This window comes from Adiantum capillus-veneris, chromosome 2, assembly GCF_014529385.1.
Source record: "Adiantum capillus-veneris isolate H3 chromosome 2, ASM1452938v2, whole genome shotgun sequence".
Classification (NCBI taxonomy): Eukaryota; Viridiplantae; Streptophyta; class Polypodiopsida; order Polypodiales; family Pteridaceae; genus Adiantum; species Adiantum capillus-veneris.
In genome coordinates, this window is record NC_140932.1 from 32025089 (window position 1) to 32097177 (window position 72089).

Here is a 72089-nt window from a genome sequence, read left to right on the forward strand (position 1 = left end):
AACCCAAAAAACGCAAAGAAGGGCATAAAACCGACATATGACCCTAGACTTGCAAAAATAGCTCCAAATCAAGTGAAACTTTGTAGGAGTGGTGTAAATAACATGCACAAGCCATCTGGATATCAAAAGTGCAATCTGGCCAAAAAAGACATCATACCCATATGATGTCTTTTCATTCATTTTGGGCTAGAACTTAATGTTTTTCATCATATTCTCATTATACACATAGAATATAAGCCACACAACAAGTCTGATACCATTTGGACAAGTATATGGCCACATTAGTCCACTTAGCGGAAAAATCCCGACCTAAAGCCTATTTTTATCCAAATTCAACCATATTCAACTTCAAATGATGATTTGAGTATAAACAGTACTTTACCACCATGTAAGGAGCTCACAGAACCAAAATCATGCAAAAAATCCACAAAAGATATTATACCCATATGATGTCTCATGGAGCAATTTTGACCCAAATTCTTTTCAAATTCCATACGATCATTGCAGAAGCCATTATAAAGCCAAATCCAAGCCAAAAAACCAAAATGAGCCAAATTGGGCCATATGGACATCATTGAGAGCCATCTACAAAGTTTTATCCCATTTGGATCCCAAAATCCAATCCTCAGTCAATATCTTAACAAAAGCCTGATTAGGACTAAAGTGTCCATAACTTGACCAAATGAGATCCAATTGCAAAATGAGGCATATATCTATGATGTACATGCTATCAACTATATCCATATCAAATATCAAGTGATTTTGAGCACTTCGACATCATACCCATATGATGTCTCTAGCATGAAAATGCACCCAAAATTCATATTTTTTCATATGCATTGCATCCTTAGGCCCTGAATAGCTTATGTTTCAATTTTGAAGTCATTTGGATAGTTAAAATCTTAGTTTCGACAATCAGTACGAAAAAGACGCTAACTTTTGAAATTGGAGTTACAAAAGCTATGGATACAGGAAAGTCGCCTACAAAGCGAAAAAGAACCACACTCAAGGACAAAATAGCAGAAGCAGAACCCAACACTGAAGCCTACGAAGACATGGATGGAAGAGGCAATCCTTGAAGAGCAAGGAATCAAGGCTTATCAAGGGACATTCAGAGATCCTAACCATCAGCAACCAAAGAGCCATCGGGATTCCACTGAAGCAAAGCTCAAAGACGTCATGTCAGGGATGACGTGAACGCGGAGGGGGGGAGTGTTGAGCCGAAGGACAACACAGCCACACTTTTGCAACTATTCATTGTAATAAATGTCTTGCCGACATTATTTTTCATTGAGCCAGTCATTTGTAATTAGCGGGACTCGATTGAGTTTTCGGATTGTATTCCATTCAAGTAGGCAAGATAGTTGTGCCCGCATTTGTAAATAGAGATGATTTCACACCTCCAAGGCTGAGGTATAAAAGCCAACTTTTGTAAACCGAAGGGGGGGATCATTAATCAAAAGTGGAGTTTTTGAGCGCCGTGACTGTGTCTGAGAGAAAGTGAGAGAGAGAGAGAGTCTTGTCCTCTTGCTACACGAGCTACGGAGAAACCATTGAGAAGCGACACCGCCATTGTGATAGCGACGGCGAGGGCTACGCACCAATACCAAGCATGCGTGCATACGGCTTCTACGTGAGGCGAGCTCCCACGAGCTTCTTTGTGAGTTTTCTCTTGATCTATGTGTCGGAATTTAGCGTGCTATATATCGATAGAACTGTAGCGAGTAGAACTACACATTAGAACCATCGAAGTCGAAATTCAGTGGCCTGTAATTTTCGGCCTGTCTTCATACGCGATTACCGCACAGAGTATTTGCAGGTTGAGATTAGATTATAAATTATAGGGTACTGTCCTTACGTGGTGTATAGACTCCCCTTTGAGTTTGAGGCTGATTCAATGACTTTTGATCATGTTTCGGATAGCATTCGTTCGTAGTACGGATTTCAGTCACTTGCGTATTTGAGAACTTAGATTTGATTTCCTTGGTAGTGATTGTCTCTAGAAGGTAGAGTAGGTGATTGACACCCATCTATTTGTTTCCATGCGCCTTTGGGTCAAGCTCCGTCCTCGTCTGACAATCTTGTTTATTGGTTGAGTTCTCGCTATTATAGCATCCGCTAGCGACGTAACCGCCACAACAACCTACAATCTGATTAGATCCAAGAGTTTCAACCATTTAACACATAATACACCTTAAAACTTACATTTTGATTAGATCCAAGAGGTTCAACCATTTTGCGCAAAATTTGTGCATTCCGGTATGGGAGACACATTCCCTTCCTCGCCCTTGCATCTGGCTGTTGTCCAAACACAGTGACTTGCTCTTGTTGCATCCATGGTCTCATTTCCCACCTCTTCTAGCATTTACAGCCTTTGGTGGAACCACCATTTCCCGGCCCTATGTTGAACATGCAAGCTCCTCGCAAATCTTTATACTCCATTGCAAACAACTTTGGGTAGGATGAACATAATTGTACATAGCCTTCTTTTTTCTACTCAGTCAAATCCTCTCCCAAGATATCACAAACACCTACAACATATGTGCCATCAACCGAAGATTGTATACCTTTCCTTGTGTTGGATGTTTTTACAGAGAGTCCAAATAGGTTTGCATCAATTTTCAAGAGATCATCATCACTTTCTGTTTCTTATGTACCTATGTGACTTTCATCATAGGGTTGTTGTCTTGTACTCATAACCTGTTGTTGAATCCCAATCATCTTCACCTCCTATTAATTGAAAATGGCTCTCTTTGGTCTTCAAATCCAATTGTCTTCTCTCTTTATCAAGCAAGATGAACATGATGGTTCTCTAATCTTGCTTGGATCCTATGGAAAGTAGCCACGGCCTCCACAGAATGATTGGGTATGCATTGTCTCCTCCTTTCATCACCAAAAAATCAACAAGGCACTCAATTCCCATTACTTTTACCTTCACATCTTGAGCTATACCCCAATATCTATCCATGATTAGCCATCCTCATACGTAGATTTGATTTACCAATCACTTTGAAACCTCTTTCCCTCCCATAGCAGATTCCATCATAACACACACATAAGATGTATGCTTGTATGTGCATCTTCTTCCCTATAAGAGCATCGATAAGAGGAAGCACATCAATGGGATTACCCATTCTCTGTTAAGTATGGAGCCTGATTTACCCTTGTAATTTTATGTGGTAAAAGCGCACATTTGTAAGGCCCCCATTATGAGGAGAAGCCATCCTGCGTGAAGGAAAATCACTCACCGGAAACCAAAATTTTCACGGACAAGAATCAGGGGCAACTTTAAAGGCCTCGGGGGCGGAGGCCCCCGATACTTTTTTTCGCCGGAATATTATGGCCGGACGGCGACCGGAAAGTGGTCGGAAAACAACCGGTCGGTTGGCCGGTGGCCGGTAGTCAATGGCCGATGGCTGGTGGTCGAAAGTCAATGGCCGGTGGCCGGTGGCCGAATTCAAAAGCCGACTTGTCTTCTCAAGGGCGGCCACACATGGGCGGATTGGAGGGTCCGATTTGGACTTATTCGCACAAGGGCGGCTACACATGGCTGTCTCTCATAAGAGAGGGCAGCTCTTTTGGCCTATAAAAGGAGGCCATTTCTACACACATTTCATAGTGTGAAGTTGATGCAACAAGGTGAGTGTGAGGTGGTGAGAGTGAAGCAAGGCGGGAGCTCCATTAAGGGTATAATCCCTTTGTAAACTACTTCTTGTTTTGAAGTACTAAAGCCATTGAGTAGCTGCTTTCCCGTGGACGTAGCCCACATTGGGTGAACCACGTATATCGTGTGTACTCTCTCTCTCTCTCTCTCTCTATAATCTCGTGTATATAAATTTGTCTCTCTCCATTAAGTAATCTACTCAATTATCTATTTAGCTACGTCTTATTTCCTAACATTCTCATGCGATGGTTTGCACATCATCTATCGTGCCCTTGGCCGTGGAAGCTTAGTACTAACACTAGTTGACCATTTTCTTATAAACCTAGAATTCAATGCCAATAACTAACCAAAAGTAATGTTTGATATTTTACTTTGGACATCACTTACGACATCATACTCCGAATAATCTCGTACAAGTTGAAGATATGTTTGCTTCATTTTGTAGTGTCTTCTCCTCTTGTTGGTACCTGCATTCTTTTTCCTGTATCCACTTTCTCATTGCCCTTGTGATTGCGGGTTTTGCACTCAGTCTCCGATTCCCTATTGTTTGCCAAAACTTGAATCTTCTGCTTGTTGTTAACTCCAATTATGTTTACTTGACGCACATCTTCATTACTTGGAAAGGGTGGGGACGCTTGATTCTCAATTGGCTGCTCTCTTGGACCATTTGGTGGCGGTTGCCCTCTTCCTTTACCACACAAAGGATACATACCTTCTTACTCTCATGGTGAGTAGGAACAATAAAGAGCATAATGCCCCTTCTCTCCACAATTAGAACACCGCCCTAGTAAAGCTCTGGCTCTACCTCTTCTAGGCCTTGGTCGCCCTCCATCCATAATGCTCAATCTCAATTCCTACATCTATTCAAACAAATCGTATACAATGTATACACATTTTTGTAGAATTATCACCATATCTCTATTAGCTTGATGCTCTACTTGGGTTTCATCATGTAGATTTTGCATCTATGTGAAGGCCACTACATCGTAGCCTAATGCACCTTGCTCTATCTTCTTCTTTATTTTTTGACTCTTTGCCCAAGCAATCGCCACAGCACCATTGTAGTTCTTTGGACTCTTGAAATCCTATTATGAAATAGGGCATAGATACTTGTAGAGATTAGAGTATTTTACTTAATGGAGAGAGATAATTTTCACACACGAGAGATTATAGAGGGGGGGGGGGGGGGGGGGGGGGGAGAGAGAGAGAGAGAGAGAGAGAGAGAGAGAGAGAGAGAGAGCACGATATACGTGGTTCACCCAATGTGGGCTACATCCATGAGAAAGTAGCTACTCAATGGCTTTAGGAGCCAGGAGCATAGTGGAAGAGGAAGATGAATATGCACACACACACACACACACACACACACTCACCACTATAGCCACACACACATAGGTTGGAGGGGGAGAGCCAACACACACTGTGTGCCCCCTTTCTTTCTTCTCTATCTTATACACACTAAGGCACAATACACACTCTACTTTGTGTTAGTGGCTCACACAAATCTATAGATGTACACTTAGGGTTAGTAGCAATTAGTGATGGGCGGTCGGCCACATGGCCATTAAACCTAACATTCTCCCACTTGATGGCCAATGTGCAAGACCATAACAATGAAAAAGAACCAAGCTTCACCCAATGCCCATCAACTCACGACAGTGCTGAAACTGCTGGCTGGAGAGACTTTTAGTGAGTGCATCCGGTGTGTTCTCTGACGTAGGAATCTTCACTAAATCAAGGCTCTTGTTTGCCAGGGATTCACGATTGAAGTGATAACGCACATCAACGTGTTTTTTTTTGGAATGAAATATTGGATTGTTAGCCAAGGCAATAGCACTCTAATTGTCACAATGAAGAACTGGTGTACACTGCTCCAATCCAAGATCTTTCACTAGGCAAGCAAGCCAAATAGCTTCATTGCATGCCTCACTCAATGCAACATGACTCTGCCTCTGTGGTAGAAATGAATGTACAATTTTGAAGAACGGATCTCCAAGAAATAGCAGAACCAACAAATGTGTAAATCCAACCTATTGTTGATTTACAACTGTCAACACAGCCAGCATAATCACTATCTATAAATCCTTGAATGGATGACTCTCCCACAACCATAACATAATTGCCTATCAGCAGTCCCACTCAAGTATCTGAGAATCACTTGACAACATTCCAATGCTTTTTACCAGGGTTAGACATAGATCTGTTGACAACTCCCACTGCGTGTGCAATGCCAGGTCTTGTAGCTACCATGGCATACATAAGACTACCACAAGCTGAAGCATAAGGAACCTTGGCCCCATCACAGCTTTTTCCTTAGCAGATTTGGGACAAATCGTTCTTGCTAAGTTTCAAATATGCAGGCAATGGAGTACTCAAAAGCCTTTCCCTTCTGCATGTTGAAACGATCAAAAAGCTTGGGCACATACTCTTTTGAAAAAGGTACAACAACCTCTTCTTACGGTCACAAGTAATGGGCATACCCAAAATGTGATTGGCTTCACCCAAATCTTTCATGTCAAATTGACTTTTCACCTTGGTTTTCAAGTCAGCAATGTCCTTCTTGGAATGACCAGCAATAAGCATGTCATCTACATAAAGGATAAGCATAATAAGTTTTCCATTGGGTTGTCTTTTCACGTAAAGACATGGATCCTCATAACTCCGCTTATAGCCTAGAGAACGCATAAATGCATCAAACTTTTGATACCATTGTCTGGATGATTGCTTCAAGCCATAGAGACTTTTCACAAGCTTACAAGCCAAAATGTTCCTTACCCTTTAGCACAAACCCTTCAGGTTGCTACATATAAATCTCTTCCTCGAGATCACCATGTAAGAAAGTTGTAATGACATCCATTTGATCAAGCTCCATATCTTTAGTGGCAACCAAAGCAAGCAAAATTCTCACTGTGGTCATCTTGACCATTGGAGAAAAGATTTCCTGGAAATCAACACCATATTCTTGCTTGAAACCTTTGGCCACTAAACGAGCTTTGTAATTGTCAATCTTCTTCTTGTAAACCCATTTACAAGGCAATGCTTTCCTATCTTTTTTGACAATGGAACAAGTTCCCATGTTTTTTTCTTTGCAATACTGGACAACTCCCTCTTCATAGCATGTTTCCACTGAACCTTATCATTCGCTAGCATAGCCTCTTTGTAACAAGAAGGCTCACCACTATCTGTCAGCAAAACAAAATCCACGCCTGGAACAAAATGTTCTAGCAGATGTGAGACTCTTTGAGATCTCCGTGGCTGATCAGAACTCGTACTAGCCTGTGTAGTAAGTGGCTCGAGATCTGTCTCGACAGGAGATGATACAATGGAAAACGTCCCTTTTTGAAATTTAACCTCTTTCACTGGCTCTCTATGCATCTTAGTTTCATTAAAGACAACATCACTGCTACAGATCACCAATCGACTTTTCGCATCCAAAAAACGATAGCCAAATACACCATCTACACCATATCCAATGAAGATACATTTCATGGACTTAGGATCTAGCTTAGCACGCAACTGCTTCGGTACATGTGCATAAGCTTCACAACCAAATGTGCAGAGTTTTCCATAAGACAATTTATGTCCTGACCATAACTCCAAAGGTACACGAAATTGTAATGAAGCATGTGGTGATCTATTGATCAAGTACATGACTGTGTATAATGATTCAGCCCAAAACACTTGCGGTAACTTAGCCTATGATAGCATAGACATAATCCACTCTTGGATGGTTCTATTCATTTGTTTTGCAACATCATTTTGTGCAGGGGTATAAGGAGTTGTAAACTAGCGCTTGATTCCCCTACTTGAACAGAAGTCTGCAAAATCTTTGAATACATATTCTCCACCATTATCAGAGCGCAAACCTTTCAACTTATGTTTAGACTGACTTTCAACACTAGATAAGAACTTCTTGAAGCAAGAAAAGGTCTCATCTTTAGACTTCATGGCGTAGACCCAAACATGTCGTGTTGCATTGTCAATGAATGTAACATAATAGGACGCACCATCATGGGATTTAGAAGGCATAGGCTCACATAAATCAATGTGCACAAGATCTAAGGGTTTTCTTTCTTTGTCAAAAGAATGTGTACGATGTGTCCGTGTTTGCTTTCCATATTGACAGTGCTCACAAAAGGAAAAATCAAAAAATGGCAAAGAATGTAAGTAGCCCAAACGAGAGAGTGTCTCTATTCCCTTCTTTGACATATGTCCTAACCGGATATGTAACAAAGCAATGGTTGGCAGATCGGTTACAGAAAGAATATTGTTTTTATCAGATACATAAAGAGGATAAAGTAAACCAACTTTAGAACCATGGGCTATAATAAGATGACCCTTCGCAACATGCCAAGATTGCTGATGAAAAGTGACTTTGTAACCCAATTCATCAAGACGTTCAACCAAAATCAGATTGCATATCAAGGCTAGAACACACATTGTGGATGATAAACTTCACCCCATTTGCCATAACCATGGCAATATCACCTACGCCAACAATGTCACAAGAGTAATTGTCACCTAGTGTAACAGAGCCAAATGGTTTCCTCGTATGTAGTAAACCAATGTCTATGAGGTGTGACATGCAACGAAGCACCCTAATCAAGAATCCATGTATGGAATACTTCACCACTATCAAGGAGTTCAGCTAGCATAGAACTCTACAAAGATAGTGTTTCTTGTGCATCATAAAAGACATCATTATTTTCAGTCAACATTCTGATGCCTTGCGCATCACCATCATCCTGAGCTATGTTCAGTTCTTCAATCTTAACCAAACTCTTTGGTTTCTCCTCTTTATCATCATGAGCTTTGCCTTTACCTTTGCCCTTCTCTTTGTCAATCTTCCAAGCATAACAATCCTTCTTTATGTGACCAAACTTATCACAATAATTGCATTGAACATTGCGGTGACCACGAGACTTTAATCTAGCCTTTGATGCATCTCTATTACCCTCTTTCTTGGACTCATGTTGCAAAGAACGGTCCTTACGTTGCTTATCATCCCTTTGCACATAATGAGCTTCGCCATAATGCAAGCTAGTCATGGTCTCCCGACACATCTCCTATGACAAAAGTGCACTAGTAACATCATCGTATTTTAGTGTACCATTGGGAGCAGAGTTACTAACAGCTATGTAAAAGATATCCCAAGAGAGTGGCAACGAACAAAGTAAAACGATTTCTTTCATCTCATCATCAATTGCCATGCGCTGTGCACGAATCTGGGCAAAAAGAGAATCAAAATCATTGATATGGTTGGCAACGCTAGCTGACTCCTTCATACAAAGGTTGAAAAGTTTTCGCATCATGAAAACCTAACTACTAGCCATATCCTTTTCGTAAGTGTCACATAATTTCTACCATAAAGCATGAGCAATCTCGCATTCTAACACTGAAAAGTACGCCGACTCATTAAGGTGCAGTCTAATCGTAGACGTGCATAGCTCATCAAGCTCCCCCCACTAAAACTGAGTCATGTGCATATCTTCAATTCTAGCCACATACGCAATAGGCAACTTTTGCTTCTTTTGGACAAGCACATCATACATTTGGTTCTTCCAAAGCTGAAAATTTGTGTCATCAAACTTCTTATGTCATAAATGTCACGGTATTTGTTCATAGACATGGTGACAAAACTACCAAAAGATTCTAGGAAAATTTCGGCAGTCTCCTTTGTTTTGGGACTATGTCAACCAAAATACGAAACAAAATGACCAAGTTGTCACTCACAAAGCATAAATGAGGGCAATGCCTCTCAAAAGCACATTGTATAGAGACCAACTGAGACACATAAACTATCAACTGACCATAAACCACCAACTCGACGTCAAAAGCACCTATACCACTCTATACATGTCCTATGGCGAGGCCTCGTAAGGGATGCTCCAGCTATTGTATCACCGAAGGTATCTCTACATTTGAGAATACCCCAGGTCAGTGAGAACCTCACACTATTGACCCTCAACAACGTAGGTTATGGATCAAAATGTATAGCCAAGTCTCAGAAATAGCTATCATCCGGACCAAGTCTCAGAAATGGCCAAGACTTTCGTACTAGCCAAAAGATGGCTCCATAGAAGCGTGCAATGGAAGTATCCAAAAAGACGTACAAGTCTATCACGATGCTCAAACATGCAACCAGAAGAATATGCATGCAAAGTAATATCCCTGTGGGGAGTTAAACTACTCTCAAAAGAGCTCAAACACTATCAAAAGTGCCAACATATGCATGTACGCATAAAAAACTGCTCCCAATGGAACCAAAATATTGCAAGCACTAAAACCTGTAGCCTGTGAGTCGATGCCGATGCAGTAGTTGAAGCTAAAATTGAGTCTCAGAAGCACAAAGGAAGCTAACCAAGCAGCTCTATGTACTTGTACATGTACCTAAATCTGTATATGTATCTGTAGTCAAAGAAGACAATGCCATCAACTCCCACTCTATGTGTGTGTATGAGGCTACTCCAAAAGAGACTACACACTCCCAAATGAGCCATGGGCTCTCGTAGATGGAACAGACTGCAACAATGGTACCTGTAATGGCTATGGAAGCTCTAGAACACAAACTACCAAAAGAGAACTGGAAAATGCAGCTCTTAAACCGTAGCTCGAATGAGGTTTCATATGGCTCCGAAAGGGAGGTAAAACTCCAGGATGTCTAATGGAAACGCTCTCGATATGCTGAATTTGTCGATGCCGGAGTTGGAACCATGTTTGCACCCTTGAAAGTACGCGCGCATGCGAAAGTGATTTTGGGGATGAAACAACTGTGATACCAGATGAAGGAAAGGAGTCAAGAGCACATCAGAAGAGGAAGATGAATACGCGCACACACTCACACACACACACACACACCACGATAGCCACACACACAAGTCGGAGGGGGAGAGCCGACACACTGTGTGCCCCCTTTCTTTTTTCTCTATCTTATGCACTAAGGCACAATACACACTCTACTTTGTGTTAGTGGCTCACACGTGTATAGTTGTACACTTATGGTTAGTACCAGTTATTGATGGGCGGTCGACCACATGGCCATTAAACCGAACATACCCTTAATGGAGCTCCCGCCTTGCTTCACTCTCACCACGTCACATACACCTTGATTCATCAACTTCACAATTAAAAATATGTGTATAAGAGGCCTCCTCTTATAGGCCAAAAGGGTTGCCCTCTCTCATGAGAGGCAGATTTGTGTAGCCACCCTTGTGTAAACAAGTCCAAGTTGACTCTCTCACGCGCCCATGTGTGGCCGCCCTTAAGAAGATAAGTCTGCCTACAAATTGGCTACCGGCCGTTGAATTCGGCCACCAGTCACTGGCCATTGACTACCGGCCACCATCCAACCGATCGGCCGTTTTCCGATCACTTTCCAACCATCGTCCGACCGTAATATTCTGACAAAAAGGGAATATTTTGGTGGTTGTGAATTTTGGTTTTTTGGCGAGTGATTTTTCTTACGCACTATGGCTTCTCCTCGTAATGAGGGCCTTACAAATATGTGTTTTTAAGAGTAAAAATTTACAAGAGGTAAATTAAGCTCCACACTTAACAAATCTATCTTCTGTGAAATTTTAGGGTGTAGACAAGCCATAAATTTCTCTAATTTGAAATACTCCCCCATTCGCCAATCACATAGCTATTGCTTGTTCCGACCAACATGCTTCAAATTTATTTAGAAAGTACTAAAATTCTCACTTGCACCTTGCTTGAGGGCCTTCAACTTCGCGTCCATTTCAAACAGAGAGGTCTCTCACCAAAAATCATGAAGAAACCGAGTTTGCAAAGCCACCCATGCCTACCTAGGCTCTCCATCCAATGCACGTATCAAACTCTTACTTTACCTCTCATCATCAGGTGCATAATCTGCAACTTGTTTTCATCATTCAGCATGTGAAGGGATAGCATGTGTATAGCTTGAAATCTGCCATGCATTCCTCTGGATTCTCTTTACTAGTGAAAATAGGTCCATAGCTTTGTGTTTCCATCTCCATAATCTTCAAAACACGATCTCAATTTAGGCAAGGAGCCATCATATGATGCTCCTCAGTGGGGGCACCAAAAGATGGGAAGGGGGAATGGAGAACACACCGAGAATAGACACCACTATCTCTCTATAGCCCAGGATGTGAAGCAATTTCCAATCCACTTGCAAACACACATTGAAGTGCACAATTTCTGTCACCCGATGCACAACTGCTCACAATTATGCAATCCAACACCACCAAGAGATCACAATTCTTATCTCTATTCTCGCACACCCCCACAACCTCTCTCTCCTTTGCACACACCTAGACCAATCCGGGGACGCGCGCACGCACACACAACCCGTTGATTTCCACAAAACCATGAGAGAGATAAAGAAGGAAATAAAGACCACACAAGTGTGAAATTGATGGTTATGGCAGCCTTGTTTGCATCAACCAAGGGTGTCAATGATGGAGCCGTTCTCCAAAAGCGAGTCCTCCTTTGTTGCCAAATATAAATCCTTCTCCGCTTGCCCATAAGTTTCCCCTTTGGTGCTTCTTCGGCTTCCCTTTGGGCTTCTTTCTCGTCCTTTTGGCCAACACCGCAAAAAGATAGAGAGCAAGAGAGAGATTGAATGCCTCCCTCGAGCTCCTCTTTCCCTTCCTGTCCACCCCCAAAAAATCAATCCCCGATCTCTTCCCTTTCTCTCCCTCTTTGTTGCATGCACATGCAAATTCGTGCTTCTTCTAAATATAGCATTTTACTTGAGGCCCAAGGCAAGGGAAAGTGGTTATTATAGTTGCCTTCACACCTTTCAATTTTTGACAAAATTGGTTGCACAAGGAAAAGTATAATGGAATGATTTTCTATAGTAGTGTATTAAACGGTTAAATTTTAAACACTTGGCATAAGCAAATTGGCGTGTAAGTTGGTTACAATAATATGAAAACTTACGATGGCTTAACATCATGGTTAGATGAGAGAGGATGAGAGAGAGAGAGAGAGAGAGAGAGAGAGAGAGAGAGAAGAGAAGAGAAGAAGAAATAGAAGGCGAGTATTAACATTGTAGCGATGGAACAATAGAAGAGGAGTGTTAACATTGTAGCAACAAAGCCAAGAGTTCTCAAGGATCTATTTGTCAAGTCTTTAGCTCAAATCTTGTTATTCCATGGGAGTTACCATACTCTGTGAGAGAGACAAGAAGAAGAGAATTTTAACGTCGTAGGAAACTATCCCAAGAGACCTTAAATATCTAGCTGTGAGAGAGAGAGAGAGAGAGAGAGAGAGAGAGAGAGAGAGAGAGAGGGGAAGAAGAAGAGATGTTTTAATTTTGTAGCAACAAACCCAAGAGTGTTCAAAGATATATATGAAAACTCCTAAACTCAAGACTTGTAGTTTCACTATTTAATTGTCGGTCTTGCTTTGAATACATACCCTTTGTATGTGGGTACCTATTTTGAACACACATCACAATTTGTAGATGTTGACCATAGATACCTTGTCTAGTCATGAAGTCCTCTTTTGTAATTTTATTTTGAATACATGGATTGTAAATATAGGTGAAACTCACCACGTTATGATGTAATTGGAATTGTTTCATTTAATTTGACATTATTGCACATTGCCATGGGAACTGAGCTTAGAGGTCAGTTTTGAGAATCCCCAAGTATGAAAGCCAATTATTAGCAGAACTCAAATAACTTTATGTATGCGAATCTTTTGTAGTGAAGCGAGTAGAGCTTTTTTGTAATCAACTTATCTTGTAATCATGTCTATGTTGTGCAGGCCTTAGTCTAATGAATTGGTGATGTACTCAAGTTTAAATGCTATTTTTTTAATACAAGGCAGATCCTAAGCCTTAAAGAAAATGTAAAAGATTGTAAGTGGTACCTCCAAAATTAGGTTTTAATGGTCCCTATTTTGTTCTGACAGCCCTAGCCTATCATCACCTTGAATTTTGAAGCATTCCTGACTTAAATGATTGAAAATACATCTAGTGATTAGTTGGTTTGAGGATTGGCTGTATGCATGTGGATTGATTGTTGATTCATAATTGCTTTTAAGCATTTTCTTGTATAGGTTCACTCCAAAGTGATTGGCTCTCCAGTGTGTCTCTGTGCCCCATTCGGATCGACTCTCTGAGTATTGACCTTGTATGTGTTAATTCTTGAAAGCTACACTACAAACGTTTGTGCAACCAAAGGCAGTCAATGCTAAAAGAGGTGGGAAATGCGGTTGTGGATTCAAGCCGGGGCAAGTCAATGTGTTTGGACAATAAAGAAATGCAAGGGCAATCAAGGGAATTTGGAAATGTATGCTATATTTGGTTTTTCAGATTGAAATGCATAATTTGAGTGCTACATGGTTGAAATTTTTGGAGTTGAAAGTATCTTATGTGGCATTCAATACACTCTTTGCCCCTATCTTTACAACTCATCAAATGGATCTATCGTAAGAAATTTATGGTGTGGGTCACCAAAAAATTCAAAGTGTAGAATAAAGGCTTAAACTCAAAGCCCGATGTACAGGTTTTGTGCCGGTCTTTACGTGTCATCTGCGATCGGAGCCTTGAGCAATCTATTGAAATCGGTTGAAATTTATTCAAAATTAAAGTGATTGGGAGGAGTTTTTGGTGGACTTGGAGGTCTACGATCAAAGCCTTGAGCAATATATTGCCATCAGTTGCAACTTATCCAAAATCAAAGTGGTTGGGAGGGGTTTTTGGGCGGATTTTGAGGACTAAAGGGGAAGTCACCATGCGGCTATGTGGAAGAGGGGGACTAACCCAAATGCGCAAAAGATACCAAAAGGTATGTAATACATAAAGTGAAACACCACAAGTCACTTAGTATTTCATTAAGGGTGAGAGCTTCCTTCAAGTGGTGATGGAACTAGCTCGTCCCCTCCACTTAGCCTTGCGCGACATGCGCAGGCGCTGCTGTTGTCAACTTTTGTGGTGGCAATGGTAGTGCCAGGCCGCGAGCTTATCAATCAACGACAAGGTTTGGGGAGCTTTCCCACGAGAGTTATCTACCCTTATCGATAGCCACATTCATAAGTGATGAGATGAATACAAGCTACTTTTCACTGCATAAGGATACAAGCAAAAGCCAAAGGACAGTTCATATTCATCCTACAAATTTCATTGGAGATCGAATAATTTCATTGGCCATATTCAAGACTACTAGATGAGCTCATGCTACTTGAAAAGTAGCATTACAATATCCACATTGGCTTTTCTACAATGTTTCATTCTTCACATCATTTTCCCTTGAAGCAATGAGCAGCTATGCTTGAAATCTTTGTTGCATTTCTCATTCTATGACCTTAGAGATGTTCAATGTCACATTATACCACATTCGGGTTTTTTTTCCTTGCTAACATATTTGACAAAACGCCAATTTTCGTTGCAATTTTTCTTTTCCACTTGGTTTCCTAAAATCGATAGCATCGTTTTTGAGGTCCAAATGCCTCAGATGCTCATACAACCAGCTTCCTATAAAGTAAAGTGCAAAAGTAGTTGAAAGCACGATTAGGATATCCTCCATGACCAGGTCATCGACATCTTCAGCTTCCTACTGTGGGTTATCTCCATGCATTTTTGGTCCCTATAGTTGTTCATTTCTTTTCTTTACGGCTATATACTTCGTGGAGACATTGAGATGTAGTTTTTAACCTCTGGTTGTTTCTCCATAATGCAGAATTTTGTAAATTGACAGATTTTCCCTCATAGGTTGAAGACCTGTCGTCAGAGAGAGAGAGAGAGAGAGAGAGAGAGAGAGAGAGTTGACACAAGCTACTCAGAACTCTCTTTTTATACATCAGTCCATCTACAGGTCGTTCCTCAAGTCGTTTGGGCGTGTTCCTATGCATGCACTGTGCAGATCCTTACTCATAAGAGCCAAATGCAACAATCTGGGCAGGTGAATTCACATTATTTGAAGGCTTGAAAAAATCTATTCACAAGAGCCCAAATCCCTCCCCCAGTAAAAACAAGAGAAAATTTGACGACCATCTCAAAGCTAAGAAAACTTCTCAAATTCAATAATCCTGTGCATTTTCTCCCCAAAAGCCAGTTAACTACTTAGGGGCCCAAAAAAAAGAATATTGCAGTGGGACCCCACAACAACGTCCTTTTATCTCAAACCATAGATTGTGTAATGACAATGCGCAATCTCTTCATTGCACAGAATCATGTAAAATTAACACCTGAAAATCAAGTAGAGCTCTAGCCAAACAGCAAACAATCACCATCGCCACGAAATTTCGTACTGCAAAAGATCAACCCCATTGGCCTTTAACAGCTTCTCTGTGACTCTTATAAACTCTTGTACCCACCACAATGTCCATTGGAGACTATGTATTACCTCAACTTACAGTCTCTCCTGACCTCAAACTATCTTCATTATTTTATCCCAGTGACTTCAAATATTTATCACTCTTTTAGCTGTTAGATCTAGAGGCCTTTGCTTATAATTATTATCAACAATTGTGTGACCCTGAACAAAAATCACTCACCCTGATAAGGGCACCTAATCAAAGAATCAAGCTGCCAAACAAAAATGAACCAGGATGGCGGTTTCCTCGGCTCCTTCAACTCGTAAAACCCTGCATGAAAGTCAATCAATAAGGGGAAAGCTAATAAAAAATTGCAGCTAATGTAGAAAATTGCTGTATGGTAAAATTGCAGCTTACCCTGTTTTCATCAGTATAAGCCTATAACCTTCCACCAGACAAGCCCAACTGCGACCCACAAAACGCAGTTGCATATTGCACACAAGAAGCCTGTCTTAAAAATCTCGGGCAGCTCGACGTATCCAGCTGCAGTCAAAAACATAATTAGTGAACAGAATTTTAATCTCAAAATAGCTCCATTGGATAGAAAGAAATTCATATACCTCCATAGTAAACAGCAGCCTGGCCACTGCTGTAGTGGGTAAGTGCACCAAACAAGTTCGTGTTGTAGGCCAAGGCTAGAGCTGCCAATACCCCTGGCACGCCAGCTGCAATATGCATGGCTAAAAATGCAGAATATAAAGCCCCAACATGGCCTGTCTGACTTGCAAAAAGATAATGAATTAGAAAGTATGATGCTTGAAGGATTCCTAGAGCTGCTGGCCAGCTTAGGGAGAGAGAAAACAAAGCCTTCGCAACCGAGTCTGACATCCACTGCACGATACCAAGACTCGTAAGCTGTCCCGCCATCCCTACCAGAACTGCAAACCAGGCCAGAGTGTCCCATGCTGACTTTTCACTCAAGCAATCATCCCAATCTAGAACACCCAGTACCAGTAGCACAGACAGGCCTAGCATGGCAGCAACAACGCTCGGAATACCTATTTTGTCTCTGCAATGAGCAAAAGGAAATCAACCACATTGCAGAAGGAAATCAACCATAGTCATGATCAGAGAACTGAAGTTAATGAGCTCAAGCATCACAGCCTTCAAGAGCTATCTTGCTTCTTTAACCTTAATCATAGGAGAATTCAAAACGTACCCACAAACCCAGAGGGCAACTGCAAGCAACATTGTCGCCATCATCACCCACTCATTCTTCGTCACCGGACCCATTGCTTGCAACTTCTTTTCTGCAATTGCAGGGGCATCTGGAGTATCCTTGATCTCTGGCGGAGAAAGTTTGTACAAGATCAGAGGTGTTGCGAGAAGTCCTGCAATTGCTGGTACACTAGCTGCTTTAAACCATGTAATCCATGGGTTTGACACGATCACTCCCAAACTCTCTGCTAGTTTCAGGCATAACAAATTCTGAGCTGCTGCAGTTAAGAACAGAGCACTCGAATTGCCTGCTGCCTGCAGTTGTCACAAAAACAAACATCAAGTTTATAACAAGACTTCTTTATACTTTTCAAGCATTAACTTTAAACATGAAAATATCCAATTGAACAGTCAGCAAGAGCCACAGGCATTCTGCCACAAACCAGTTGAATTAAGTTCCCTGTCTGCCTGGCTGCTGTGAACGAATTAACCCATGCATTTCTGGTCTCATTTACTTTTTGCAGTCACAAAAGTTAGCCGCGATCTATCTCCCAGATGGTTAGGGTGTTGAGAGTTTCACCTCCTGTCTGATGGTGTCCCTGGTATTTCTCAGGAGTAAATTAGGAAGTGGGGGTTGTTTTATGGCTGTGCCCGCCTGTGTGTGAGGCAAGGTGGTAAGGTACGTAGTGTTCGGTACGTACTATACGTAGTATTGAATGGTTTGAATTATTAGATACGTAAGTTTTGTATGTCTTCTTTTTTAAAGACTAAAATGTAGAATAGATTACATAAAACAACAACAATCTCACAAGGTGGTGACGTGGCGTGCCCAACTGGAAAGAACTGGCCGAAGAACTGAACCCTGAAAGTGTGGCTCAGGAGCCTAAACAAAAGGGGTTAGGTTACCTCTCAAATGTTACATTATACATATAACAACAACAAATGTCACAAGTTGGTGACATGGCATGCCCAACTGGAAAGAATTAGCTGAGAGGACAAGAAGAACTGAACCCAAAAAGTGGCCGAGGGCCAAGACCCAAAAACTCAAAAGCATGAAGGCTGACTCCAGATTTCCGTGATTTGCGTTGACATGCCACGTGGCACTGCTGTAAAGATTTTTGGCGCATGCTTTTGGTAGCAGATGCTTTTGGGCGGAAGAGCTTTTGGATCAAGTGCTTTTGGGCATCCCTTGTACGTTTATAAGTGCCTAGAGGGCCGCTCTTGAGAGAGTATTTGGACACGGAGTCTCGGAGACAGTTGGACCCTCAGGGCGTTGTACCTTTGCGAAGCAATAATAAAGAAACACCGAAAGGGACGCTTGTCTTTGGGGCCATTACATCTGGGAACGTGTTGACTCTCTCTCTCTCTCTCTCTCTCTCTCTCTCTCTCTCTCTCTCAAGTGTGGTAGATTGGTTATGCCATTTCCCTCTTGAATAACAGGTCTTGAGTTCAACTCCTTGTCGGCTAGATCTTTAAGGTATCTTGGGATAGTTTCCTACGACATTAAAACTCTCTTCTTCTTCTTCTTCTCTCTCTCTCTCTCTAACGTCTTTGGGATAGTTTCCTACGACGATAAAATACTCTTCTTCTTCTTCTCTCTCTCTCCCCCCCATGGATTTGGAATCTCTCTCACTATTTTTAGGGTTTCATCACCTCTTTTTTGCTGTCGAAAGGATTTCTCGCGTCGAAGAGCAAGCGGCTTCACAAGAAGTTACAATCCGAACTCTCCAAGGTGAACTTCTTGCAGCAAAAAGTGGGCGGCTCGAAGAAGGCGAAATTCATCCATCCATGATGGGAGAATTGAATACCATGAGAGAAGAAATACGGGTTATCAAGAAAGATGAGGAGAAGAAGTATGGGCCGCGATCATCTCCGCAACACAAAAGAAAGTAGAGGAGGCCGAAAAATGGATTGAGGTCGCCAAGAAAGGGAAAGGTAAGGAAGCTCCTTGTACACCCACTCTTATTAACATGACTGTCACAAAAATACGGAAGCATAAACTGACTTTTAATTGTACTTCAAATACTCAAGAGAATCAGAGAGGGAGAGAGAAAGCTTGACACTTCATTGGAGACGAGAAGATGGGCTGATTCCCCCCATAAAGAGATTATCTTTATTACTAAGGGAGAATCTTTACAAGCACAGGAATGGGACAATAACCCGTCCTCTATTCTTTCTTTTCTGCTTCTGACTGAGAGAACGCGAAAGCTACTCTCTGAATACTGAGAGGATTTTCCCTCTGCTATGAGATTTTGGGAAGCTCTCGAAAACGAGAGTATCTTCCACAAAACTCAACAAAAGCTCTAAAAAATGAGAGTCTACCTTCCGCTAACTGTGTCCCTTTATGCATAATCATTCTTGCAATAAAACAAGGAAGAAACACGCAAAATGCACGCACACATGCTTGCTACAATTTTCTGCACATAACCTGAAAATGTTACCTGAGCAGGTTCCAATGCCGAAATAGAGACCTTTTTCGCGATGGAATCGCACCAAACTTAGTGTACACGTAGTGTGGGTAGAGAAGAACTAGATTCTGAGAGTACTTTGCTGAAATTCACCCTAAAAGAGATTATTAAGGGCTAAAAACAGAGAATTTACAACCACCACACTCTACGGAGAGAGTGCCTGCTGCAACTTCTCGCCATGAATCTTCACCAAAAGCTTGCTATGGCTATGAGAACCCTTGTTCTAGACAATGGGAGCACGAGGCCACCACTTCTATCGCAAGGGGTTGCTCTCAAGCTTCCATGGAGGGCTCCAATGCTTTTCTACAACACCAATGTATTACAACTTGGGAGGAATCCGGTGGGTCACGCTTCATACATTACACCACCCACATTGCCCCCAACTACAAAACCACGTTCTTTGCTACAAGAGCAAACCGTACTCACCTCTGAAGAACTGTCTGAAACTGGGCAAGATTTAGACTTCTTTGCCTTTTTCTTGTTGTTATGCTTTTTACTTCGCTTTTTGCCTTTTCTGTCTTCTTCGCTCGAATCAGAAGAGCTAGAAGAACTCGAAGAAGAAAAAGAAGAAGAAGAACTAGGTAATCTTCAAACTGCACACGCTTCTTCTGCTTTTTAGCCGAGGCAAAAGTAGACTGACAACCCAAATAACCCAGGAAGTCAGTTCCTTTCTTCTGCTTTTTGTCGTGCGTTTCTCCTTTGTTCTGCACGTCAAAAAGCTGAGAAATCCGTGCATCAACCACCTCTTCTAATTCCTGCTCAGTAAACATCCTTAGGGTAGGAGGTTTCTTGAGTACTGGTTTGGGGGGTGGTTCAGTGGTCTGCTGCCACTGTGCATACACCTGGTCAAAGGAGGTTTGAGTCATAAATTTTGCAAATTTCGGGTCCTTCGCAAAATTTAGCATCATCTTTCCTGCGTCGTCGATTAGTCGTCGACGCTCCATCTCTTCAAGCTCCGCCGGAGTAGGCCGAGGCGGGCCAAGTCGAGAATCTACCACGACACCACAAGTAATCACTTCAAAACAGTTCACAGTTCACGATTGATTCGACGCTGGCCCGGCGGAGTTCCGTGCCCAAAGATATTGGCCCCAAAGACCCTTTCGGTATTTCTTTTTGTATTAATCTGCAACTCAAAGTACAAGTGAGTAGCCTTGGACTCACTCTCAGACTCTGCATCCAGATGCTCTGAGAAGTGAGAGCCCAAAGTACCAAAAAATAGGTTTACAAGGGATGCTAAAAGCAGAGCCCAAAAGCTGAAAATCAAAAGCTTTTAACATAAAGCACTTCCAATGTTTTCCTCACAAGCCATTAGGGGAATTAAAATAAAGCAAAAGCTTTCTCTCTCTCTTGCAACTTGCGTGGCCAAAAGCAAAGCAAAAACTGCCGCCTGCTATTTTCCTGCTACCGCAATTTCCGCCGCAAAACACGGGCGTCCATACAGCCTGCCATGTGTCAGCCCAACCGACAGCCAGCCACGTCAGCATGCTCAACCGTGTCATCATTTCTGCAATCCTTGCCAGAGGGTGTGTGTGTGTGTACTCGACAGCCATGTCACCGAGTTGTGACAGAGTGCGCGTGTGCGGAAGCGTGAGAGAGAGAGAGAGAGAGAGAGAGAGAGAGAGAGAGAGAGAGAGAACACAACACCAAAACCCTAGAGTAGGGAAGAGGGGGCGATCAGCCCCCCATGACTACCAGAGTAGAAGACCCGTATAATGATCAGATGACGATGAAATGTGTACCCCCTTGGCCCCATATATATGAGTGCCCAAGGTGGACGCCCAAGTCAAGTGGGCGGCCGACCCCAAACTCCAGCAGCCGGACAAGACACAACCTATGCTATGGGTGGCCAGCTCGCAGACACTAGCCGTACAAGGAAGTGTCCTAGACCTGTGTGAAGCAACAGAGTAGTGTAAATCTAACAAAGGAGAACTGAATGAGATTCTAGTGCATTAAGATTTCTATCTAGATGGGATGACTGGATATTGTTGTGAGTGCATCAAGAGTTTCGGAAGGATGAGATGGTTACATAGTGATCTAGGTGCATCAAGTGTTCTGGACGGGATGAGATCGCTAGATTGAATGATTGAAACACAGTGTTGAGTGTGAACTGAGTGTATAATTTTGTGAATTGCATGCTATGTGGATATATTGTCTTGTGGGGATGGTCATGGACATGGTTTGCTTGACTGAATGTGCCACATCCTCGGGTCCCCTGTTTCTATGCCTACTGGTCCAAAAGCCTGTGAAAATGAGCTCATCCACGTAGAAAATCACGATCGCAACCAAAGACCCTTAAGAGAACATAACAATTGGAATCTGATGAGGTACGCCTTAACCCCAGCTTCACGAGAAATTGGTCAAGTGTAAGGTACATTGAAGAAGCCCAAGATCAGTCATCTCGAAACGAGTCTCCATAGCTTTCATGATCAACTTGATCCTACTGCTCCAAGAGCCTGTGAAAATAAGATCGTCCACATAGAAAATCACGATCGCAACCAAAGAGCCATCAAAGACAACATAACAGTTGGAATATGATGAGGTACGCCTTAACACCAGCCTCACGAGAAACTGGTCAAGTGTAAGGTACCACTGTTGTCCAGCCTGCTTCAGTCCATACAACGCTTTACACAACTGATAGACCCAATCCTCCTTGCCTAGTATACGAAACCCAAGAGGTTGCTCCACATAAACTTCTTTACCCAAATCTCCATTCCAAAACGCACTTTTGACATCCATCTGGAAGATAGATCAACCAAAGTTGGCTGCGAGAGCAAACACTATGCATATGGTAGTCATGCGAGCGGTGGGAGCAAAGGTCTCGTCAAAGTCCAAGCCTGGACGTTGTGTGAAACCCCGAGCAACAAGTCTCGCCTTGTGTTTGTCGAGGGAACCATTGGCCTTGTACTTTGTCTTGAAAATCCATTTCGTAGAAACCACCTTCCGCTTGTTGGGCCTGAGAACCAAAGTCCAGGTTTTATTCCGCTCGATTCTCTGCTTGGCACGATTCCAACAATCATGCTAGGGTGTTTCCTCCACCGAGAAAGGCTCAATCGGTGAAGCCTGAATCTAAGATATGAGTGCAAAGTTCGCGAACTCTGCACCATCATAAGCTTGACTGTCCTTGAGGAGTGTAGAACGTCGAGGCTGTCCAGGGTCTTGCGAGTTTGGTAACTTCGTGACTCCAGAGGAAGAAACCGTAGAGTAAAGCGAACCAGGAACTAACTTCTCCTTGCGAGGTGAGACCACCTCCACCCAAGGAGAACCGTCATCCACATCAGAATCGGAATCTAACATGGCAAAATCTGGTGAAGTAATTGGCTGAGGTGTAGAGGGAACAGGAACAGGAACATGAACAGGGATAGGATCAGGTGTAGGAGGTGGACGAGGAAGAGGTAGGGAAGGTATAGGTTTGGATGTTGCCCCCTTTGCAAGTGTGCTGAAGAGCTCCATGAAAGTCACATCACGGCTAACTGTGGTGGTCTTGGCGTCAGGATCGTAAAGCCGGTATCCGTCAGACTCTCGTGAATAGCCCAAGAAGATGAGCTTCTTCGCCTTGAAGTCTAACTTCTGTTGCTTCTCCTTTGGCACATGGACAAAGGCCGAACACCCAAAAACTCGAAAGTCTGAGACCGAGGGCTTGCGCCCTTAGTAAGCCTGATAAGGAGTCATGTCTTGTAAAGCATGGGTAGGAGAATGGTTCTGGATGTAAACCGCAGTGTTGCACGCCTCTACCCAGTAAACTAGGGGCAAAGAAGCATGAGCAAGCATCGCACGAGCCATCTCCATGATAGTCCGATTTTTCCGCTCAACAACTCAGTTCTGGGAAAGAGTGTAAGGAGTAGTCAGCTGGCGCTGGATGCCAGCTGACTTGCACCACTGTGCAAAGTCCTTCGAGGTGAACTCACCCCCTCTGTATGAGCAAATACATTTGACGTGCAAGTCCTTCTCCTTTTCAACCATCGTCTTCCTATTTCGAACGAAATTGAAAGCCTCCGACTTGAGCTTTAGGAACCAAGCCCTAGTGTACCTGCTCAAATCATCCACAAGCACAAGCAAAAACTGTGAGCCGGAAAATGAATGAGTGCTCATCGGGCCACATAGATCAATATGAACCAGTGCAAGTGGTACGAAGCTTTGTTGGATGCCTGCTTCGAAAAGGCAACCCTGTGTTGCTTGCCCGTCTGGCAAGTCTCGCATACGCTTGATGAGGAGCGTATCGCCGGTAAACCCTCCACCATAGAGGTCTAAAAGCGCGAAGCAGAGGGTACCGGTAGGTGCGCGTCGCGATGTAGTGTAGGATTGGGGCAAGAAGCAGGAGGCGGAGTGCAGCAGAGAGGAAGCGCTAGGGATCAAAGCAGAGAGAGAGAAGGCACGCTCGTTTCTGAGGAAATCCACAATAATGGTTTTTGTGGCCATCCCACTTTTATTATAAGTAACTTTAAAAAATGTGTCCAGGTTCAACGTGAACCTGGACACATTGAACCTGGACAAAGTATAAAAATGTACAATAAGAGGTCATTTAAGGCCTTTAACCCAACAACCTCCCACTTAAAGGCATAAATGACGCCTTTAAGTTAACCAACTCCCACCAGCTGTATGCAATGCTCATGTTGAGCCTTAGCAAGACTCTTGGTAGTCAAGGTAACTAGACCATCCTCCAATACCTGACGTATGAAGTGTACCGCACATTTATGTGTTTGGTACACGCATGAAACATGGCATTTTTGGCTAAGTAGACAGCACTCTGGCATCACAACCCAACGCGAGTGTATGAGCAGGCATGCCAAGTTCTTTTGCAAGTCTGCCCAACCAAATGGCCTCCTTTGAAGCCTCTGTGGCTGAAATGTATTCAGCCTCAATAGTACTCAATGCCACAATTTTCTGCAACCTAGAACACCAAGAGATTGCACCACCAGCAATAGCAAATACATATCCACTGGTAGATTTCTTGGTATCCATGTCACCTGCCATGTCTGCATCACAATATCCCTGCAACTTAAAGTAACTTTTGCCATAACAAATACACTTTGATTGTGTACCTTTCAAATATCTCAGAATGCATTTGACAGCTTCCCAATGCGCTTTGCCAAGATTCGACATGTATCGACTAACAACTCCACTGCATAAGCAATGTCGGGACGAGTGGCAACCATAGCATACATAAGAGAACCACAAGCTGACGCATAAGGGATTCCCTTCATTGCTTCCAATGCCACCTCATCCTTTGGGCAATCTGCTTTGCTAAGCTTAGTATATGGAGGTAAAGGTACTCCAAGAGGCTTAGCATCAGCCATATTAAATTTGTCAAGTACTTTTTTGCAATGTACCTTTCTTGAGATAAAAACAGCAATTTCAGCTTTCTATCTCTTTTAATACGCATGTCCAAAATATGCTCTGCATCACCCAAATCTTTCATAGCAACTGCTGAATTTAGCTTACGTTTCACAAGATCAAGATTAGTCTTATGTTTCCCGGCAAGCAGCATGTCATCAACATAGAGAACAAGTATGATGAGACTACCATCTTCATCCCTTTTCGTATACAAACAATGATCTGCATAGCTGCGTTTAAAGCCTAGAGACAGCATAAAAGTGTCAAACTTCTTATACCACTGCCGTGATGATTGTCTCAAACCATACAGAGCCCTTTTGAGTTTGCATACTAGTTCCTCACGTGTAGGAACTACAAAACCCTCAGGTTGTTTCATGTATATGTCCTCTTCAATGTCACCATGCAAAAACGTTGTCTTTACATCCATTTGATTCAATTCCAAATCAAGCACCACAACAAGAGCAAAAAGGACATGTAAAGTCGTAAGCTTTACAACAGGGGAAAAGATTCTTGAAAATCAATTCCTTCTTTCTGTGCATATCCTTTTGCAACCAATCTTGCCTTGTACTTGGGTTTTTCATCCACAATCTTAATCTTGTACACCCATTTGTTAGGAAGAGCCTTTCTCCCTTTAGGCAATGGCACAAGATCCCAAGTGGCACAAGATCCCAAGTATCATTTGCATACAAGGATTTCATTTCCTCTTGCATTGCACGCTCCCACTTACTGCTTGACTCACATGATTTGGCCTCTTTATATGTAAGAGGTTCACCCTCATCTATCAACATTACATAATCCAAAGAGAGGTTAAATCTCTGCGGTTGCCGTCTTAAACGAGTTGACATGCGTACCCAATGATCTACATTCTCAAGCAACGGTTCTACATCATAAGGCAACTCATGCTACTGAAAATCATTTTTAGCCAAACCAGGTGGCTGTCCATCCTCATTAGGAGCATCAATATCATGTACTACCTCTTTTGGCTCAAGGTTAACCGGCTGATTATCAATTTTCAGCTTGCGGTAATGCATCATGAGGCTCTTTTTCAACATCAATGGGTGGCACGGAAGGCTGAAATCTGACTATTTTCTTGTCAGCATCAGATTTTGTAGCATTCTTAAGCAATTTTGCCTCATTGAACACTACATCTCGGCTGCGTATTACCTTTCTAAACTATGGTAACCACACCCTATAGCCCATTTCACCTTCTTCCCCATAACCTAGAAAGACTCCTTTAATGGACTTCATATCAAGCTTTGTTCTCAAGTCATTACGTACATGAACAAAAGCTTTGTAGCCAAATACACTCAAATGATCATAAGAGGCAGGTTTGCCAGACCAAACCTCCTCTGGAATGTCATTTTTCAGTGTACTATTAGGAGAGCGATTGCAAATATGAACTGCAGTTTTCAATGCCTCCCCCCAAAACTCTTGGGAAAGATTAGCGATGGATAGCATGCAACGCACTCTCTCATATAAAGTACGATTATACCTCTCAGCCACACCATTAGAAGACGGATTATAAGAGGTTGTCAACTCCCTTTTAATCCCATTTTCATCACAAAAACGCTGAAATTCAACAGATACATACTCTCCTCCATTATCAGATCTGAGACATTTAATCTTAGTACTCTTTTGCGTAGAGACAAAAGCATGAAACTTCTTAAAAGCATTAAAAGTCTCACTTTTACTTTTCAACAAATGCACCCATTCTTTCCTAGTACAATCATCAATGACTGTAGCAAAATAAAATGCACCACCAAAAGACTTAACAGACAAAGTGCATACATCGGAGTGAATAAGATCAAGAGGATTAGCTTTGCGAGAGACACCAGAGCAATAACCAGATTTCTTTTGCTTTCCATAAAGACAATCATTACAAAAATCCAAGTTTTTGCCTTTTACATCAACCCTCTTCAAAGAGGAAAGCACATCAATACCACCCTTTTCGCTCATATGGCCAAGTCTCTTATGCCATAATTCAGTGTGTGAAGCAACCTTAGCAACAGAAAGAAACTTGCCAGGCGAAGCTTTGCATCGAAGATAGTACAAAGTATCTCTTCTAGACCCTTTTGCAACAAGCATAGAGCCCTTAAGCAACTTCCATGAACCCCCAGCAAAAATGGTCGTATAACCATGTGCATCCAATTGGCCAACGAATAGCATACTTTTCTTAATACCTGGTACAGACCTGACATCATTCAACACAAGCTCTTGACCATTGTTAAGAGCCAAACGCATAGTAACCATTCCCTCAATATTGCAAGCAAAATTATCACCAAGGTACATCTTGCCATAATTGCTTGCAGTATATGTAGCAAAACACTCAAAAGATGGGAGTCACATGGAATGAAGCACCAGAATCCACCATCCAAGACTGAGATAGACCATCATTAGCAATAAGCAATGCATCAATGACATCTTTCTTCAAGATAAGAATGTCTTCTGCATTAGCTATCACCAAATCTGAGGGGCATGAAGCCGCAACCAAAATTTCCTCAACGTCTGACAACTCCTCAATGACCACAGTAGAGGATACATTTGCATTCTCAGTATCCCTGGAGAAATCACCTACTGATTTTTCCCCTTTCTTCTCATCTTTCTTCTTCTTATCTTGCTTTTCCTTCTTTCTTTCCTGCTCTTTCTTGAAATACCTGTAATCGGGTTTCTTGTGACCCTTTCTGCCACATTGATAACAAGTGACATCCTTATCCTTTGTCTTGCTCTTCTATTTTGAGTCCTGTTGCCAGCATTACGCCTTTGATTTCTACCTCTTGCATTGTAAGCAGAACTGCCACCTTCCCCACTAGACTTACATCTAATCTCTTCATCAAGAATAGACCCTCTCACACCGTCATACGTGAGGGTGGGACAGTTGCTCAAGGAAACAACCAAGGTTTCCAAGTATCTAGCAATGTCATAAGCAAGAAAATAGCTTTCAACTTATCATCAAATTGTTGAAGCTCACTGTCCTGTAAAACTGACTCAACACACCTATAAAAGCACTCAAATGCTCAGAGCTGACTTCGAGTCATCAAGCTACATATTCACCAACTTTCGTATCAAATGCACTTGGTTCACACGCGTGGTGTTTTCATAATTGGACTTTAGCTTTTGGTATATTGCATAAGCAGAGTCCAAACGCTTGATGTTCGTCAAAATGTCATCATTGATAGCCATTTTGATGTAGGCCATAGCCTTCTTATTCAACCTGGCCCACTCTTCGTCAGACAAACCTTGCGGCTTATTCTCTTCCAATGCATCTTCACAATCCTTTAAGAAAAGGATACCTTCCATGCGTTCTTGCCAGAGGTCGAAGCCTTGACCATCAAACCATTTGATTTCCATCAAACTTTTAGTGTCAGATGCGGAAGAGGAAGAAGCCATTTTAATTCAACCACAAGTGTGTATACAAGAGAGATGCAATAGGCTGAAAATTTTAGTAAATAGGAGCAACCACAAGACTTTGCATACGATAGACCACAATTTCTTTACATGAAACTGTCCAAATCTGAAATTTCAGCTGAAAAGTGCAATTTCAAGCACCTGTACTCAGCTTTTCACTCAATTTGTCGCGACAAACATCAATACATGTGATCCGACAACTTTGGTACACCTCTATATTGCTGTTTTGACCTGTAATTTTGATGAAAGTGAAATTGATTGCGGGAGAGCAATTTAAACTCACTGTCCAACAGACTGCGCATAGCTGTTTTGAAACCCTAGAGCTCTGATACCAATTGAAAGTGCGAAGCAAAGGGTACCGGTAGGTGCGCGTCGCGATGTAGTGCAGGATTGGGACAAGAAGCAAGAGGCGGAGTGCAGCAGAGAGGAAGCGCTAGGGATTGAAGCAGAGAGAGAGAGAAGGCACGCTCGTTTTTGGGGAAACCCACAATAATGGTTTTTGTGGCTATCCCACTTTTATTATAAGTGACTTTAAAATGTGTCCAGGTTCACATTGTATAAAAATGTACAATAAGAGGTCATCTAGGGCCTTTAACCCAACAAGGTCCTAGCAACTTGTTGAAGCTGCTGATAACATAGATGTCCAAATCGTGCATACCATAGAGAAGAAGACTCTGTGATCCTAGACAGAAGAGCAGTGAGGCGGTATAGGGAACCATCGCGCTCACCGCGTGCAAGGATAGTACCTTTCGTAGAATCAAAAATGGTGACTGTGCCACTCCCAGAGTGTGTGTCAGCTCCCTGAGAGTCCAAACTCGACACAGAGAGGAGGTTGAAGGCCATGTCCGGAACGTAAAGCGCCTCCACTACACTGAACTTCGGGTCTGAGGTGGAACGAAAGAGGGAAATCTGGCATGTGCCAGACACTAGAATCTCATGGTTGTCATCCATAGTGACGGTGCCCACGAGTCTCCCTGAGAGAGCTAAACCATGACTGTTGGGAAGTCATATGAGTGGTGGCTCCACTGTCAACAACCCAAGTACCTACTACGATGTAGCAAGAGCGTGGTCCGTCGTCGCGACAAGAGCGGTCCCCACCGTCTCATGAGAGGCTACAACTGCAATCGAGGCTGTCTGTTTCTCCCTGTTGGCCTTGTCTTGCTTCTTCGTTTTGCATTCTGATTCTCTGTGCCCTTTTTTGTGGCAATGGTAACATTCGTTGTTCTTGTTCTTCTTCTTCTTACCTTTATCTTTCTTGTTGCCTCCTTGAGCTATCAAAGCTCCTTCTGCATCAACAGCACCTCCGGCTCGGAATGGAGAGTGTCCCTCAATCTGTCTAAGGGAAGGGACAATCTCGTCCCAAGTGGAAAAAGAGGTACGTCCAGATGTGAGCAAACTTTGAAAATAGGGATCAAAGCGTGGGGGAAGCGTGATGTCGCCTTCGGCAGAGACAAGGTCGTCCCAGAGTTCCCGCATGCGGCGGGTCAACCCATCAAGTGAGTTGAAATCCTTGAACTGGAGGTTGTACAACTCCCGTTCAAGCATAATCTGTCTGGCAAACGAGGTCTCCTCAAACTGGTCAAGAATCCGTCTCCACAATGGATGTGCATGCTCCTCTTTGAAAACTTTCTTCGTGATGCGGTCCAGGAGGTTCATCATAAGAAAGGTGAACACTCATATGTCCCGATCCACCCGCTCGTCAATATGGGCCTGAGTGGCGGTGGGAAGGGAAGGCTGAGTAGCCGAATAGGTGAAATCATTCAACCATTCCCAGAGTCGATGGTAGGCAATAATTGTGCGGACTCGTGTCCTCTACACAGAATAGTTGTGTAAATCCAACTTCTTCTCCTCAGCAAACTGGGTGAGGGCATAATTGTTGGATGTAGCGTTGGCAGATGCCGACGTAATCGCAGAAGTGGAAGTGGCCGTAGTCGCAGAAGACGTAATGCCCCCCTTCTGGGACTGTTGTTGTTATCCCTTCTGCTTCGGAATCGACATGTTGCATGCTCAAAGAGAAGTACCAAAGGTAGATCGATAACATTACAAGTCGTCGATGAAGGTACCGTTCCCAAGGCTATAGCAATCCAAGATAACCACACGAACAACCACCAGAGGGTGTCCTGACGAGCAAGGGATGGTTCAACCGCACAAGAGGTAAAAATTCACCGTGCTGTCCGCCCAAAAAACGCTGCAAAGGGTGCTGAAAACGCTGCTGTAATAGAGATTTCAGCGTGCCTGTATGCCACCGATCGCTGCGGGAGCGTCGCAGAGTGTCAGAGGAGAGGGTTCTCGCACTTTTCGGCAGTCAAGGGTCTGAAAACAGAGAAAAAACAGAAAGTAATAAGTACCGAAAATGGTGCCAATTGGGTGTAGATACCTGTCCAAGGTGTAGATCTGCAAGTTCCAGGCAGTGTAGAAGACTCCTGGGTGTTCCTTGGCCGCTCCCTTAGGTGCACAAGATCAACGTTTTGTGAAAAAAAAACGCCGCAAATCACCAAAAATGCCAGTAAAGCACGGAAAAATGCAGCAAGGTCTGCAAAACGCAGGTCTGTCCACGCTAGCAGATGTTCGGTGCCGGTTTGGTGCGATTCTGCTGCAGGAGGGAAGCGCCAGTAGAGGGATGCAAATCAAGGCCAACCAAATGCAAAAAAGCCAGGTAGATCTTCAAAAAACGCTGGATTTTGCAAAAACGCTGGTCCAAAAACGCTAGGCTGAACTGCAAGTTCTCGCGATGAAAAGTTGCAATTTTGCTAGTGCTAGGTCTTAGGGAAGAGATCGCTGCAGATACTTCTGGTTTGGCGACTAATACCATGTGAGAGTGAGCAGCGGAAAGAGAGTGAGCCACGAGCGCCGAAAACGTTGGAGAGAGAGAGAGAGAGAGAGAGAGAGAACACAAGTGCTTTGCAAATGATGCTCTCAATAAACAATCTGAAATGACTACAACATCTTGAGCATTCTATTTATAGAATCTTAGGTTGAGGTAGGGCAAAAATGTGTAACTGGTGCGAAAAACATAAAAGCCCAAAAAAAGCTAAAAATGTGTGCACCCAGCCAAGCTCAGAAAATGACCGGCTGGACACATGCTAAAAGTGTCCACCCATGCAATCTACATGATGTGCAATGGGTGGCCAACCCGGGACAATCACTAGCGTAACAAAATGGCAGAGCAACGGTGGTACAACTCTAACAATGGGTACATAGAGTCAATGCCTACTGAAGAAAGTTTCTGTCCTTTGGCTGTTCTACAAGTGTAATCGAGGGCGATTACAATTCTTTCAAGAGGGGGAAATGTCACAAAGTGATGATGTGGCGTCCCCAACGAGAAAGAAATGGCCAAATGGACAAGAGGAACTGAACCCAGGAGATGGGCGAAGGAGCCTAAGGGGGGTTAGGGATTAAAAATCCTAACCCCTACCAACTTAAGGAACTTATGAGCACCAGCTAAGGGGCCTAACCCAAAAATATCAAAAGCTTGACATCTGGGTCTGATTTTGCTAACGTGGCAACTACACGGAACGTGATTTGCGCTCTCAATGCTGATGTGGCAAGTAGTACAAATTTTCATTAAAGGCCTTGGCTGGTTTGCTAGCAGATTTAGGCAAGGCTTTTGGAGCAGATGCTTTTGGATATACGTGCTTCTGGATCTAATGCTTTTCGGGCTCTGCTTTTGGGCATCCCTTGTACGTTTATAAGTGCCCAAAGGGCCACTCTTCCAGAGAGCATCTGGACGCAAAGTCTCGGAGAGAGTTGCACCCTCGGGAGTTGTACTTTGCAAAGAGCAATAATAAAGAAATACCGAAAGGAGTGCCAAACTTTGGGGCCAATGTGTCTTGGCTCGAAGATCCTATCCTCTGCTGAGAGTTCAGACAGCGAGAAAAAGAACAAGAAGACAAAGGAGTTCGAGCATGGGGGTCAAGCAGTCAAGTTTGACACGTTTTCAGGCTACCAAGACACCCATCGAGCCCTTGAATTCATACAGCAATTATATGTTGCCTTCTCATGAGGTCATTTTCAGAACGCTCTGATAGTCGGAAATGACGTGCCAGGTGGGGTGGCCTCTACACCACACATAGCCTGAAATCCCCAAGCATCATCTCGGGGGGGGTAGCACCTAAGGTATGCTATCCTATAACTCTAAGGGGCACCACCTAGCATGTATGCGGCTAGGACGCAGACATAGATGACCTAGAGTGGCAGGAATGAGATGCCATCTAGGTAGCCAACATAAAACGATGAGATGGCCACGTCCGGATAGTGAGAATGCCTAGTCAACAGTCAGGAGTGTGTGCATGAGAGAGGTATGTGACAAAGGTCAGAATGGAGCATGACTGACTGGTGATGGCGCACTTGATGAAATACAAATCGAGTGATATACAAGGAAAGAAGCATCCCATGGGTATGGGGAGAACAAAGCTAAGGAGAAGAGAGAATGGACTCAAAAATCATGATAGAATTGCACACTTTATTGATGATGATGATACTTACAAACGGTGATCTTGGCTGAGACCAACCTTGCTCCTACCACTGGGGGTGCATGATGGGATGCGAGCGCCATATGGCGCATGACGAACTTTGGAGTTAGCGATGTTAGCACGTTAGCGGGAGGTTAGTTGAGGGAACCACCAAGACGATGCAGCCGCTAGCGACGTCAACCACTAGCATCGAGAGTGGCCCAAGGTAGCATGGTGTCGATGCACTCAATCCTAGTGTGGTCATGCTGCCTTGCGGGGTGATAATGAGTGTCTTATGTGTATGGGGTGGTTGTCACAAAGTGATGACGTGGCGGACAACAAAAACCCTAATTTCTGCCAGAAACCCTAAAATTCCTGCAAACCTTAATTTTTGCCAAAAACCCTAAATTCCGGAAATCGCGGAGGCGGATTATTTTTTTTAAAAAAAATTTATTTATTTTTTTTTTGGAAAATGATGAGCGACGCGAATTTTGCTTTTGTTTTTTTTTATAAAAAAAAAAGAGAAAAGACTCTCTAAGAGAGAGAGAGAACTGATGCTTTTGATTTTAAAAGCTTTTGGGGCTCTGCTTTTGGGCATCCCTTGTAACCTTTAAATTAGTGGTGAGGGCCTCACTTCTCAGGGCATCTGGACGCAGAGTCTGAGAGTGAAACCCTAACCGCTCTCTTGTACTTTGATGATTGATTAATACAAAAAGAAATACCGAAAGGGGCGCCAGTCTTTGGGGCCAATATCTCTAGGCACGGAACTCCGCCGGGCCAGTGCAAATCTATTGTGATCTGTGAATTGTTTTGAAGTGGTTATTTGGTGCTGTCGCGGTTGATTCTTGACTTGGAGTGTCCAAGTTTGTTACAGTGGTATCAGAGCACGGCCGATTTCTCTTCTACGGGAAATACGATCCCCGAATATTTTTTTCCGCGGCACCTATGGCTTCAGGCAATGATCAGTCGACTCCCTCTGCATCTGGAGATGCGGGCTGGGGTCACAACGAAGATTCAGACAGAGTATGGCCCGCCTCAGCCTACTCAGGCGGAGCAAACAGAGATGGAGCGTCGTCAATTGATTGGCGATGCAACAAAGATGATGCTCAATTTTGCCAAGGACCCGAAGATGGTAAAATATATGAACCAGACCTCTTTGAAAGAGGTACAGATGGAGTGGCAGAGAACCACAACACCACTCCCGAAACCCGCTCTCAAGAAACCTTCTACCTCCAAGAAATATACGGAGAAGGAACTGGAGAACGTGGTTGATGCACGGATTGCTCAGCTTTTCGACGTGCAAAAGAAAGGCAAAAAGCACGGCAAAAAGCAGAACAAAGGTACTGACTTCCAGGGATATTTGGGTCGTCAGTCGACATTCGACAAAGCAAAGAAACGGAAGAAGCGTGTTCGATTTGAAGGAGTACCCAGTTCTTTTTCTTCTTCTTCTGACAGTTCTTCTAGCTCCTCGGATTAGAGCGAAGAAGACAGAAAAAAAAAGCAAAAAGCGAAGCAAGACACAAAGCTTCGGAACGGGCAAGAAAAAGGCAAAGAAGGCTACATCTCGCCCAGAGACTGACAGTTCTACTGAGGACTCGTCTACAGACAGCTCAGATTCCGATGACGAAAAGTTTTATGCGAACAAGAAGAATTTTTACAAAGCCAACCAGTATGACTTTCTCGAAGATAACAGCAAGAAAGTCCAAGAGTTTAAGGAAGGTGGCCACTCGATCAAGTTTGATACTTTTCAAGATACTCAGATGCTTCGAAGGCTTTGTCTCTTATACAGCAGTTTGACATCGCTTTCGCGGGAGGACGCTATTCAGAGCACTCCAAGATTCGGAGAGCTGCCTCTTACTCTGAGGGGAATGCTCGTACTTGGTGGTCCACGCTTCTATTAAGCAAGACTGTGCCAGTTACATGGCTGAAATTCAAGAGGCTTTTTATTTCTTCTTGGTTGACTCAAGAGTTTGAGCGAGATATTCGAGCTGCTTGGAACCATCTCCGGATGACCAAGAGCGATACAGTGAATTCTTATTGTGAAAGATTCTGGAGCTCTTTTCTACCCGCCTCTTCATTCAAGAAGATCTCGTTCAGAGAACAAATTGAGCGGTTTACCTTGGGTCTACCTACAGAGATCCGAGATCACTGCTTGGAACAGAAGTCAGCTTCTATTCAGGAGTTGATGAGTCATGCGAAGCGGGGCTTTGCCATTCACTCTGGCAGTCTGACCTACCCCACAGATGAGGCCATGACACAACGAGCCAAACAGACTTCTGGGAATGAAAGTAGAATGAAAAAGAGCAACCCAGAGAAAAAAAAAAGGATGCACGACCCAAGCTTACTCCTGAGGAGAGAGCTCGCTTCATCAGAGAGGGGAAGTGCTTTGGATGCGGGAAACATGGACATATTTCCGCAAAGTGCCCTGATAAGGCACAGAAAGAACAGAATGATAAAGACGACGACAGGTCTGAGAGTTCGAGAGCAGCTGAGGAATGTGGCAGAAAAGGCAGATAGAAAAGCAGAACTGGTACCACATGGCGTGGGACTTGCACCGAATCAAATAAATGAAAGTACAAACTTTGCCGTTTTTTTTTTGGAGCAAAGTGAAGGATCAAGAAGCTCTTTTGAAGGAGCCAAGGCCAACTTCTTTTCACTTGGAATTGGCGGCTCGATTTGGAACTGCGCCCGACAGACTGACGCCACTGGCGGTGGTAGTTCGACTGGCACCCGGATGGGATGTTGCCATTACACCGAGCATTGGCAAACTTTGTTTGCAATGACAGGGGTGTTCAGGGCATGCGAGTGACGTTCTACTCGGGATCCCTTGGTACCACAAGAACTACGCCGTGGTTGACTACCGGGCCGAGAAAGCGACTTTGATAAATGAAGGGCTTAGAGATTGTACTTGATGAACTTCAGTTTTCTTACTCATTCTTTTGGGAGAACTGAACGATGGATAAAGATTGAATATGTTTTGACCTGAAGAAAAGAACGCCAAGATTTTTATTTTTTTTCTCCACGCTCATGCCGATTGCTTTTGAGAGGGCCTGAAGATCATACCATTGATCTGATATCTGGAAGCACACCACCGAATCGGCCACCTTATTGTGTGAGCCGAGTACAGAATGAAAAGATTATGAACTCAGTGAAAGACCTCTTGGAAAAGGGTCTTGTCCAGCTTAGTACTTCACCGTATTGCTCTCCAGTGTTGTTGATTTTGAAGAAAGACAGATCTTGGAGAATGTGCATCGATTATAGCACTCTCAACGAAATCACCATCAAGAACAGATTTCCGATTCCTAGGATCGATGATATACTCGACAGGTTACAGGGATCCTCGTGCTTTAGCAGGATTGACTTGAAGAGTGGATATCATCAGATCAGGATAGCGCCAGGAGATGTCTACAAGACAGCTTTTCGGACGACTTTTGGGTTATTTGAGTTTTTGGTGATGCCTTTTGGCTTAACCAATGCTCCTGCGACATTTAACCGGATGATGGACAGGATTTTTCGAGAGTACAGGCTATTTGTTGGCACTTTCTTTGACGACATCATTGTTTTCTCGAAGAATGAGGCAGAACACAGAGATCATCTTCTTCAAGTCTTTTAGGCATTACGAGATCACACGCTAGTGATTAATGCAAAGAAAAGTGAATTTTTTCCTACCATGGATACACTTTTTGGGACACATTGTGTCAGCAACACAACAGGAGTGCAAATGGACCCGGCCAAGATAGAGACTATCCGTGATTGGCCCTATTTGAGGAATGTCCATGAAGTTAGAAGCTTCTTGGGACTATGTTCATACTACAGGCGGTTCATACGAAAGTTTGCAGAGGTTGCTTCCCCTTCGCATATCTTGACACAGAAAGGAGTACCTTTTTCGTGGGGACCCACAGAGGTGACTGCCTTTCAGACATTGAAAGAGAAATTGACTACGGGACCTATTTTGACTTTGCCGGACTTGCAGAAGTCATTCGAAGTATATTGTGATGCTTGTGGTCGTAGTCTGGGTGCGGTCTTGATGCAAGAAGGCCATGTCATAGCTTACGAGAGCCGTTTGTTCTCTAGGCCGGAGATGACAGCACAGATTTATGAGAAAGAGCTTTTGGCGGTTATCCATGCTCTTACTCAGTGGCGGCATTACCTACTCGGAGCGGATTTTATTGTCTTTACAGACCATCAGAGTTTGCGCTACTTCTTGTCACAGAAGCAGCTTTCGGAAAAGCAGATGCGGTGGGCGAACATCTTGTCACAGTTTCACTTCCAGATTGTCCATGTGCAGGGACAGAAGAATGTGGTGGCAGATGCTTTGTCTCGGAAACCGTTGGTTCTGGCTATTTCCGCGATACATCATAGGAGCTTCGAGGATATGGTCGATCAGTGTGCCACAGATACAGATTTTGCAGATATTTTCACACGGATACGGGATGGGGAGACAGTAGCTGGATACTCCCTTCGAGAAGGCTACTTGATGAAAAAGACTATGTTGTGCGTTACACAGCCGTTGAGGGAAAAGGTTATGACTGATTGCCACTGTCCACCTTTTACGGGTCACCGCAGCATTGCTACCACCATGAAAGGGGTAGAGAGAGATTTCTTTTGGCGGAGACTGAAGAAGGATGTGGAAGAGTTTGTGCGCAGTTGCTTGGTATGCTAGAAGGTCAAGTTTGACAGGCATAAGGCACAGGGATTGTTACAGCCTTTACCCATACCCACCCACCCGCCCCTGGGAAAATATTGAAATGGATTTCATTTTTTTTATCTCCCGAGAATACAGAATGATCACGATGATTTTCCGATTACATGGCACGCCTGAGACGATTGTCTCCGACAGAGACCCCAGATTTACGAGTTTGTTTTGGAAGGCAATTTGGGAGAACATTGGGACGCGGTTGCAGTTCTCGTCATCGTTCCACTTGCAGACTGACGGGCAATTTGAGATTGCCAATTCAGTGATTTTAGATTTATTGAAGTCTTGTATCTCGCATCAGAAGACTCAATGGGAAAAGAACTTACCTTTGGTGGAATTTGCCTACAATAACACGATACACTCTTCGACGGGGAAGACGCCATGAGAGATTGTTGAAACTGCTGCGAAGGTTCCATCCTTCCTGAGCACGAAAGATTAGAAATTTGAAGCGGATGAATATTCACGAGATTTGGATACGGCTTTTGCCAAGGTTCACGAGACTTTACAGAAGTCTCAAGAACGACAGAAAAAGGCAGCGGATCGCCATCGTCGCGACTGGAAACTGAAGGAGGATGATTGGGTGCTCTTACTTTTGAGAAGGCACGCCTAAGAAAAAAAAAAGGGAAAGGAGAGGCTTTTTCCAAAGCTTAGTATGTGATACTACGGACCTTTCCAGATTACTGACAAGATAAATGATGTCTCCTTCCGATTGAAACTGCCAGATACTTGGAGGATTCATAATGCATTGCATGTGAGTCTCTTGAACCCTGTTAAGGGTGATGTGCTTGATGATGGGGAGCCTGATGAGCAACCCAAAGTGGAAGAAAACGAGGAGATCCTTGTTCCTGAACAGATTTTGGCACATAATGATACGAAGAAAGGTAAAGTCTGAAGGCGGTTCTTGGTTAAGTTCAAGAACTTTCCTGCATTTGATGCAAAGTGGATGGAGGAGGAGGACCTAGCAGATACTCCTCGGATTGTGAAACTTTACCTCGATGTTTTGGTTTAGCATAGTCTACTCCAAATGGAACCCAAAATTCAGCTTGGCCGAAGATCTGGTGCAGTGGGATGCACAAGAGGGGAGTTACTCCACTCCTTTGTCAACAGATGCCTCGATTTTGATACTAAAGTCACTGATGTCTCTTTGAGCTTCAGGGATACTGAGAGCTGACAGTATTCTGCCGGATGACTTTATGAAATGGAATTCCTGATTATGATACTGATTTGTTCTTGACTTCTTGTGAGTACAGGAACTGATAGACGAAATGACTGCAGCATTTTGGTCTGATTGATCTCGAATAGACATGGTTGCAATAGGGGTTAGTCAATCAGACATCGATGAGGTCCCGATTGGACCTAGATGTGATTGCTAGCTACATTGCCGATAAATCATGGTCTAAGATCCGAATGAATGTTGAATGTCATGTGATGTCCTGTGATGTCTGGTGATGTCCTGTGATGTCATGTGATGTGACTGTCGATTTTGTACATGTGCTAGATGTGTGTTCCTAGTACGTAGGTACTAACAGTCAGTGTCTGCTAAGACGGTTTATGGCTTTTGTCGGTTTTGCAGGCGTAATCGTGGTCGATTACAATGCTTTCAAGAGGGGGGTATGTCACAAAGTGATGACGTGGCGGACAGCAAAAACCCTAATTTCTGCCAGAAACCCTAAAATTCCTGCAAACCCTAATTTTTGCCAAAAACCCTAAATTCCGGAAATCGCGGAGGCGGATTATTAAAAAAAAAATTATTTTTTTTTTTTTTTTGGAAAATGATGAGCGACGCGAATTTTGCTTTTGTTTTTTTTTTATTAAAAAAAAAGAGAAAAGACTCTCTAAGAGAGAGAGAGAACTGATGCTTTTGATTTTAAAAGCTTTTGGGGCTCTACTTTTGGGCATCCCTTGTAACCTTTAAATTAGTGGTGAGGGCCTCACTTCTCAGAGCATCTGGACGCAGAGTCTGAGAGTGAAACCCTAACCGCTCTCTTGTACTTTGATGATTGATTAATACAAAAAGAAATACCGAAAGGGGCGCCAGTCTTTGGGGCCAATATCTCTAAGCACGGAACTCCGCCGGGCCAGTGCAAATCTATTGTGATCTGTGAATTGTTTTGAAGTGGTTATTTGGTGCTGTCGCGGTTGATTCTTGACTTGGAGTGTCCAAGTTTGTTACAGTGGCCATGACTAGTTAGTCATCCATGGTGTGGGTGGAGACTAGTGGTGGTGGTGATGTTGCTAATGTTGGAACGCCCATGCTTGTAATAGGCATGACACCGTGAGCTCCCTAGCTTGTGAGGTGCATTATGTGCTTAGTGGTGTATGGAATGTAGACTCTAGAGTGCATGGAGCCTAGGTGGTGCCTCCAGTGTGTTATTTCTCTCTCTCTCTCTCTCTCTCTCTCTCTCTCTCTCTCTCTCTCTCTCTCCCCTTGTGCTTAGTAGAGGCCTCTTTTATAGGCCTGAGAGGTGGTCCTTATCAACGGTCCTTGCAAATACCCACTAGTCACTACAGAGAGTCTAGATGCCTCCCTAGTGAGAGCTAGAGAGGGAGAGAAGATAGAGATAGAGAGAAAAGGAGGTAAGAGTGGGGTGGGGAGTTTTTTTACGATTCACTAGCCGTTGGCCAGGTTATTAGAGAAGAGTGGAGATCGAGACATTTACATTGGGTGTTGTTGATGGTTCGGGTGGCTGGTGTGAGATTAATGCTGCCGTTCATGGTCCTTTGTTGCGTGATGCCACCGTGTCGTATTGGGGCACCTTTTGGTCGCATTTCCTTTATGTTACTCACCTGTTGGCGGTGGGTGCGACGATGTGGGTGCGTTGAGGTCGTTCTTGTTGCAGTGGCCTTCCAGTAATGCCTCGGTTGGTTGATCTTGTTTGTACATGTGCGTTGTGTGTGCGTGCTTGGGTGTATTTACCTCAGTGATGGAGGGTGTGCATGTGTGCATGTCCATTCATGAGTGCTAATGTGTGTCTTATAGGCTAGCTATGAGCAAATGTGTGTGTGATGTATGTGGGTGAGTGTGTCAACAAGTGCGCGTGTGTATGGTAAGTGTGTGTATGTGTTTAGGCATGAAGGTATGTCGGTAAGTGTGAGGGAACGAGAGAGAGAGAGAGAGAGAGAGAGAGAGAGAGAGAGAGAGAGAGAGAGAGAGAGATTTTTTATGGCTAAGCCGACACAGAACGAGGAGATGAAGAGAGGGAGTAAGAGATGGAGAGAGCAGGTGATGAGAAGAGAGGGGCTGGGGAGTGTGTGTGTGTGTGTAAGTAGAGAGAGAGAGAGAGGATTATTATGCGCCACTACAGAGAACGAGAGAGAGAGAGAGAGAGAGAGAGAGAGAGAGAGAGGATGGTGAGGGTGGCCAGGGAGGCTGAGGGAACGAGAGGGAGGGAGAGGATGAGGGAGTGGATAATGGAGGAGAGAGGCTGAGGAAAAGGGTGAGAGTGTGTGTGTGTGTGTGTCTGGGTGTGTAAACGAGAAAGAGAGAAGCTTTTCTGCCGGCCCGTGGCTACCGGCACAGGGAAGAGGAGAGAGATTGGGAGAGCATGGGTCAACGAGGGTGAGAGAGAGATGGGGAGAGCGGCCTGTATTCGGGTGTGAATGAGAGAGAGAGAGAGAGAGAGAGAGAGAGAGAGAACTGCGTCCTGCATGGGTTGGTGACAATCAAGGGGGAGAGAGAGAGAGAGAGAGAGAGAGAGAGAGAGAGAGAGAGAGAGAGAGAGAGAGAGAGAGAGAGTTTGGCTTGCTGTGATAATGGAGGAGAGAGAGAAAGGGTGGCGCCAACAGGCTGAGGGAACGAGAGGGAGGGAGAGAGTGAATAATGGAGGAGAGGGGGAAAGGGAGGTGATGCCAAGGAGGGGTTGGGGGGGGGTGAGGTGGCCCCTATGGGCGCATGCGTGAGCAAGGGGAGAAGGTGGCAGCAGGCAAAAAAGAAAGAAACATTTTTTATTTTGTTTTATTTTATGCTCCCCGCATGGGGTCGGTTCCCACGGCCTTGGCTCCGAAGGCCGGCCATGATCAACAATCTTCGGGTGAGCTTAGAGTGCGGTGCGGCTAACCCCGTGTCATTAGCCCTCCCCCTAAAGGTTAGGGAATTTATGCTTCTAACTCATTCGTTTGGTCGTTGTCATCGGAGGTGGAGGTTGATGGTGTATCTTCATCTGGAATGTCGATAGCTGGAGCTTGATTAAATCGTAGAAAATAGGGTTTAAGCTTCCATCCATTGACTCTCGTCTTATGAAGCTTACCATCCGCTTCCATGAGCTTTGGAAAAATAAAGCAAAGTGTAAGGTGCAACGGAATGAATGTTGTATTTTCTCAAGATTAGTGATCTTTACTACTCAAGGTTCCTTTTAGTTCTTTGGGAAAGAGAGAGCTTTCCGTCTTATAGAGAGTGTTGTGATCACGAACAAAGTGAGTGGATCTTGTGCGTGCAAGTGAATGAGACTGAGAGAAGGAGAGGTAAGAGATACGACACTGAGAGGTTGTAAAACCCTCCTCCGAAGGCCCCACTCTCATGGGCGAGAGTGGTCTACTTGATTGCACAAAGGTGTACAATGCGTATGCAATGGACTGATGCAATGGGACTGTGCCGATGGTGACGACGATGACGACGACGATGGCTAAATCTGTTATCTTCTTCGACGGGAATCGGGGATTGTATTTGGGCTGAAAATGGACTGTTTCGGGGCTGACTTGTGGCTGAATTTCACTACCTTTGTCGGGGGTGACTTGGGGATGAAAAACGCTGATCTAGCTGTGCATATGGCTGCGTTTTTCCTTGCTCTAATACCTGCTGTAAAACGCTGATGCCTGGCTGTAAAAACGCTGAATTGTGGATGCAAAAACACTGCAGATCTGCTGCGATTTAAGGGCTGAGCTGAAGATAAAAACGCTGGTTGGCTGCAGGATTTAGGGCGTTTTTAAAGGCTGAAATTGCTGCTACTGAAAGTCCTTCAATGCTGAAAACCGATTGTCTTGCACAGGTTCCCAATGCTAGTCAAAACGCTGAAGACGTGTCCTGCTAGCGTTAGTGAGAAGATGGGATCGATGGCCTTGGGAGTGATTGGAAAACGCCAATAGCATGAGAGGGATGGCGATGGGTGCTAGGGATGGAAGGACCAAGCATGTGAGAAGCAAAACGCTGATGAAGGGGAGTGGCCTCGCCAAGGTTGGAGAGGGTCTTGCTGAGAGAGGGAGGGAACACCTGTCGCTTGGTAGCCTGCTGTGCTCCTTGGCTCATCTGCCAATTTGTGCTAACTTGGGTTTGCTTATAAATTAACTTACCCAATTTGCCCTATTGAGTACCCAACAAAAGTCACTTAATAAATAAGTGAAAAATGTCAAAAATAGGGAAAAATGGGATAAAGTCATCTGAAAAATCCCCAAACTGAATCTGATGGAAATGCTTATGCTTATGCAAGGTGCAACCAGAGGATATGCATCTACACTAAGTGATTGGGCATGCACGGTCTACGAATAGACTCACAAAAGTGCCAGATCACTTCTAATCTAACTTGACTGGACTTGACGGAAACCCTGCTACGGTGTAGCTTGTCCACGGACACATAGGGTTGGGATGTGTCACGTGACACACAGGCTTTTCCTCTCTCTTGCTTGTACAAATAAAGCAAAAGGATGTTTCTCTCTCTCTCTCTCTCTCTCTCTCTCTCTCTCTCTCTCTCTCTCTCTCTCTCTCTCTCTCTCTCTCTCTCTCTCTCTCTTGCGTAGATAAAAGCGAGGCCTAAAAGCTGCGTTGCTTTTCCCTGCTGCCGGAAAATCCGCCACGATTTGCGCTGGCGTCCGTACAGCCTGCCACGTCAACAGTTCAGGATTTCTTGCAGTGGGAGTACGGGCAGCCACGTCATCAATGCAGCCAGCAATGAATATATATGTGTTGTGGCACACCACATCACTAGTTTGTGACAAAAGGAACCTTGAGCACAGTTCGGAGCACTCATCTTGAGCAAAGTTCAGCATTCACTTCCGCTGCACCATACATTGGTATCAGAGCTTTGGCAGTGTTCAGTATCACTCAAGGAAAGAACCACATAATTTTTTTTGCTTGTTGCGGTCGCACGTAACCCAAGTCCACTTGGGCGTGTCGATTCCTAATCGAGTTTTTGAAGAGTGACGGGAATCCCAAGAAAGAAGGGCTTGTCCAACCTCCCCTTGTCTTCTCTTTTCACTCATTGAGAGCGGACCGTGCACTTAGCGGTCGGCCAATTGACGTGAGGTGGAAAAAAGCAACCTTGGTGTGAGCGCAAGGCAACCAAGGGGTGCGCCCGGGGGAAAGAGAAGAGCTCAGGTAAGAGAAGATCCTTGTCTTAACACAGATTGCAAGCTAAAGAAGAATCTCAAGAACCTCAAGATTCCAGAATCTCAAGACTCCAAAATGTCAAGAACCTCAAGACTCAAGAACCCAAGAACCCAAGACCCACAAGAACCCAAGTTCCTCATGAACTTAAGAACCCACGACTTCAGTGTATGGTCATCACCCGAAGCGGAATGGATACTTTGCATGGAGGTGATGAGCATGGAAGAGGCGAAGAAGAATTTTTCCCACCAGGAGGTTTTTCCGACCCTCCCCCTTCCCCATCTACGACAAAGATTGCACTAACTCCTATGGAGGTTTTCGACAAGATGATGATGGACAGGAAGTTAGAACGCGAAGAAAGAATAGCAGAAAGAAAGGCAGCAATTGATCGTAAGTACCAAGAAAGAATGGCAACCATAGCACGTGAACACAAAGAAAGAATGGCAGCCATAGAGCGTGAGCGCGAGCAAGCACGCTTGACGGCTGAAGAAAGACGAGCATAAATGGATCGCGAGCACCAAGAAAGAAAAGCAGAATTGGCTCACGAGCGTGAAGAAAGCCGGTTAGCCTATGAGCGTGAGCGTGAGCAAGCGCGCTAGGCGGCCGAACAGAGAGCTCAACACATGCAAGAGTTGTTCCGGCTCTTTTCTAGTGTGCAGGCGCAGATTGCAAAGGATCAGGAGAAGGAGACTCTCAGTCTCTTCTTTTCCAAAGCATGACACCCGTGATTTGCATGATAATGATAAGCATGATGATTTGCATGATCAAGATGTGATTATTCACAAGCATGATGATTTGCAGGATAATGATGTGATTATTCACGAGCGTGATGATTTGTATAATAATGATGTGATTGTTCACAAGGATGAGGGTTTAGTTGATACTTTGTCTAGTGAAGCTAACCTCATTGCAGATTCGATCAATCACGAAGAACCGATCTTGGCTCTCAAGTCGAGGTCCACAGAACCCCCACAGGAAGATTCGATCAATCACGACGAACCGATCTTGGCTTCGAGTCGAGTTCCAAAGAACCCCCACAGGAAGTATTATGTGTTCCAATGATTAGTCAACACGCATTGTTCGAGTGTTTCATTTGTGATGCTTTCCTATATTTTAGTCACCGTCCTTATGTGATCCCTTTTCACAAGCATGCCATATTGCACGTTGAACACGATACATTAAGATGAAATGTTCGCAATCAAGGAATTCACATTGAGCAATTAAGATTGAGCATCAAGCATCGGCATTTCCATTGTGATTTTCCACAGGCCCATAGTCGATTGATTTAGATCAAAAAGTCAAGATTCGACCCCATTGTTTGCGTGTGTTTGATGAACGATTTGGCACTCCGTCTCTATGTTCACCTCCATTGCATGCACAGTCATCTTGAAAGACTAGAATTTTTCCAGTCACTTTACATGGAATGGGTATGTTCATGTTTTTGTGTTGGAAGTGGTTTCAAGAATTTTCATCCTCAAGATTCTTGAAGAAGGTAGACGCATGACTATAGACAAAGTTGAAGCATTGAAGGAGCCCCAGATGACTTTGTGTCGCTTTCAGCGCAGCCCAAAGAAGAAAGCGTTGCAGCCCTTTATGAAGTTCAAATATCGCATGACCCACACATCAGAGTGAGCCGACGAAGAGTCCTTTCCAGGATTCCAGACGCTGTTGGCGATCTCCCTCAACGCCATACAGTTCGGTACCAATACCTCACTTTGAAAAGGAGGGGATGTCACTTGCACATCTAACCCCATGTGTACGTGGACAAGCTACTTCATGACTAGGGTTCAGTTCAGTCCAATTAGCATAGGAAGTGTTATGGCACTTTTGTGAGTATTCGCAAACCGTGCATGTCCAAGTACTTAGAATAGATGCATATCCTCTGGTTGCACACAGCATGATCATCAGATTACAGTCAAAACCCATCAGGAGTACTTTTACGTTGCATAGACCTTCCCGCAGCAGATCCTCGCCGCACGGTCAGATCAACGAGCATTTACAGTTTCAGCCCGGAAAACGCAGATTTCAGCATCTGCGTTTTCGACGCGTCGTTGTCGCATCGTTGCCATCGTCACCGACATAGAGTCAAAATTCAGTAGATACAAGATTTGCAGATTTCAGCCATTAGCGTTTTCAGATTTCATCCCATCTCGTCATCGTCGACATCCTTGGCAAGACCAAAGCATTGTAGAGATTTGTGCAATCAATAGTAGACCGCTCTCGCCATAGAGAGTGGGGCCTTCGGAGGAGGGTTTGACAACATTCTGGTGTCATATTCTTCTCTCTATCTCTCAATCTCAGCACCTTCATTCACAGTGTTTATCCACTTTGTTTGTAATCACTTGCACTCTCACTAAAGGAACGGAAGGCTCTCCCTTCCGTAAGTAAAAGGAACCTTGAGCATAGTTCGGAGCACTCATCTTGAGCAAAGTTCAACATTCACTTCCGCTGCACCTTATTTCAGCATTTAGTCATTGTATCAGCATTTGTGCAAGTAATAAAGCAAGTACTTGCTCTAGCAACAGAGCAAGGGAGCCCTTGAGAATTGTTGGGACCCGACATGCAGTGCCGTCTTTCTTTCTGTCTCTCTATTTGCGTCTCTCTCTTTCATTCAGTTTAAGTTTAGTTTCTCTTTTCGAGTGAAGTAACCCTTGTGTTAGTGCGGAGTACTAGATCCGAGCTAAACCCTCTTCCGTTGCATCTGACAGAGAGAGAGAGAGAGAGAGAGAGAGAGAGAGAGAGAGAGGGAAGGGGGGAGGGGGGGGGTGGAGAGAAGGCGGATGACACCCGATGGGGTCCCAACCAACCCTCTAAAGGGCCCCCCACATTGGCAACGATGTGGTATTTGCTTTTGATTGCGTAAATGGAATGTACACACATGCAATACCTCAATGCAGACTCTATTACCTCGAATAGGGAATGTCACTGCGGTAACTCTTCAAGATGAAGCACCTCCGTGGCTAATTTGATGCACCTTTGGATCCGTCTCGATGAGGAGTTGTTGATGGCCATCAAGGGGTAGATCTAGGGCTGATTTGCACTCCCAACGTGAGAAAAATGTCAGGCTCAAAGCTGGCTGCAAAAAAGCAGCCGATGTGACACAAAGCAGGCCTGAAACGCAGATCGATGCGGTAAGGGAATGGTAGAGAAGAGGCTCAATGGGCTGCCGATAAACCGGGCTGCAACGGAGGGGCCCACGACTGTCGAGGGGAAGGGCTGAAAACTGAAAACGCTGGGCTGAGTTCACTGTTGATGCAAAACGCTGGCCTGATCTACATCTTGGGAGTAAAACGCTGGGCAGGTTGATGCAAAACACTAGGGCTGCTCTTTGCTAGCGCTGGCTCATCTACTGCAAAACGCTGGCTCCCTTACTCCCTTTATAGAGTAGGATATTTGGTTATAAACTTTTTAGGACTTAGGTAGGGCAAAAGTTGAAGAAGTTATAAGAATAAATCATTAAAATGAATTATTAATAAACTTGACTTCGCAAAATTTCTAGGTGAAATTGTCGCACATCTCCCCACTCGGGAATCCAATTGATGCGGGGAATGGCTCGTTGGATTCCTCTAACCTAAAACTACATGCACGTCATGCCAGATGCCCACTGTAGTGTAATAACATCTGTCAAAACATTTGTATAATCCATTTATACAAGAGGGTCCTGTCAAAGGTGACAACGAAAGATGCAATGAAGACAAGAACTGGCTCGTGATCCGATGGGTACCTCGACTCCGATCTAGAACACCTGCAATGCCAAACACATGAAAAGGCACACCTGTGTAGAAGAGACATCACTGAGGTAGAGAGAGACAGGACATCTGAGAATGAGAGAGAGAGAGAGAGAGATCTAGGAAAGGCTCTCCATGCTGATAACAATCTGCTCATACAAGTGACCAAGGGTGGTCCGGCATAGAACTGACATGCCCAATGGATAGACCCGAAGTGCACACAACTACGACTGCTACTGACACTGCCAACTGTTGTGGCACACGAGACAATTGCCATGGTCTCATCATGTGCAACACCTCCAACATGCTTTGAGAGCATAGATCTAGTGCATCTCCTCCTCCTGGCTGGATCTAGATCTCGGTCGAGGAAACTCACTACTGCATGGGCACAAAGCCTATGAAGGGCTGCCTTGAGGTGGTACTGCACCGTAGAGATGATCACTAAGCACTGCTCTTGCTGCCCAAGGAAAACACTGGGCTGCTGCTCCTCTCCAAGCTGCCGGCTGAACCAAAAAAGCTGGTGTGGGTGCTGCCCAAAAACGTTGGGCTGTCCTCCTGCTATCCACTGGCTGAAAGCACAAAAGAATTGCCCACTGGGGCACCCAAAGGAGGGCGCCCCCCCACTGGGGCTGATCTATAATGCCTAAGGCTCCCCGCACTGGTAACCTATATACCTCTCCAAGGAGGCTGCCCGACCCAAGATCCGAGCCCTCACGACCTGACATAAATGGGAAATAGGGAAAAATAGGCATGCATAGTGCACTCGCAAAAAATACCTAGGGCACCAAGAGCATGCAAGGCCATGGAATTGAGCCTAAAACCCAAGGCTAAACATGCTAGACATAACCCGACATGAGAAACCTACCTCACACTAGTCGAGCACAGCCACAAAACATCCCTCACTCTCTAGCACCTGTCCCTGGGAGAAACTGGGACCGACTAGACAAATCCGGAGAGATGCCTAAACTCCAACAGATCCAAAACTAAAAAAACTATCTAATGGACTCATCCGGAGGATTCCGTACAGGAAAGTCTTGCAAACAGGCTCACAAAATTGCCAAAATTGCCAATACTAATCCTCCTAGGATTCTAGTCACTCCTATCTAGGGATAGGTACAAAATTAGATATGGAAGTCGATGAAGCATGACCACGTGGCACACAAAGCCATGTGCACATGACACAAGGCACTAGTCTATAACAAAACTTTTAGGTGTCACAAATTGCTAATGTGTCAAGCCACTGAAGACCCGGAAGATTGGGGGTTCCCAGACCCAAGGGCCAACCCTAGCCAACCAACTGATGTTGAGCAAGGGCCTAAACCCTAAGAGAGGAAGCAACGTAAGAAGTTTTACCAAGTTGCAAAGCCTTGCCGAGTGGCCTATTTTTAAAGACAAGTTCCCGCCTACTTATGGGACCCCATCTGATGGGCCCTAGTCACTAGGATTAAAATAAAGCAGCACACACAAAATGTCACAAATTGCTGACGTGTCAAGCCACTGAAGAACGGAGCCAACCTGTAAACCCTAAGGCGAAGCGGCAGAAGAAAAAGAAGAAGTCCTACCAGCTTATGGGACCCTGTCCCATGGGGCCCAGGGGACCTAAAGGCACTAAAATTAACACGAGGCCAACACACACAGTGCGTAGAAGATGATGACGTGGCTATTGTACAGAACTCCCGCAAATCGTGCTGACATGCTGACGTGGAAGACTGTACAGACAGTCCCGCAATTCACGCTGACAATACCTACGGATTTCAACAAAGCACGCTGACAGCTTTTGGCCACCCGATTTTGGCCCAGATGCTTTTGAGTTTATCCTTTAAATATGAGCCAAGGACTCATTCTCTGACATGCTCCGCGTGAGGTGCAGAGGATGAAGTACCGGCAATGTACTAAGTTCAAGCAATATAAAGAAATACCAAAAGGGGCGCCAAGGTTTGGGCTAGTTCGCTCTAGGGTGAAACTTCGCCACTCCCCGTCTCGTGTGTCGTGTGTCGTGCGTCTCTTTCAGTTCATTTATTATTTGAAGTGTGTAAAGTTGTTCAATCTGTTCTTTACCATTGGCACGTGGTGCCCGTCCCTGTTACACAAAAGCCTTTGCGTAGAGTACTAATAGCGTGGCAGATGTACGAACAACTACGGGAATCGCACTGACAGGTTGTACGAACGTCGCGTTTTGGGCTGATAGTCTACGATGTGGCAACAATACGGAATTCCACGTTTTGTGTGCTAGCAAATTTAAAGCAGGTGCTTTTGGGCCAAATGCTTTTAGGAGTTGTAGCTTTTCATAAACTGCTTTTGAGAGGCCTTGGGCCTTTAAATTGAAGAGTGGGCTCTCTTCTCTGGCTAACCTTGCAAGAGCAGAGCAGAGCCGCACCATCTCTGTATTGAGTTCAAGCAATATAAAGAAATACCGAAAGGGGCTCTGCCACTCCGTGTCTCATGTGGCGTGCATCTCTTTCAACTACTATTGTTTTGAAGCATCTAAAGTTTGTTCAATTGGTTCTTTTCCGTTGGCACGTAGTGCCCTCCCGTTACACAGGTATCAAAGCTCCAATCGTGTGCTTTTCTCAAAGCATACCAACCCTACCAAGAACAGAAAGAGCATCATGGCATTTATGGATTTGGCAGTCTACCTGCAGTTTCTTCTTGATGAGCTTTGCGACGGCACCCGCAACAAAATCTCCCAATGTTGCAAGGTTTTCAACAATTTCTAAATTATATGTTACCCCCTTTGATGTCCCAAGTGGTACCCCCTCCTCCGGGACCAGAAAGTGCGAGAGCCTCTAATCGACAATCTTCTCAACCGTTCGTTCCAATCAGGGGAGTCTTCACGAATATGGTGCAGCCATCTGAACTTGCTCCAGTGCAACCACCTTTGCCACCGGCGTTGCTACCACGTCCCCCACCACCACCGCCACCAGGGTACAATGGTTGGAGCCCATATGGATATACTTATTATCCATACCTAGGGTACGCACCTAACCAGCTGAAGGATTTTAAAGATGGCGGCACGACAGTAAAACTTTTCACCTTTTCTCGGGTGAGAGATCGAAAGAAAGCATTGCAGTTCCTACAACAATTCAATAACATCTATGCTTTGGGGAACTATACAAAAGAATCTAAAATTTCTCGAAAAGCGGGATTTCTTAAAGATAATGCTATGCAATCTTGGAGTTCAATCGTGATTGCCCCTGATTGAATCGTTTAAAGTCCCCCTCTCCCTCGTGAGACCGCCAAACTAGGCAGGCAACTTGTTTTCTTTAAAATTATCTGATGACAATATATAAATGAGATGTGCCATGGTGAATATCAATGTTCAATAGTATGATCTTAACCAAATAATACAAAATCTTTTACTTAGAAATGCCTCAAATGTAAGAGAAATCAAGTCAAAATAGAGAAAGAATACTATCGAGGTGAGAAACACACGCTAATTTTTTGAATTCACCAAATGCAGCATGCAACAAACTTTGAATGGGAGCACTCAACAAAGGTATTGGCAATAATCAAACCTGAAACTGGGTTTGAATCAGGTAGGATCCAAGCTTCTTGGAGGATGCATCACGAGGTTTGCTCCCGGCCGACAACGAAAGCGACTGTATGATTGGTAAGAAGACACCACCAGCCCGAGCTGTAGTACTTGGCATAGCAGGTGCAATGAGAGCCTCACTCAATGTGAGACCATAGGAAAGGCCAAGGGTGCTTTTGCCCAGCAACTTGACAAAGACTGTTGCAATGCGATCCCCTAACCCAGTCTTTACAAACCCTCGGGCAAAGAAAAATGAGATAACAATGAGCCAGATGACCTCATTGGTGAAGGCACTAAAAGCAGATGCAAATGGCAACGTTCCTGAAACAATGGAGGTTGTGAGACCCAGGAATGCCCATGCACCCACAGGCAATGGGCTCAAGACTAGCCCTGTGATGGTGGAGAGAAAGATTGCAAGCAGTTGCCATGCCTGCATGGAGACAGCTGCGGGCTTAGGAACAAAAAACCTCAAGATGACACCCACAGCTACAGACAGAGCAAACGTAAGAGGTTTGGCTCCTTGCCAGGGTTTTCTTGGCACAGGAGCTGCCGGAGATGATGGAACTGCTGCAGCGCCAGCAGCAGATGCAGAAATATGCCATGTTGTCGAAAGGAATTCCCGCTTCTTTTGAGTGAGTAGCAGATTGGCATCCCTAGCTGTAAACAAGGACGAAGCAAGAGACAAGCTTTTGAAGCCTGCAACTGCTTGAGAAGGAGAAACCAACCTGCTCGATGCATGAGGGCGAAGCCGATGAGACAAGGATGCGGGAAAACTTGAGGGATCTCGAGGTGCTTTTAAGATCGAACTCTCCATGCGGACTGTCTGCAGATCGTCCTCGGCGCAAGACTAGCAGAGATTCTGCAGCGTACTGTGTTTTCTGAAAGAAAGATGCTGGGAAAATCGTTCGTGTCTTATTAATGGGCTGCATAGACCACACAATATTAATGGGCTGCGTAGACCACACATATAGTGACGAGGGGCTGCATAGGACACCCACATCGAGACGATGCTCAAGTGAGAATGTTTTGAAAATTTTTAAATTTAAAAAAAAAAATTTGAGAGTACAAGAACTTTGAAACACACGCATCCACCCTATATTTACAACAGCCTCACAGGTAGGGAGAGAGGCGTCCTATCACACACACACACCCACATATGGGAACAGTCCCTAAAGACTTAGAACTTGTCTTCGGGTTGCCAAGGGGGTATTGAACTCAAGACCTTAGGCACATAGGCTATGACTCTACCAACTGAGCTAACACCCGTTGATGAAAATTTTTATTTTTTAAAATAGAAAGCCCCCCCCCCAAAAAACTAAACCGCCTCTTCTGTCTCTCTCTCTCTCTGTGTCTCCCCCACTCTCTCTGCCTCGCTCGGTGCATATCTCTCTCTCTCTCTCTCTCTCTCTCTCTCTCTCTCACACACACACACACACACACACACACAGGGGCGGTCCAGCCTGCAAGGGGTGCGCGTGAAGCCTGCTGCGAGCATGGATTGCCTCCGAGGGCCTCTCTCTCTCTCTCTCTCTCTCTCTCTCTCTCTCTCTCTCTCTCTCTCTCTCTCTCTCTCTGTGGCCTGTGTTGCCCTCTTTCTCTCTCGCGCGTGGGCGAGCGGGGTGGGGTTGGGTTGGGCTGCGTCGATCGCTTGCTGCAGGACGTCAGCGTACATCTTGATGAACCCTCTGAAAAAGTGCCACTAACGTGGCACTTTTTAGTGCTATTGCAAGTATTATTAAACCTATCGTCGGTTTGGGGGGTTTAAAATTGACTACACCGTGTGAATAGGGCAAACAGACGATAGATTTAAGAATAGTTGCATAGACCACACAAGTGATGTTGCAAGTTGCATGTAGCCAAATGTGTGTTCTAAGCTTCTCCATAAAAATATGCACTACTTGGAGATATAAAAAAGAGTGGTGTTGTTTGATGCTAATGCGGGTTGCGTTCCAAGAGAAATTCTGCACTACTTGGAGATATCAAAAAGAGTGGTGTTGTTTGATGCTAATGTGGGTTGTGTTCCAAGAGTCTGAGCTTTGATGGCATTTATAGAAAGCAATAGCCTAGCATTGCATTGCCCCACACCAAACATACCTAAGCAGTGAGAGTCTTGCACTCACAATATGTACAAGGATTGGGAGATTGTTCCCTACATTGTGCATATGTTGCAGTGGACCCTAGCTTCACTTTTGTCTGTATACATGCTAATGTATGGTGTTATAGTTCTCTTAGAGGGTGGCTTAAACACCCTCCCTAGCTCCATTGATAGATAGGTGCCTCTCTCTTTTTTTTCAAATTTTTATTTTTATTTTTATTTTTTTTTATTTTTTTGTTTGGGGGGGGGGGTTGCAAATCATAGAATGGAGACTTCGTTGTTTATGTTTACCTCGTCCTCTTAACTCAAGTTAAGAAGTCAAGAAATGTGGAGGAATTTGCATCACCATTGCTCTTCCATCACAAAGAATTGATTAAATGTCAATCCATAAGGAAGTTGAGATTCCTTTGTCTGCAATCACCCTATCCCTATCGTGCATGCACTCCACACTAGGCACTACCTTTACCCTTTATTTGTGTCACTACCTCTACCCTTTATTTGTGTCATTTTTTGTGTCTTCAACATGGCCTCCCTTGCATGTTTTTGTTTCTGGCTATTTTAAGTACGTGGTGTGAGGTAGGTGGCATGCTTGGTTGCTCAATCTTGCACACACATAGTCTTCTTTGTGCACACATGGAGTAGCTATATCACTCATCTAAGTTGCACTGAGTGAGAGTCCATTAAAAGTATTTGGTTAATGAGCATTGCACAAGTAGGAAAGAGCACCATTTGAGTTCTAAGTGAGTGGGTCAATGAGGTGAGAATAGTGGAGCTACAATGCATTCACTTTATATCTCTCTAAACTACCAATGTAGTGGTGTGTTCAGATAGCTTTGTTGCTCTAAGTTAAAGTAACTTCTTTGTTTGTCAGATTGACATATAAGTCAGTTAATGTAAACACTATACTACTTGTGAGTGTGCAAATGCAATGCGTGCATGGAGAGGGGAAAAAAGAGGGGGGGGGGGGGGGGGGGGGGGGGGGGGGGGGGGGGGAGAGAGGAGGAGGAGGACGCGAGACTACCCCGCCTGCTCGAAGGGCAACATGCAAGCCTTGAGGAGAACTCTGCGACGTTGTCACTGCACTTGAGAGGAGAGGATGCCACTCGACCGTATGAGCCTCGGCATATAAGGTCCATAACTTGTTCTCTTAAACAATGGCTTCGCTCCCCCACACTTTTTGAGTTGGACCTGCACACTGCAGCTAGACATGTTGTGTTAGGTAAAGGCTCTGAGGGCTTTGACCCTCAAGCTATGGCCAACATCCTGAAGGATGCTCTCACACATGAACCCAACATTAATGGGGAACACAAAGTGACATAAGCTCTTCAGTAGTCTCGTCAAAAAATTAATGCAGGTTTCAAGCGGCCTATGGTTGACAAAAAAAATTATTTTGGTTTAGGGTTGTTTGAAATTTTGTTCTTTAAATCTGAGGATACATTGGAAATTGAATTGGAGACTGTGGGTAAGTTGGTTATCTACCTTAAATGGGGGAAACTAGCAAGAGCTTGCTTTCATTGTGGGATTTCTCTAAGAACTGCCCTATGGTAAACAAAGTTGTGGATCTCATTCCTTCCTACCCGAGAAGTAAGACATTGGTGCCCAAAGAACAGATTTATGGTAAAACCCCCAAGAAAGGAGAGCAGGGGCAAGGTAAACCCACTCCTCCCAAAACAATGCCTCCCTCTCCCTCATATGCAAGGACCTCATGGGCAAGAGCTCCCTCCAATCCAAATCCCCTATTTCAAAACACTTCTAGGGGCAACAATGGTGCTTCAACCTCTAACATTATGAAAAATATGGACAAAGGTAAACGCGTGGTGGATTCAGAGGAGTTCACTTCCACTAGAAAAACATTTAAACCTAAAGGGTTCTCCTCTGGTTACTCCTCTCAGAACTACTATGAAGTGCTTATGGAGGACATGCCTTCACCTGAAACATTGTGCTATAGACAATATAGTTGAGGAGCGTGTAAAAAACCTAGAATTCAAGTAGATGAAGAAACAAATGTTGGGTTACAATTGGAAGTGCACATGCATGAAAATGATAGTGAAGATGGGGACACCCAAGTTGTGAATAATACCCCTCAATGAAATTAGCAACCTTTAATGTTAAAGGGTTGAACAACCCTTCCAGGTTGTATTCTTTTAACAAATGGTTGTTACCATCTTCGTTGCATGCATGCTTTGTTCAAGAGCATAAGAAGCATGATAGATCATGTAAAGTGTCTCATTATAGGGGCATGCAATGCTTCTATGGGGGCTCTCATGCTGGGAATTCAGGTGTCTTGACTTGTATTAAAGCTTCTCTTAATCCTCAATGGTTGTTAGATCACCCTTCTGGAAGATGCTCAGTGTTCTCTATTGATACTGAGAGGGGGCAGAAAACATTGGTGAACATCTATGTTGATAATAATCCTAAGTTAATGTTGAGCCAGCAGAGGATCACACCCACATTTTTGCTCACACCCATCATTTTGTAACCATTGATTGTAATAAATGTCTTTCCGACATTAATTTTGATTTGAGCCATTCATTAAGTAACAGGACTCAATTGAGTTTCTAGCTTGTAATCCCGAAGTAATTTCACCTGTTGATGTAAATAATTAGAGATGTTCTCACCTCCAAGGCTGAGGTATATAAGCCAAAGTTTTGTAACCTAAAGGAGATTCAATTATTAATCAAAGTGAGTTTTTGAGCGCCGTGACTGTGTCTGAGAGAGAGAGAGAGAGAGAGAGAGTCTTATCTTCTTGCTACGCGGGCTACGGGGCCGCCATTGGAGAAGCGACACCACCATTGTGTTAGCAACGGTGAGAGCTACGCACAGATACCAAGAGTGCGCGCTATCGGCTTCTATGTGTGGTAAGTTCCTACGAGCTTCGGTGTGAGTTTTCTTCCAACTCGTGTGTCGGAATAGAGCGTGCAGCATATCTATAGAACCACAACGAGTAGAGCTACACATTAGTACCATCGGGGTCAAGTTTCGGTCACCTGTATTTTTCGGCCTGTCTTCATACGCGTTTGCCGCACGGAGTGGTTATAGGTTGATTTTGCAATTCAAGTCTTTAGGGTGTTGTTCTTACCTAGTGTATAGACTTCCCCTTGAGTTTGAGATCGATTCAATGATTCTAGATCCTGTTTCGTATAGCATTCGTTCGTAGTACGGATTTCAGTCACTTGCGTGTTTTAGAACTTAGATTTGATTTCCTTAGTAGTGATTGTCATTAGAAGGTCGAGTAGGTGATTTGACACCCACCTAGTTGTTTCCATGCGCCTGCGGGTCAAGCTCCGTCCTCGTCTGACAAATTCTGTTGTTGGTTGAGTTCTCGCTATTTAGCTTCCGCTAGCGGCGTAACCGCCTTAACATTTGGCGTCGTTACCGGGGATCCCATTTGGTCAAGTTTTGGCCAGTTCAGTCCAGTTCAGGCTCTTGGCAAAATTTTGAAAGGGAAATGGATTTTATGATCCAAATTGGATAAAACTTGGTGGTTCACCTTCAAATGGCATGTAGATCACTTTTGTTTGGTGGTTGAAGCCCTGAGGTGCCAAAATCACATAGTGAGACATCATACGCGTATGATGTCTCAAGCATGTTTTTTAGCCCAGTTTGCATATTTTTTCACCTACATTGCATCCTTAGGCCCTGAATAGCTCATGTTTCAATTTTCAAGTCATTTGAATAGTTAAAAGCTTCATTTCGGCTTTCAGTACTAAAAAGACGCTAACTTCTGAAATTGGAGTTACAGGATCCATGGATTCCGCTAAGTCATCGGCAACTAAGAGAAAAAGACCAACCATCAAGGATGCTCTTGCAGAAGCAGAACCTTTTGATATTCCAACAGAAACCCTCAAGCCAACCAAGACTTGAGTGGAGGAAGCAGTACTAGAAAAAGAGGGAATAAAGATCTACCAGGGGACTTTCAGAGATCCTCAAGGGCAATCGGTCGATGTACCTATGATCCCACGAGAATTAGTGGATTATAGCAGATCAGAGAACATCAGCAGATACCTGGAAAAGGCTGACTTACACAGGTTCTTCACCTCGAGACCATCAGGTGTAGACACAAGAAGAGTGTATGAGTTGGCAACATCCATTCAGAAGGATGGGAAAGCCACGTTGACAGCCATGGATGGAGAAACAGTTGAAGTACAGATCACTCTACAGCTCATTGCAGATGCATTGAAACTGCACAACAAAGGGAGTTCTGTCAGAGAAAGAAGGGAGGCCATAGAGGTCTATGGATCAAAGAAACAAAATACAACCTACGGAGATATGGCAGATCAACGAGCGGCAACCCTTTGCCGATTATACAACCAGTTTTTCCATGTGTGCAGTAAAAGACCGCAGAAGTATACTACACCACCCCATGCCATTGCGACAACCATCACATGGGCACTGAAGAGCAACATGCCAAAAGAGGTGAATTATGCTCAATACATCCACGAGCAAGTAATCGCCATGCACAACGAGAAGCCAAAGTATATAGGAGGAGCTGAAGTTCTGACAAGAATAGCTTATGAAGCTATTGGAGCCAGAGATCAAGGGCCACGGGTTCCCTCCCAGAATGAGTGGCTTAGAGAAGCTGATGAGGAGGAAGAACAGCAAGAAGTATCCAAGAGGGCGTCCACAAGAGCACGCCGAAAACTAGAAATAGTTTCAGAACCTGAAGAGGCTATGGACGAGCCGCTCAAGAAGAAAGCGAAGAAGAAGGCTGATCCCAAGCAAACCAAAAGTCAAAAAGCCGCAAGAATGGAAAGGCTGGTGGAGCAGTTTAGAGCGGAAAGAACTCTAAGGGGGACTTTGAAGAAATATGGGTGCCAGACCCCACTAAAGTCGGAACCAGCTCAGCCATGCCACATGTTGATCAATATGATCAATATATTAGAGCTTATGAGGAGTCGGAGGCCATACTGGAGCAGCAACCTGTCGAGCCTTATACTGAAGAGGAAGTACAGCTTTTAAAAGCTGAGCTGAAAAAGGACGACAAGGAGAAGAAGGAAGTAGATGAGTCTACTGAACTTCGAGAGAAAGACGGGCAAGCAAACAAAGGGAAAGCCAAGATGACTGAGGACAATCAGCCCTCCTTTACTGATGTACCAAGCCCGAAGAAGACGGAAATTATTGTGGAGGAGACCACAATAGAAATAGAAACAGAAGTTATGGAAAAGCCGGAGGCCGGGACCAAGGAAAAGGAGATAGATCCAGTTCAGCAAAAGAAAGATGATTATGAGGATCTGGTAGCGATCGGATACAGTGAAGAAGAGGCCCTGGAGGCAGTTTATGGGATATCCCTACGAAAACAAGATGATCAGAAAGGGACGAAGGAAAAGACAAAAGGTACAATGGAGAGTGAAGAGAAAATGGACGAACAGAACATACTAGAAGAGCCGAAGCCATTGGAGGTGGTGGCAGAAAGAGCTGTCAAGTTGACAGATGAAGATGAAAAAGACATGCACATGGTGCAAGAACTGCTCAGCAAGATTAAAGAAAGATCCAGAGCAAAGGAAGTAGCAATTGAGACAGCAAAACAAAAGGAAGCAGAGTTGCAGAAGAAGTTAGAGAATGCTATGACTGAATTTGAAAGTCATAAAGCATCACTCTACGACACAGAAAACGAGAGAGACGGCTTGATACTCCAACTAGCCGAAGCTTCAAGAGAGGTAACAAGTTCACAGGAAGCAAAGGAGAGAATAGAAGATGAGCTGGAGGCAGCCAAGGATGAGCTCATTGAGCTAAGGGAAAGAGTCGAACTTCAAGAAAGGACAATCACGAGACTCAAGACCACCCCTAGAGCTAGTAGAGCAGGAATAGAACAAGAGGGAGCCCTCGTACCAGCTCTGGAAGATCATGTCAGAAGTTTGCAAAGAGAGCTAAGGTTAGAGCAAGTGCAAAGATTGCACATGGCGGAGGGATCATTGGCTGCAGAGGAGAGGCTCACATCAGAAAACCAAACACTAAGGACAGAAAATGAGACCCTCCGCAAACAGCTCCAAGACCTCCAAGAGCAACAAAGAAGAGAAACAGAGCCACCACAAGAAGAAGCAGGGGGAGCAGCCATAGAGCTACCAGAAACTGGAGAGGCAACCACAATTGAAGATCCAGCCCCAGTTCAAGAAGTGGCCTCGACCTCAGGAATCTCTGAAGAAGAAGAACAAAGGCTCCAGGACCAAATAGAAAAGTCAACAGAGGAAAGTGCCAAGGCGGAAATGGAATGGGAAAGGAGACTCCTCATCTCCATTAGACTTCAAGGTTTAGACACAAAAGTGCTCCATGAAGAGTGGATGCAACCCAGCCTGCCTTTCCCTCTGATGAAATTTGAAGTGATAAAGACGAAAAGGAGAATAGAGGAGGAGCAGTATGTCGCTCTTTACGAAGGCGACATCACAAAGGATGAACAATCAAAGAAGATTGTAGATTCTCAACCTAGATGGAGGAAAGGTTGGCTGAACAAATACCCAGCCTACCTCATCTACTTGGTAGAGGCTCCAAAGGAGATTCGGGAGGATGCAACCTTCTGCCCGGCGCCAAGAGTCAGAAGCTGGAAAGAGCATGGCAGGATTGCAGAAAAGAAGCCAAATTGGCTTAATTACCCAAGGATGCCAGGACCAAAGGCAGGCGAGAGAATAGGTAAAGCCTACATGGTGAAAACCCTAACGGGCACCATCAAACTCTTTACTGTCTCTCCTGACCTTTCGTGTCAGATGCTAAAGAAAATCTGCAGGACTCTCTTAGCATGCATTGAAGTGTTCGCGCCAGATAAAGCCACTACCTCGAGTCTACTATCGACGGCCGACACAGTGACGGATATGATGTATGATCTTTCATTGCAGCCATCACCAAAGGTGTTACATCTCTTATACCAAAGAATTATGTTTTTGCCTAGCTTCCACATGCAAACATTCGAAGAAGCTTTCTACACCGGCTTTTTCACTCACGAAAGCAAAATATTCGGCCCAACCTTGACCATCGGCAACCTACGCTATGAATCACATTTGCAGATGCTAAAGAAAATCTGCAGGACTCTCTTAGCATGCATTGAAGTGTTCGCGCCAGATAAAGCCACTACCTCGAGTCTACTATCGACGGCCGACACAGTGACGGATATGATGTATGATCTTTCATTGCAGCCATCACCAAAGGTGTTACATCTCTTATACCAAAGAATTATGTTTTTGCCTAGCTTCCACATGCAAACATTCGAAGAAGCTTTCTACACCGGCTTTTTCACTCACGAAAGCAAAATATTCGGCCCAACCTTGACCATCGGCAACCTACGCTATGAATCACATTTGCAGATGCTAAAGACGACAGGACTCTATTGACCAAGCCTAAAAGTCATGTCAGGGACGACATGAACGCGGAGGGGGGGAGTGTTGAGCCAGCAGAGGATCACACCCACATTTTTGCTCACACCCATCATTTTGTAACCATTGATTGTAATAAATGTCTTTCCGAGATTAATTTTGATTTGAGCCATTCATTAAGTAACAGGACTCAATTGAGTTTCCAGCTTGTAATCCCGAAGTAATTTCACCTGTTGATGTAAATAATTAGAGATGTTCTCACCTCCAAGGCTGAGGTATATAAGCCAAAGTTTTGTAACCTAAAGGAGATTCAATTATTAATCAAAGTGAGTTTTTGAGCGCCGTGACTGTGTCTGAGAGAGAGAGAGAGAGAGAGTCTTATCTTCTTGCTACGCGGGCTACGGGGCCGCCATTGGAGAAGCGACACCACCATTGTGTTAGCAACGGTGAGAGCTACGCACAGATACCAAGAGTGCGCGCTATCGGCTTCTATGTGTGGTAAGTTCCTACGAGCTTCGGTGTGAGTTTTCTTCCAACTCGTGTGTCGGAATAGAGCGTGCAGCATATCTATAGAACCACAACGAGTAGAGCTACACATTAGTACCATCGGGGTCAAGTTTCGGTCACCTGTATTTTTCGGCCTGTCTTCATACGCGTTTGCCGCACGGAGTGGTTATAGGTTGATTTTGCAATTCAAGTCTTTAGGGTGTTGTTCTTACCTAGTGTATAGACTTCCCCTTGAGTTTGAGATCGATTCAATGATTCTAGATCCTGTTTCGTATAACATTCGTTCGTAGTACGGATTTCAGTCACTTGCGTGTTTTAGAACTTAGATTTGATTTCCTTAGTAGTGATTGTCATTAGAAGGTCGAGTAGGTGATTTGACACCCACCTAGTTGTTTCCATGCGCCTGCGGGTCAAGCTCCGTCCTCGTCTGACAAATTCTGTTGTTGGTTGAGTTCTCGCTATTTAGCTTCCGCTAGCGGCGTAACCGCCTTAACAGTTAAGGAGAGAGCTTTGGCAATGGATTGCATCACTAGACCTGAATGTTGCATTGGGGGAGGGGATTTCAACATGGTATGTTATAGTAGAGACACCACATCTATTGGGTCTGTAATGTCAAACTATGAGTCTCAAGCTTGGGAATGTTAACTGATGGAAACTTGCATGATTCTTGGTTGGTGACTGGTAAGGAACACCTTGGTTTTACCTTCCACTCTTAGTCCCATACCTCGTCATGGTCTAGACTGGACAAAAATTTTTGATTGGTTGCTTGCCTCAGCTCAGATGCATGTGGATATTCAAATGTCCTTATCTGATCATTCTCCTTTAAATATGTGTTTGGATAATGTGGATGTTCAAGCACTCAGGCAGTGTGGTACAACTAGATCTTTAATGATAAATAATACTCTGCTACATCGTGAAGTTTTCAAAAAAGCAGTGAATGATGTTTTGGTTAAGTCTCTAACACTGTTTGGTCTTGAAAATCATGTGCAAACTTGGATTAATTTTTGTTCAAAGATGCAGAACTATATTAGGCAGGTTGGCAAGGATGAAGCCAGGGACAAAAAAAGGGAAATATCCCAAGCATCCCAGTGTATCACGCATATAATATCTCCGGATGTATCACAGTTAAATGAGAGGGATATTGATGGGCTCAAAGCTGCTAGACAATTGCTGAGGCAACATGAAACATAGTTGGCATCAAGAGATAGATTCCTATGTAGACAACATGAGCTTAAGGATGTGCATTGTTCTTCTAAATTTCTCTTCAGAAAGTTGCAGGCAAAGAATGGTAGACAATGTATTCATAGGGTTACGAGGGATGATGGGCATGTCATATTTGAGCCACGTGCAGTACTTGATGAATGAATGTATACTCGTTACCTGCAGGCTTGGAGATAAATTGGGGGAAGTCTAGCTTGATCGATCTATCTGTTGAAAATTTTAGTAATCTCATTTGGAGGGGGGAGAGAATATGCAGGGTACAATTTTTAGACATTTAGGATATCCCGTTGGGGTGGATGTATCTTTCAAGCAGCTTATTGATTGGGTAGAGGATAGAGTATGCACAAAAATTGCATCATGGCATTGTGATGAATGGCCTTTTCATGTAAGGGTTAGAATTATGCAGTCAATCTCGATTCCTTATTTGTTGTATTTCTTGCCTTTACTGGACTGTTCTAACACTGCTTTGAATAGAATCAGATCTCTTTATTAAATATTCATGTGGGGCTCTTCTAATAAAGCATGGTTGGCATGGGATTGCCAGTTGACATGGGAGGATTGAGAATACTAAACCTAAAAATTCATATGCAGGCTAGAAGAGCCGCGTTCATTAAACATATGTTGAACTCTTACAAATGCTGGTCTATGTTGCTCTGGTTTTTCATTGATAAAGCAGTGGTGTACTTTCATGGTACCTGGGACATGGGTACTTGGGATAAGTTTTTTTTGGTTGCTCCTCTCAAACTCTGTGGGATAACAAGAAATATGTTAGTCCAATCTTGGAAAAATGTATGTGCTAAGTTAGTGTGGACTGGTAGAGCTAGATACACAGGTAACTCATTAGGTATGGAATCTTGTTTTTGGAGCTTTGTGTTTAAAAAAACCCCTACACTGCTTTTGGGGAAGAAAGACCTCACCCTCTTCAAAAGAGGGGTCAGTTTAATTGAACAAGTTATGCATTTCTGGTTGCTAGGAGGATCTTCACATTGGGCAATTGTCTCAAGGTACCATGGGGACTACTGTCGACTTGTGTGTTCAACATTAAGGTGCCTTACAATTAGGATACCACTAAAAGATTTAGAGATTGGGAACTGCCAAACACTTCAGCTAATTGGTGTACATCCCCTACTAGGGTCTTTTATCAATTGATGCTGCCTGATCTCTCAATACATACCAGATGTAACAAAATTTGGGGCTTTTCTAACAATAGTCAATGGTGGATGCAAAGGATTCAATAGGTTGGGAAGTGCACTGTGCCTATAAGCACAAAGTGTTCATGTGGAGAATATTAAGAGGTGCTTTACCTATAGGAGAACTCTTGGCTAGGAAGAATGTAAACCAAGGCTTGTGAATCAGATGTAAAAAGTTGGAAACAATGGATCACTCGTTTCTTAATTGTACTCAGGTTATATTGTGGTGGAAAGCCCTGCAGGACTATTATATGTTATGTTGGGAGGTCAAAATTACCAAGTTCAAAATGGTTTTTGGTTTCATGCACTCAACAAATGTAGGTAGATTTATGCTTGATGTTGTCAAAATTTGGATGCTATCATTTATATGGCAAGCTAGAAATGTTGCAGTCTTTGATAACTATTCTAAATCTTTCTATTATCCTTGGGGTGTTATGAAGAGTAAGCTAAATGAGGATTTTATTTCTTTGCCTAAGCCTTTGCAAAGGCAAATGGAATGGTACATTGAAGCATTGTGAGAAGGAATACAAACATGTAATATAGACCGAGATGTAATATAGAAAATATATTTCCACAGAGAGAGAGAGAGAGAGAGAGAGAGAGAGAGAGAGAGAGAGAGAGAGAGAGAGAGGATGTGGGTGGAGCAGCTGACCACAATGTGTGAGAGAGAGCGCCCCTTATTCTTTACTAGACTTATTCTTCTATCTAGTAAAGAATAAGGTGCGTACAAGTGATGGGCGGTCTGTCTGACCACGGTAAGAGGCACACCACCTTTACCCCAACTTTGTGGTAGGAGGCATCTCTATCCTAAGAGGTTCAATCTATTGTGTCTTGCTAGAACATGGCCGCTCTAACTCTGCATCTACAAACATGTCGTGCACAACACTCTCGAGCTCATCCGCAAAAGCTATGTGTCTAGCTCGGGGGGTTATTAAATTTTACTTTTTCTCACATTTTTACATACAGAAGGGTACCCTAAAATGATATTGGGAAAAAAATTATAGATTGAATAGAAAAAGGGTGTATTTTATCTGCCAAAAATTCACAGATAAGGAGTTTTAAAAATAATTCTTCAATGCAGGTGATATACACAATTTATACATAGTGACCCCCCAAGGTGTCTAGTCTCTCGCTGACATGACTGTAATGTAGACGAGACTATGTCTCACACCTCAGATACATGCATAGGGTAGACCAAGCCACTCCAAGCTCCTCTCTCAATGACTAGCGAATTGCAATGCATCTGCAATGTGTGCTCTCTAAGCAGTACCTGACATCCAATGTCTATGAATTGTCTCACCGAGATCAAACTTTGCGCAATCTCAAGAACATAACGCACATGTCGTAATATATAAGATACACCACTGGGTAATGATAAGCATGCATCTCTTGCACCCTCTATGTCATATGATGATCCGTCAGTTAGATGCACATGATCGAGGCTCCCACTAGCAAAAGTACTAAACCACTCACGACATGATGTGACATGGAATGTTGCATACTCATCTAGCAGCCACCAAGAGCAAGGGGCCTCTATCAGACATAGAAGCAAGAGGAACAACTAGAGGTAAATGTGACATCACTCTCACTAGCATACAAAGCCATCTCTCTAGTCCGTGTCATCAAACATGTTTCTACATCACGCATCCATCTGTGTCACTACCTCATGTGTCTAAAGCAATGTCGTCTAATGTGCCTTGTGTGACCACAATGCCAACATCTCAAGTGTCGACATGAACGAGACCGTTGTCTCACATGAGTTGTCGTAGTGGACTCAAAATTGTCACACATATCAACGGCCATAAATGAAGTATGACTCTATAACATGTACAAGGGACTTGTGCATAAACCAATGCCAAAGAGAAGTGCACCAAACCTGGAATGAAAGGAGCTCCATGTGGGGAGAAAACACTCTCAAAAGAGCTCACCAATACTAATCGTGCTCAAGCGCATCAACGCATAAAATCTCCCGTAGTAGTGTAACCATACTGTGCTTTGCATTGTCATCCTAATGCAAGTGTCAACTGTCAAAAGTACATGGAACCTATAACCAGTGATTACATGCAAAATGTATGTAGTAGACTCATGATCAGAATATTCATCAGTCAAAAACCGTGGATACCATAAGTCTACTTGTAGACACTGTGAGCATACACAAATCTCACTCTTGGATATACAAGAGACACCAATCTGTGTCCAAAAACAACCATATGTTCATCAATGTGGGAGCAAAGTCGACCACACCAAGAGAGAATCATCATCTCAATCCAATGTCTGCAAATACATCAAAAAAGTGTATGGCAATCAAGCCAAAACTATGGCGAGAAATCTAGAGAAAATCGGACAGAGTCTCCTTTGCAATGAGCAAAATCTCAATGCAAACTCTCAAACCATAAGCATCCAAGATACTAAAATGGCTCCACAATGTGCATACAATGGCAATCCGCACTCAACGTACACAAATGGAGTGATCACGCATAAACAAGCGCCAAAACCATATGCAAATTGCCATCAATGACCATAAATCAAAGCACTGAATCAATGCCAAAATGTCTTGCAAAACTCTCTGCAAATTTGTGCACCATTCTCTCTGAAATCAGTTGAATTGCACTAGCCAACACACACAACTTGTGATGAATCCGCTCTCAAATCTTGAGAGTCCACAAGAGTGAATACATCCACCAAATGTTCTCAACATATGCACATAAATTTGCTGGAATTTTTAGCCCACACTCTCTTCACTGAGAGAAAACCATAAATGCAAAAAACAAGTGAACAATCAAGCTCAATCAAAGCTCTCTGGATGTAGCAAATCAGCTCCAGAAGCACTCTAACTCACCACAATACACATACATGTTTTACATATAAATCTGCAACTTCCCAAATACCTTGAAGTCAGTCAGACTTGATACCTCTCAAACTGTTAAAAATTTTCCAAAAAATCCTTCTACAAAGTTGCATATCTAAAAAAAATGGTCAAGAATCACGAAAATGGGCATGAAACGAGCTGTTATAGGTCAAAATAGATGTACAAATCTACAGCTATCTATGCTCAATCTCCAGGCAATCTGCCAAACATACAACAAAATTGATGCTCGATTTGGAAAAAGTTTCAACTAGAAATTTGTAGACCACAATATTTCTGGTAAGGGTGACGGGAACCAAGCTGAAAAACGCATTTTTATACAAATCTTTGTGCAACTTCATTGCATTCTCTGCCACCGCCAAACCGTAGCTCTGATAACAATTGTGAGTGCGTGTGTGGAGGGGGAGGGGAGAGAGAGAGAGAGAGAGAGAGAGAGAGAGAGAGAGAGAGAGAGAGAGAGAGAGAGAGAACATAGGATGTAGGTGGAGCAGCTCACCACAATGTGTGAGAGAGAGCACCCCTTATTCTTCTATCTAGTAAAGAATAAGGTGTGTACAAGTGATGCACGGTTGGACGCTAGAGAGGGGGAATGGGGAACACACCTGAAACACACACACTTGCCCCTATATAGGTCAAGGTATTCACAACCCTTGTCCTCTCAAAAATACCTTCAAAAAGATAAATCACACTAGCAGGGCTTTGCATGCACACCTCCCAACGCCCCCACACACAATCAACAAGACCAACACACCACACACATGCACCATTGCGGCTCATTTCAACACTTCCAACTCACACGACACCTCTTACTCACTCTCTCTACACATAGACACCGCCAATTCGGGGGGCATACATATCAACAATGGACACTGCGAAACAAAGCGAGAGCAGGAGAAAGAGAGGGGTGGGGGAAAATTAACACCGCACGGTGCAAAGCGGGCTTGATCTTGTTGAAAAAAGCACTTACAACCTTCAAGGCGCCATCACCATGGATAGCTTTGAAAAGAAAATACTTTCTCTTGCCTTCACTGGGTCCATACACTCACAAAACACCTGCCACCACCAACAAATGCCCACGCAATGCCCATAGGCAGCCATCGCTCACACCCGCGGGAAGGGGGGAAGAGGCCATGAGCTCTCTCTCTCTCTCTCTCTCCCCTCTCTCTCTCTCTCTCTCTCTCTCTCTCTCTCTCCCCCCCCCCCCCCCCCCCCCCCCCCCCCCCCCCCCCCACAATTGTTGCTTCAAATGATGGTCTCCATGCGTTATATATAACCTGACCTTCGAAGTTGACCCTACACATGTGGGACAATGCATTTTTGCCATGTGGCATATCCGGGTGAGCTTGCCCTCCATGGGTTGGAAAAACTCCATAGAACTTTATGAAAAATCAAATTTCCCCCAATTTTCAAGGCCTTCTCATTCATTGCTCATGGACGGCTCTAGCCGTAAAGCCTGATTAGAAGCCCATATTTCAGACTTTGATCCCCATCATTTTTCATGCATTTTGGCTTCACCACGACTTCAAACCATCGGTGCCAAAATTGCCAAAAGTTATCTGCTACTCTCTCCTTCGCAACTGCTTTCAACTTCAGGTGGAGATATCTTTGTGCTCATGATTTTGATTGATGAGCTGTCAATTCCGGCTGAGTCCATCCACTGAATTTGATTGATGAGCTATCAATTCCGGCTGACTCCATCCACTGCATACAACCCTGTAGAAGCTTGGCAAGCCCAAAAAGAGATCGGACGACATGCCTACTGAGGCGATCAAAATACACCAAAACTGGCCCCCTTGAAAACTTCATCGAACCATAACTTGCCCATCTAAGCTTCGATTAATGATCCAAAAAGACAGGCATGCACCATAATTTGAGCACTTCAAGCCTATCTGCTTACATTAGCTCTGACCACCCATGTGCACCTGCCCAATCCAACAAGGAATTGCTTAGCACTCTACCTTCCAACTACAATAACTTTCACACCATAGCTCCGTTTGAGGAGCAGTCTTGACTGGCTTGGAAAGCACCTTGAGCACCACATCTTTCCACATATCTCCAACACTTTGGACAATGGGAGAAGCCAATTTTATTAGTCCACCATGGAGTCTTTTTGGCCTAGAGAACCCCCATAAACATACATTTTGAGATACACCTAGCTACCATGGACCCCTTACACCTGCTTTAGCACCCTAGCTTGCACTTGTAGGCACCCTTAGCCCTGCTTTTCCCTTTTCACAATCTTGACCATCTTTGGCTACACCATCATTGTCCAATCCCCTTGTTGAACATTCATGTTCAACGAAAATCATTTATTGAACCCTAGATTGCCACACAGAACAAACAAGTGAGAAAAATGAACAAACCACAAATGTATGTACAGAATATGTACAAGGCTTCATCTCCATTGCATGCCTCCCTCTTCAAGCGGGTTGCCCAATTTCCTTTATCACAATTTGATGTACATCAGGTACTAACCCTCTATCAAACTACAGCTTAAGCTGCACACCATTCACCCCATGCCTAAAAAACTTGCCATTTGCCCGCACCAGCTGACAGGTCCCATTTGAAAAATCCTTATGCACCTTGTATGGACCAATCCACTTCTTTTTTAACTTCTTTTGAAAAGTGAAGTCAAGGTAGCTTTCATATTTCATCACCAAATTTCCTTCTTGTATCCATTTACTTGGCAGGTTCTGATTGAATTTTGCGACACGCTTCTCCCGTCGCTTCACATGAAAATCTTCCGTTGACCCTTTGTTCATCTAGAAGGCTTCAAGACTAGCAATGTCAAGCCAAGGGCAACCCTAGGGGTCACAGACCCAGGCCAAGGGCTGACTGCTAAGCTAGGTAGGGAACCCTTGTAGGAGATCTCGGCTAAGGTAGGTGGTGACGAGATGTGGCCATGGCATGCTTGATGCAAAGAGAGAGAGAGAGAGAGAGAGAGAGAGAGAGAGAGAGAGAGAGAGAGAGAGAGAGAGAGAGAGAGAGAGATGGAAATGGCCTATGAACTTTGAGAGTAGCGGAATTAGGAAAATTAGAGAAAGCATTTTTGTGAGATTACTTTGTGAGCATAGAGGGGTGAACTTAATTGATGGTAGCAACATAACCATAGTACTTAGTTAACTTGGCACGAACAATACTTTTGCAAGAGAGAGAGTTTAGAGAACATGACATTAGCTGAGGACCGGATTTATGTGGAGCCGGTCCCCCCTCCAATAGGCATTTGTATTATAGTTTCTCCCATCAAGAGAGACTTGGTACAATACAATCTTTGTGTTCCTTGTGACCTAGGTGATGCAATTAAGATGGAAAGCTTCATGCATCACGAGCATAACATAAACTTTGCAAAAAGCATTAACTATCCCAAGCCTCAATCCCAAGGCCTCAACCACCTTCAAAGGTGGAGAGAGCTAGCGGGGAATGAGGGTAGGGAAGACGAAGAAGAAACATTCCATTGGAGAAAGAAATAGTTCCTCACTTATCATCACTCTTCTTGCTAGCATACATAATAGCATAGTAATGAAGATGGAGAAGATGGCAAGCTCAAGCATCGAAGCATGGCTCTTGGTTGAATTTGCATTCCATAGCCAAGAGTGTTGGTGTAGGCTCTCAACTTCTCAACAAGGAGGAGGCATATCAAGCAACAAGGGTAGTCTTGGAACAAGTGTCCCCCTTTCCCATTTGAGAGATAGGACTTGATAAATGCAAAAATAATTAATTAAATTAACTAGTTTATCATAGGACCCCTTGGGAGGTCAACCAATAAGCTTTAGGCACACCATGAGGGCAACATGAGGAGGAGCTTGACAAGTGTCCTATTTGCTTTCTTTGTACCAAGGTTGCCTTGTGTGAGGGTGTGTGTGTTCTCTATCATCCCCCTAGCTTTAGGGCTCTCCCCCTCTCTTGTAGGGATGGGATTTGACTTTTGAACACCTTACCCTCAAGAACCTTAGTCAGCAAGCATGACAAAGCATCTCAAGCTTGGGTAGTGTTCCACAAGTACCTCAAGCTCCCTAGTCGGCAAGCACGACAAGCACATCAAGCATCTTAGTCATCAAGCACGAGAAGCACCTCAAGCACCTTAGTCATTAAGCACGACAAGCACCTCAAGCTTGGGCCGGGTTCCCACCTCAAGCTCAGCCCTAGCTTACCTAAGGTCAAAGGACTTTTAACACTAACCTTTGGAGGTATTTAATGAAGCTAACCCTAAGGTATTTTAAGCTCCATTGGCTAGCCTTGCTCTTTGACAAACCATCTCTCATTTGGACCCCTTTACTATTGGCCTCGTGTTGAGATAGATCTGTAAGCACATGTCTATATGCTAACCCGTGCTCCCATCTATTCTCCCACATTAAATGATCAGTTTAATATGAAAAAGTAGTTTGGGTTGGTTAGATATTAGTAGCCAATTCAGAGGCGTCCAAGAAACCTAAGGGGTCTAGAGGGCCTCTCTCTACAGAAGAATTTGCGAAGGCGAAGAAAGAAAAAATATATTTTCAATGTTTAGGAAGTGGCTATGGAAAAAAGGATTGTCCCAAGGGGAAATTTGCTGCCCACGGAAAAGAGAGAGCAGTGCGCATGGTGCAGCTATTGTCTCTTGAGTCTTCCTCCCGTTTCTTCAATGTGGAGGTAACACACATGGAGGTGGTGCATGAATGCTGTATCATGGCTTCCATGAGGCAGCAGACCTTCAGTCCACATGAGCTAGTGCATATGCATGGGTCTATTCAAGGGTAGATGGTGCGTATCTGGGTAGATGACAATGCCTTACACAATTTCATTAACTACGGTTTAGTGAAACAACTCAACATTCCCCAAACTTTGAGTTTCCATCGTTACAAGGTAGCGATGATGAACGGCCATGACACTGAAGTGTGGGACACTCAAAAGAGAGATGTACCATTGGAAATTCAAGGATATACCACGTCCTTGGATTTCCAGGTCATGAATATGGAGCGAGTGGATGTGGTACTTGGTCGAGAATGGTTGCACAGCCTAGGATCATCACTTAAATGTAGCTACAAGCACAACAGTCTGATGTTTGAATCCCATGGCACACATGTGTTGATGTTAGGAGAGAAGGATGTGCCTTTCTCACCACTCATATGTACAATAGAGCTTATGAAGCTCACTCCTGATAATGAAATAGAAGAAGTTTTCTTGTGTTACTCTTTGTGCCATTTTCTTTCGAATGTTGATTTTGTCTCCATTGAAAATTTCTCAACGCCTCATGCTTCTCTCTCTTCTCTCTCAATAATGACTACTACTCTCTCTCTTCACAAGCAAATGTTGCTAATCAATTAAAAAACTTGTTAATGGAATATCAAGATGTATTCCCCAATGATTTACCAATAGGGTTATTGTCGACAGGGTTTGCACAACATGGCATAGACGTGGTTGCAGATAGTAAACCGGTTAATAAACCATCCTATAGAATGAGCCATTCTGAGGCTGCTCAGGTGGAACGTCAGCTTGCTAACTACCTCGGTAGAGGGTCCCATCCTATTGGTGAAGAAAAAGGACGGTAGCATGTGCATGTGCGTTGACTACCAAGAATTGAATGTGCTAACTGTTAAGAACAAATACCTATTACCACGAGTGGATCAGTTGTTTGACAAGCTCCCCCATGCGCGTATGTTTACTAAGATCGACTTGCGATCGGGATATCACCAAGTACGCATTCAACTTGCTAATATACCCAAAACTACATTCCAAACAAGGATTGGATATTATGAGTTATTTGGTTATACCCTTTGGGTTAACCAATGCGCCCCCAACTTTCATGACGCTCATGGATAGTGTCTTGAGATTGTATTTGGGCAAGTTTGTTATCGTCTTTCTCAATGACATT

General features: G+C 44.0%; 1 protein-coding gene across 1 annotated transcript; it reads right to left on the reverse strand.

Annotated features, from left to right (window-relative positions):
* Positions 1-15874: 15874 nt before the first annotated feature.
* On the reverse strand, positions 15875-51974 carry LOC147462593 (dicarboxylate transporter 2.1, chloroplastic-like). Its single transcript, XM_086484421.1, has 5 exons — positions 51042-51974; positions 17133-17446; positions 16534-16982; positions 16331-16456; positions 15875-16243 (listed from the first exon to the last, which is right to left on the reverse strand). Exons 1-4 carry the CDS (start codon positions 51870-51872, stop codon positions 16341-16343), a joined length of 1710 nt encoding a protein of 569 aa, XP_086340547.1. The 5' UTR covers positions 51873-51974; the 3' UTR covers positions 15875-16243; positions 16331-16340.
* Positions 51975-72089: the final 20115 nt, after the last annotated feature.

What these genes read in the sequence shown, in the direction of transcription:
- LOC147462593 (XM_086484421.1), bottom strand. Translation starts at nt 51,872, where the DNA reads ATGGAGAGTTCGATCTTAAAAGCACCTCGAGATCCCTCAAGTTTTCCC. An exon ending in TGATTCAAACCCAGTTTCAG is followed by an intron (nt 17,447 to 51,041) that starts GTTTGATTATTG and finishes TGACAACTGCAG; the next exon opens with GCAGCAGGCAATTCGAGTGC. An exon ending in GTTGCCCTCTGGGTTTGTGG is followed by an intron (nt 16,983 to 17,132) that starts GTACGTTTTGAA and finishes TGCTCATTGCAG; the next exon opens with AGACAAAATAGGTATTCCGA.